The 72,089-nt window shown below is 39.9% G+C and overlaps 1 protein-coding gene and 1 pseudogene across 1 annotated transcript; one reads left to right on the top strand and one right to left on the bottom strand.

Annotated features, from left to right (window-relative positions):
* The first annotated feature begins 35,469 nt into the window (after nucleotides 1-35,469).
* Nucleotides 35,470-38,054, top strand: LOC148016923 (uncharacterized). The gene is made up of 3 exons (XM_087662881.1): nucleotides 35,470-35,877; nucleotides 36,091-36,220; nucleotides 36,487-38,054. Exons 1-3 carry the CDS (start codon nucleotides 35,742-35,744, stop codon nucleotides 37,730-37,732), a joined length of 1,512 nt encoding a protein of 503 aa, XP_087519007.1. The 5' UTR covers nucleotides 35,470-35,741; the 3' UTR covers nucleotides 37,733-38,054.
* Nucleotides 38,055-52,721: 14,667 nt separating this feature from the next.
* Nucleotides 52,722-53,755, bottom strand: LOC148016924 (DNA (cytosine-5)-methyltransferase DRM1 pseudogene; annotated as a pseudogene).
* Between the last annotated feature and the right edge of the window lie 18,334 nt (nucleotides 53,756-72,089).

Below are 72,089 nucleotides of genomic sequence, written 5' to 3' on the forward strand. Positions count from 1 at the left end.
CGAAGAGCTAAGAGCTCTTCTCTCGTCAAATCCTCCTGCCAAGGTAAAACTGACCAAGTCAAAGCACAAGTCTCAATCGGCATAACAGGTTTCTGACCATACATCAACTCTGCAGGCATATATCCTGTAGTAACACTATGAGTCGTACGATCAGCCCACAAAGCAAATGGTAGAAGTCTCGGCCATTCTCCAATCCGTCCTCTACATGCTTTGGCTAATGCTTTCACTATCGGCGGATGCCCTCTTTCACTCTTTCCATTTCCCTCTGGATTGTATGCTGTGGTTAGAGCCAACTTGATTCCTAGCTGAGAGAAAAACTCCCTAGCTTCATCTGCATCCAATTCACCACGATCCGCAGTGATCTTACCCACACAACCATACCTGCAGAAAATTTCCTCCAATAAGAACTTACACACTGCACTAGTGGTCTTCGTTCTCAAAGATCTGCCCTCAACATGATTGGTAAGATCCTCTCTAGCCAAAACAATGTATCTCATCAGCCATAGACCCATAGGCATGGTAACCAAATCAACTACCCACTTATAATGAATGCATAGTGGATAGGTTGGATGAAGCTCATCTCTATGACGCACTACTGAATACATCTGGCAGTCTTTGCAAGTCTCAACAAAGTGAGAAACATCTCTATACATGCCTTTCCACCAATATTTCTCCTTGATTTTCTCATAAGTAGCCCACACTCCTCTATGACCAGCCCAAGGACTCTCATGAAACTCCCTCATCACCTGTAACTGTGTCTCTCTATCGCAGACAACCCGCAAAGGTAATCCGCCTCTTTTCTTCGGATGCTTCCAAAGAAATCCGTCCTTGAGAAAATAACCATAGGCTTTCCTTCTGATCTTCTTGAACTCTTCATCTATCCATTCATCTCTTTTGCTTAATGTACTAAGGTACCTGCCAATCTGCAACCAATCTCCAACATAGAGTTCTTCTGTGAAAGCTACAATATCATAGACATGACAAACATGATCAACCATAGTGGCTGAAATTTCTGCATCATCCTCTTCTGCAAGTAGAGTCTCCTCATCATCATATCTGGCTCTAGACAACATATCTGCCACTGGATTATCTTTCCCTGCTATGTGTTTAAATTTCGGATTTAATGACTTGATGTATGCAATCCATCTCAACATGGCTATATCCGGAGTAGAGCAACTCGTGATCATGCCAATCAATGGCAAGCAATCTGTCTCTACCACAACTGAAGCTCCAATAAAGTACTCCTTGTCACATTTGAGAGCTGTAACAATCCCCAATAACTCCCTCTTGATTTGCGGATATCTCCTCTGTCTCTCGTTTAGGACTTTCGCCCCAAACCGAATAGCATACCTATTTCCATATGCATCATCTTGACCCATAGCCCAACCTATGCCAATTGGACTAGTGTCAACTGTCAATACAATAGGCCTATCACAATTATAATCCGCTTTCCTGAGAGTAGGAGCGTTCTGCAATAACTTCTTCAATTTCCGCATGGCTTTAGTGTGGCTCTCATCCCAATAGAATTTCTGCCCCTTTCGAAACAACTCATATAAACAATCTGCTATGTGTGCAAAATGGGGTGTCCAAATCATGTAAAACACACAAGCTCCAATGAATCTCTGTATCTCTGAAGTGGTAGAACAATACTCCATAATCTTGCCTATAAAATCTACCTTCTTATCCACAGTCTTGTATTTCGTGTCAACCCTGGCTTCATTATGTTCTTCTGCATTACCTAAACCTTGCTGTAAATCAGCAATTCTGCACTCCAATGGCTGAATATTCTCAGCCCTCTGCTCTATGGACTGCATAGAGACAACCCCAAACTCTGAATGCTGAAATATTTCAGCAGTAAACTCTGTTGGCTGAAAATTTTCAGCCCTCTATCTCTCTGAAAGCTGATCATAACCAGCTGGAAACTCTGTTTGTTGAATTTCTTCAGCACTCAACACTTTTTGCTGAGTTACCTCAGCCTCTGACTCAATCTGTGACATAAAATCTGCAATTTCATGAAACATGTCCAGGGACTGCACTAATACATTACCATGACAATTCAGCATATCAGTTTTCAGCATATCTCCCATCTCTGTCATCGTATCTGCACAAATCACATTGTCATACATCCCATCTATGTGCTCATCATCCTCCAAAATTCCTACATTTTTCAAATTTTTCTCCTTCCTGCATATATACTGCCTGGCAGCTCTAGATAACCTAGAAGTCTTCTGATAACTCATCGAACTGTTTGCTGAAATCCCAACAAACCCGGAGGAGAAAACACCGCTGCCAGGAGGCGAGAACTCCAATCTCCTTTGCTCTGTACCACCGTCATCTCGCGAAACGGCGGTACCTAATGAGAACCCGAATCCCTCACAGTGGGCAAAGGTGCATCTCTGAGAGTATCTCTGTTTCTAACATGGTTCACACATACAGTCATAAATTGAACTGCTCTCATACCATCTTTACTGCGAATCCGTGCATAAGCAGATCCATCATCCATGACCTTTGTTTCCATGCGCATCTCGGTAATGAATGGCTGACCAAGAATTATGGGATAAGAGCATGAATCCTGCACAAAGAAATGAAAATCCTCCTCTACATCACCAATAGAAACCTTGACACTAGGACAGGCAGCATACAAATCACCTGCAGTGTTATTGGTGGCTCTCATACGCCACCCATGCTCTACATCCATAGGCCATCTGTTACTCTCATAAACTCCACGAACTATGAGATTAATCTCTGAACCATGATCACCCAATGCAACATAAGGCACCTGTTTCTCTCCAATCTTTACCATCGTCTCTATAGTTGCCCTAGCCCAATGGCTCCACGAAAAGTGACTATGCAGTATCATGACAGGCTCATCAATTTCAGCATAATGCATAGGCTAAACCCTCTTCTCTACCTGCGGAAAAACAGAAGCATTATCAACCATAACCTCATCCTCATCCTCATGCAACTCCCCAATCAAAACTCCCTGTGTATCAGTGGTAGATAATGCATGCCTTTTCCTCTTCAGGACCTCCTGAAATTGATCCTGAAACTCTCTTTTTGAGATGCCCAAAATCTCAGAAATAGTGAAAGTCACCTCACTGCCAAGTATCTTATCATTAAAGATTTTCTTCATTTCTGTAGATGTCTCAATATCGGACATCAATCTGAATCCTGGCTGCTTTCTCTCTCTAGGCTCTTGCCTCTTTTCTCTCTTTTGAGCATCCTCCATCTGTCGATCTGGCCCTGGTCTTGAAGACGGTCCTGCAGTAGGTGGAGTAACAAACTCACCCCCTCTAGTCTTCTTAGCTGCACTTGGATTTTCTTCATCCCTCTTACGCTTCTCCTCAACAAATACATTTGCACCATGAGATTTAGCCAAATAAGCATAAATAGAATACCTGTCAACAGGCGAGTCCCAACCTGTCTCTAATCTGATGCTAGAGCCTACACTAGTCAAAACAGTTTGCTGAATTTTCCCCTTGTTTGCAGTCTCCATAGCATAAGTCCATAGCGCTGACTGAGTCTCTGATCCCTTCTCAATCTGGACTCCATATGCAGAAGCATCACCTCTAGCTGTCACATAAGAAGTACGCGCAGCCATGTCATCCACTAACTTCTTCATTCCACCTTTACCAAAGTTGGTAGCAAGTGGAGCTCCTGTCTCAGTCAACCAAATCTTACCATCTTGCCCCCAATATACCAAATTCTGCCTCCTTGCATCCTGGAAAGAGTCACAATCCCTGCAATGCTGATGCTCCGTACTATCACACCAAATACATCTCCGATCTCTCCTAGGTGCACTAGGAGCACTCCTAGGTGCAGTAGGAGCGCTAGAAGAAGCAGTAGGTGCAATCAAAGCAAACTGCTCCTTCAACTTTCCCACCAACTCCGCTTTGACTGACTCCAGTGTCAAATCTGTGATGCCTTTGATTATGTCATCAAGAGAAGTAGGTACCGATGGAGCGGATGGTTTTGGAGCAGAAGGTGTAGGCATCGATCGTGGAACAGGAGGAATAGGTGGAGTGGCAACAGTAGGCACTGGCATAGGCCAAGAAACTGGCTGAGGAGGAGAAGAAATAACAGGGATAGAAGTAGGCATAGGAGCAGATGATGGTGTAGGTGTCATGGAACCATTCTGTAGGCGAGTCTTCCATATCCTCCTCTTGGTCAAAGTCGAGACTGCATCCTGAGCATCCTACCAATCCGTTGACTCTTCTTCTTCACACAATATATAAGGTTGACTCTTCTTCTTCATTCAGACAAGAATAAATCTTCAGGAGCAGAATTTGTTTTTAAATTGACTGGAAAAGTGTCGCAGTTTTTATCGGACAAACAACAGAGATCAGTTCATGATTCAAAAAAAAGGCAAAACAACATGTTTCTTCTAGCTTTGTGACTGCATATACATCATGTCAAGGTGGATTTTCAGTGATGTTGAGGTTCTTTGAATTGAGATGAATGCAGGAATCATCATCAAATGACAACCACAGTATTTGAGAAGAGTAACATCGATGAAGGGTAGAATGATTTTTGTTTTTAAACATGTTCATAGGAGCTTCAGGTGTCTTCTTCCTCATCTTCTGGAGTACACCCGTCTATGTCATCATCTTCTACTTCCATAGGACCTATGCACCACAGTGATCATAAAATTCGCTTTCTCTACTGAATATGTAGACCACAGCCGCAGAAGCCGCATGATAGCTATCATCTGTAATCGACTTCTCTTTCATCACTATGCAGAGTTCCTAATGTAGCTCAAATAAATCAAAAGCTTTAGTATAATCATCCAGAGTTAGCTTAATTTGCTTTTAACTTGCTTCAACGCTTGATCTTCTCTTCTGATGTCCTTGTACACTTCATCTTCAGCATCTTCGGCTCTCTTCTTCAATCCTGTTCGTTCCTCCCTTCAATCTTTTGTTCTCTCTTCCAGTGAAGTAACAGAATCCCTTTGATCTACAGCGCCTCAATCAGACAAAGGAAGCTGTTGAGTGTTGAAATGACTTGTTTTTTGGATGATTTTTGTTGTTTTTTAGAGTTGAATGGTTGATTTTAAGGGATGATTGATTGATTAGGAAGTGGTTTGAGAGGGTTTTGGATGATATTTATTGTGTTTTGGAAGATTATGATGTTTGTTGGTGGTTCTGTGATGTTCTGATAGGTTCTGAATGGTTCTGTATACCTTCTGTTTTGTTCTATTTTTGGTCTGTTTTTGTTCTGATTGTCTTCTGTAAGGAGGGATGGAGTATAGATTGATGAAGAATGAGATATTGTGAAAGCTTATTGAATGTTTTGTGAGAGTTTGAAATGGTTTGAGAATGAGTTATGAGGTTTTGATGACCTTCTGTAACCTTCTGTAGAGCTTCTGTAGACTGTTCTGTTTCTGTTCTGCTTCTGTACTGTAGCTATTCTGGTACTGTTCTGTAGACTGTTCTGTAAGTGTTCTGTGGAATGTATGTGTGACTTTGGGAAAGTTTTCTAGCCTTGGAAAGAGGTGAATACAAGTGCAAAAGAGCTGAAAGAAGTGGAAGAAGTAGCTGCTGAAGACTCAAGAGAAGACTAGAGTGAAGTAACAGTAGTGAGCTGTGAAGAGACACTGTAGTGGCTCTGGTGACCCTTCATATCAGACATACCTCTTGGGAGGGGTATCCACGACCTAAGAGTGATTATTGAGAGTAATTTTGAGAGATTGTAGTGAGGATATGATGTATTATTGATGGAGTGAGATAGAGAGAGTCAGAGATAGCCAATTCTATTGAAACAGAGTGATTGTATATGAGAGATTGAGAGAAAAGACTATGAAGATATTGAAGATGAATACTATGTGATGTATTTCCATTCAAAGATGGTGTCCTTCTTTGTTTTCTTTGGTCTATTGATGGATTTTGTGAAGATGTTGAAGAATATGGTTGATTCTATTAAAACCGTGGGAGATCTATATGATGCTGCATGAAGATTTGTTGTGCCTGGTGTTTTTTTCTTCATTGTGATCATATGAAACATGATAAACAAGCTTGTTGATGTTACAAGATAGATTTTCTTGCAAGAGAATTCCCTTTTCCTTGGTGTTCCTCTCGGGGCTCCATGTTTTTGGTGCGCAGCCGGGGAAACTTGCCATCAACAAGCACCAAAAGAGGCTGAAAATGAAGGAAATGGCATTGCCAAGAAGAGAAGAATTCAATGGATGTTTGTAAAATTCCTTCTTCCACTGAAGAGTTGGAATTTCTTATAATCAAAGCCACTTTCCACAAAAAGTTCATCCCACAATGGCAGAAACACATCACCATCATGATGCATGCTCTATGTGGTGGACAGTTTCCTCTTCCTATTAAAGCAGCAGAAACTTGCATCTTGGTGGCAAACTGTTTGGGAACAAACTGAAGAACAGAAACAGAGAGAATGAACATCCATGGAAGATTTGGCATTCATTGAGAAGTTTCCAGACAACATCAAGTGGGAGATTGTGAAGAAGCTTCAGGAGTCTTGGTCTGTAGAGGTTCACAGAGACAAGAAGGAAAAAAGTTGGAACTTGTTCGTGGATGCTCAACAGCAAGATACATGGGATGCTTGGTGTACTGATAATCTTCTGTTTGTTCAATTAGCAACCCACTGGAAGTTGGTAGACAGAGTGTTTTTTACAACATACACTATTGAAACCATCAGAAGCTGGCATTACTATAATGATGGCACCACCACAATGCTCAGACGTATGCATTTTGACACCTTCAGAACCGAATACCTTCCTCTGTGTAGTGGCATGAAAGCAGAATTCAGGGACGTTGAAAAGAAAGAAGTAGAAGAAATGTTGGCAAGAGAGTCCTCCAGAGACTGAAGCCTTCTGTTAACCCTCTGTGGAGCACTAACAACATAGTGGAGTCAACCCCCTGATGAATGACGCAATAAAAAGGCAAGCGTTAGAACGAGTCCAGAGGTACGTAAGAAGAGAGAAAGCAAGAATCAGAGCCGAGAGCGAGCTCGAAGCAGAAGCCGCCTTTGACGCCCTTGCGGAACTCTTTACAGAAGTCCCAATGGCACATCAAGCCCTTCCTCCTCCTGCTTGAGGTCCACTTCCAAGCCAGATCCGTCCTGGAAATATTGATGACAGACCAGCGAATGTAGTCCCATTGCCAGTTTTTAAGGGAGAATACAATGAAGACCCCGATCTTCATGTAGCAGAGTTTATGGTAGCGTGTGTGGCTAACAATGCCAGAACCCCTGAGCATTGGTTGGCAATATTCCCCGCCACTTTCAAGGGCGCGGCGTTTCAGTGGTATGAGAGACAAGCAGCAGGAACTTTTGGCACATGGGACGACTTGAAGTTGGCCTTCCTCACTAAATTCAGGCGTGAAGGTTTTGAAGAGCGGATGAGAGAGGAATTTATGAACCTAAGTCAGTCCTCTGGAGAAAGAGTAGAAGCCTATGTCTCACGAATGGAATCCATCCTGAAGAGATGGACTAACCATAATCTAGATGATGGCATTCAAAAGGGGGTATTTCTCAGAGGATTACAACCAGAAGTCCGTAAGTTTGTGGAGCTGCAAAGACCAGCCACACTGCAAGCTGCAACAGAAGGTGCAAGACTGTACGATGAAGTGGAAGCTAGATTAGCGATGAATACAGGAAGAGGAGTCCTACCTCCTCTGGTGCCAGGAATGATGTACCCACCAAATGCAGTCCCAGGGACTATTCCCTATCCCTACCAACAGATGCCCCCGGTATCACAGTACAGTGTACCAAATCCACAATGGCCACAATCCATGCCTCAAATGGTGGTTCCACCACAACAACAATGGTCCCAACCAATTTCCTCAATGCCAAATCAACAGCAACCGTGGAACCCTACCCACTGGGGTCAACAGCCAACAGTTCAAACAGGAGCCCTGAATCAGAACCAGAACAGAGACCCCTCTGTACCAACCCAACCCGTTTATGCAGTGATTACAGAGACTCCTCAAAACCCTCCTGCCAGTACGTCCGGAGGAGAAAGCTTGAAGGATTATTTATCCAACTCAGTTGCAAACATAAAAAAGGAGTTGATGGATGTGATTACAGAACAACTACAGACGTTGAAAGTGAATACCGCTAGCATATCCAACGTTGCAGGAGCAGGAAGAGATGTGATGCGGTCAAATACTTGGTGTGGTAAGTGTCATCAAGCAGGTCATTTAGCCACTGAATGTACACGAAAACCAACAATCCCTGGAGCCTTCTGTTCCTACTGTTTGCGGAAGAACCATACAGAGGACATTTGCTCTCTGAAGGAGATGCATGACAGGAGAAGAAAGGAAGAAGACGCAAGATTCAACTTGCTGGAATCCAAAATGACAACACAAGATATTGGACCCAAGCCTAGAGAGTTTGGTCCTAATTTCGGACCCAGAAGATTTCCCTCTCAAAGTTACAGAGGAAGACAGTCTGGCGGTGGTCAGAGATCAGAAGTGGAATGTTACAGATGCGGAGAAAAGGGACACATTTCACCAAATTGTCCAAATCCTCGAAGGTCAGTGGATTACAAGCCCTTATGCAGTCGATGCAAAGGAGAAGGCCACACTGCAAAAGACTGTCCAAGCCCAGCCCCAGTGAAAAACAGTGCTACTGATAGTCCGTCCAAGGCCCAAGAGCCTACCTCCAATTTGGTAGAATTGGAAGTTGCTGCCATCACGCATGCAAAGCAGAAGGAACCACCTACCCAGAAAGAAAATAATCCTCCTGCCAGAACAGTGAAGTTCAGTCTTCCACCAGAAGAACAGAACAGAACAGAGCCTAACAGTGCCGTACAGAGCCCTACAGAGCCACAGAGAGTTACAGAGACAGGACCAGAGGTCCAGGATACAGAAGAGGAGGAAGTGCCAGAAGTGGCAGAAGAAGTTTCTGTAATGCCTCTGTTGGAAGAAAGAGGGAAAATGAAAATGGGTGTTGCCCCATTCCCTAACTGATTAGAGAAGCCAGTGGATCCTATTAAGGAATACGATCTAGTTAGAGATCTAGATACCTTTAAACCAAACCTCACATTCCGACAATTATTGATGTTGTCTCCCAGTTGCCGGAAAAGATTCAAAAGCATACTGACAAAAAGACGTGGTTTAAGGATTGCTCCCTCCACAGTGACAAAGTCCAACAAGGCTCCAGAGCCTGTAAAAGAAGTGGATGTGGCTAATGCTTTTCTAGATCCGGGTACTCCAGAGACTGGCGTGTGGATAGAAGGCTGCTTCATTGCAAATGCACTGATTGATGGAGGTTCATCAGTAAACATTATGACAGATGTGACAATGAAGGATCTAGGCTTACAAGGTGTGCAACCAACCCAATGGCTCATCAGACTGGCGGATCAGAGTAGAATCAAGCCTTTGGGCATTCTCCAATATGTGAAGACTACAGTGGCTAGAAAAGATTATTGGCTGACCTATTTGGTGGTGAAGCCAAACTCTTATGGTACATCCTATCCTTTGTTACTGGGCAGACCATGGCTTTTTGAAGCCCGAGCAAGGATGGATTGGTTCAAAGGAACCTTGACCTTGGGCAGAGGACCCAACAAAGTGGTGCTGAAATTGTATGGTTCTCAAAAAGGACATGGATCCACCTCCTTGGAATTATCTTCTAATTCCCCTAACGAGGCTACAGATGGAACATCAGCAGACGAAGATGCTGTTAAACAGATTCTTCCTAAGAAAACAGTGGCACATTCCTTAACAGTGGATACAGTAAGCCGACTTCCAAAGGATGCAAAGCCATTATCAATGGGTGAATACTTCCTGCCTGAACCAGGAATGACTTCTGAAATCACTTCTGACAGTGAGATAGAAGCATGGATGTACTGCTCTCCCTGTTATATGGCCACAGCAGAGCCAGAGACAGAGGCAGAAGAGGAGACAGAGAATCTATTCTTCTGTTACAGAGCTCCTACAGAAACAGGAACAGAAGCAGAAGCAGAAGCAGAAGCAGGAGCAGAAGCATCAACAGAGACAGAAGCAGAAGCAGAGACAGAGACAGAAGAGGATGAGTATGATATGGACGAAGAGAATGATGAAAGTGAGCCAGAAGAGTCTATCCCACCTGAAGAGGATACATTTGAGGAAGAAGTTCCAGAAGCATCAGAAGCCGATGAGCTCATGCTATGGGACAGAATGGCAATGATACCATTTGGTCTGGTAAATGGATCTTCTCATATGGAAAACCTTTATAAGAAATGGATTCAGAAGAACAAGCCGTCTTTCAGCAGTGGCTCATGCCGTCCTAACCCATCTTTGCCAAAGAAAGATGATGATGATGCACCGTGCCAACAAGCACCAATCCAACTAACCCAACAGGCATCAGAGGGTCCCTGTTATGTGACGTTCCTGGATGTATCATCAGAAGATGAGTCTTCAAGCCAAGAGGTAATTAACTTTGAAACCAAACCCGGAACGGCTCTAATCCCATTCCAACGTCTTAAGGAGCAACCTAAGTCTCCACCAAAAGAAGAAGTTGGTTCTAGTGGGACATCAGCAGAGGACATCACTCCCTTGAAGGAGTCAGATCTCTACCCAGAAGCAGTCCGCGGGACCTTCATCCGTGAAGTAGAAGGTGAAAGGCAGTTAACCTTTGTGGATTCAGAAGGCACTGAATGCCACTTGAAGGTGGGTAGCAGTCTCCCAGAAGAGGAGTTGTCAACTTTGTACAACTTGTTGAAAGAAAATTTGGACGTGTTTGCGTGGTCTTACAAAGACCTAAAGGGGATTGATCCCACAATATGTCAACATCATATTGACTTGGAGCCTGATGCCAAGCCAGTACGGCAACGCCAGAGGCGAATGAACCCGAATTATTCCACATTGGTGAAAGCGGAGCTGCTGAAGCTTCTGGAAGCCAAGTTTATCTATCCAGTGGCAAATAGTGAATGGGTTTCACCCATCGTGGTTGTACCCAAGAAGAATGGCAAATTGCGAATATGTGTGGATTTCCGAAAGCTTAATTCCAAGACAAAGAAGGATCACTTTCCAATCCCTTTCACAGACCAACTGTTGGACACAGTGGCAGGACATGAGCTTTATTCTCTTCTGGATGGATTCAGCGGATACAACCAAGTCCAAATCGCAGAAGAAGACCAGTCCAAAACAACCTTCACCACAGAATGGGGGACCTACGCTTATCGAGTGATGCCATTTGGGCTCTGCAATGCCCCTGCTACTTTCCAACGAGTCATGATGGCTGCATTTCAAAATCATCTGCACGACTTTATTGAGGTATATTTGGATGACTTCTGTGTCTATAGTTTGATCAATGAACACTGGGACCACCTGGAACAATGCTTTGACCGATGCCGGGAGTATGGGATTTCCCTCAACCCCGACAAATGCATCTTTGGGGTCTCTTCTGGAGTGCTGTTGGGCCATATTGTCTCAGCACAAGGGATATCAACAGACCCTGCAAAGATCGAAAAGATCTCAGCTCTGCAAGCACCCACCAACCTCAAACAGTTGAGGGGATTCCTAGGCCATGTGGGTTACTACAGAAGGTTCATAGCCCATTTTGCGACAAAGGCAACTTCCTTGCACAAGCTCCTGAGGAAAGATGCAGAGTTTACTTGGACAGAAGAATGTGACAAAGCCTTCCACACTCTGAAGCAGTGTCTGATAGAGGCACCCATCCTGCAACCTCCTGATTGGACGAAAGAGTTCCACGTACACACTGATGCATCAATTGAAGGCTTAGGTGCTGTCCTTTGCCAAAAGGGCTCCTCAAAGTTGGATCAACCGATCTATTATGCAAGCCGAAAAGTCACTAATAGGGAACGGAACTATACAGTGACAGAGTTAGAGTGCTTGGCAATGGTGTTTGCCCTGGAGAAGTTTCGTCATTACCTCCTATCTACCCACTTTAAATTTTATGTGGATCATGAGGCCCTGTCCTTCTTAATGAACAAAGCAGATGTGAAAGGACGATTGATGAGATGGCTCCTTTTATTCCAGGAGTTCGACTTTGAGGTGATTACTAAGCCTGGTCGTTCCCATGTTCTGGCTGATCATCTGTCGCGTATCCCACAAACTGCAGACGAGGAACAGGATGATCCAGACCTCCCTGATGCTTCCCTATTCTTGGTGGAAACTGTAACTCCCTGGTATGCGGATATTGCCAATCTGCTGGCAACCCAACAGTACCCTCCTGGTATTTCTAGTCGGGAAAGGAAGAAGCTCATGCTAGAATCAGCCCCATACACCCTGCTAGGCGGTGCATTGTACAAGAAAGGCAAAGATGAAGTACTCAGAAGATGTGTTGCAGGAGAAGAGATTGGGATTGTTTTGAAGGCTTGCCACGACGAGCCATGTGGAGGTCACTTTGCAGGAGAAGCTACAGCCAGGAAGGCTCTGCTAGCAGGATATTGGTGGCCTACCATTCACAAAGATTCCTATGATTACTGTAAAAGATGTGATGCTTGTCAAAGAATGGGGAAACCCACCAAGACAAGTGCCATGCCGCTGCAACCTATCCTTCCGTTAAAGCCGTTTGAGAAGTGGGGCATCGACTTCGTAGGTCCAATCGATCCTCCTACCAGAAGGAAACAGAACCGATACATCCTCGTATGTACAGATTATGTCACAAAGTGGTGTGAAGCTAAAGCCCTAAAGCGGGACGATGGTAACAGCGTGGCCCTGTTCATGTACGAGAATATCATCACCCGGTTTGGCAGTCCCTTAGAGCTGGTAAGTGACAGAGGCACTCGTTTCCTTAACAAAGTCATGGAAGAGTTGACAGAATTGTATAAGATCCGCCATCGCAAGTCCACTCCCTATTACCCCAGAGCCAACGGCCAAGTCGAAGTCACCAATCGCATCCTCTGCTCGATTCTGACAAGAACGATCGCCGCACATCGTCGTGATTGGGATGATCGACTTACAGAGGCCCTCTGGGCGTACAGAACCTCCCATAAAGCAGCAACGGGACAAACACCTTTCCAGTTGGTGTATGGTACAGAAGCAGTTTTCCCTGTTGAACTGGAGCTACCCTCGTTGAGAGTGGCTATCAAAGAGCGTTTGGGGGATGATGATTCACTGCAACGCCGTCTCTTGCACTTGGAATGTTTGGACGAAATTCGTAGGATGGCTCTACAGTGCATGGAAGCCACGCAAGCTCGACGCAAGGCTTACCATGACAGCTTCATCAAGCACAAGGAGTTCAAAGAAGGTGATTTGGTCCTAGCCTATGATTCACGATTTGGCAAGTTTCCTGGCAAGCTCCAACAGCGGTGGATGGGCCCCTATAAGGTACTTACAGTCAACCCTAATGGCTCTGTCCAAGTACAGACCGTTGATGCCTCTGATGATCCCTTTCTGATCAATGGATATCGCCTGAAGAAGTACTTCCCTCCTTGGGGATCTTGACAATTACGGTCACTTGATCTTTTCCCTCGTTGTCGCGGCCCTGTACTTCTTATGTTGACACTTCTGTTAGCCGTTCTTCAATCACTCCTGATGAAGTGGACGCAACCCTCTGTCCCCTCAAAACCCCCTTCTAGCCTTGATCTCTTATCCTCTATTTTCCACCAGCGACAGTGGCGAGGTGGGTTCTGACACATGGTCTTTCTACCATTCCCTTGTTCAAATTGAAGAAAAGAGAAAAAGAAAAAAAAAGAGACCAAAACCAAACATATCGGTCATGGGAGAAAAGGACTTAGGTCCCTGTCATGCCGACCTATTCTTCGAGAAAAGGTGGAAACACCCTCGGGAATAGGGGAAAATAAGAAAAAGAAAAAAAACAAAGAACTAAAGAAAAAAAAACAAACAAACAAATCTGTTGTGAGAGAAAAGGAAGCAATTCCCTGTCATAGCAGGCCTCGTTCCAAGAAAAGGTGATAAACACCCTTGGGCGAGAAGCTGGCTGTGGAAAAGGTGGTAACACCCAGCAGTCCAGAAAGTAGATTCATTGCTTGATATCCCTCGGATCCAATTCCGAAGCTGCCTCCCTTGGTACGCTGTGTCATGGGTCTTTCTGCAAAGTGACTAACTGTCCTCTAGCAGACGACATGTTCCTATCCATCACAATGTTCGAATTTGATGGCTACCTCCCTGGGTACGCCTCCTCAACAACTGATGACGCGATCTTCATCGACAACCCCTTGAGTGATGTGAGCTTTCATCCTAACCGGATGGGGAAGTGAGTAAGGCTGCCCTCCTGTATCTATCAACAGAGAGTGAGACAGAGGGTGGGGCGAGAGACCAGTCTTTTCCCTTCCAATCGAATGAGAGGTGAGAAGTATGAATGAAGTGTTGCACGCACGGGATGGGCCTCTCAATGCACAAAGCACGATTTGTTCTGTACACTGCACCATAAGGCTCCCTGGCCTTCATTCTCGCACCGTATGCCGGCACAGGGCGGGATGCACAGTTGCACCATCAAATGCGCACAAGGCATACAACCTTTGCACAAGTGACTGTGAGGATTACATCAATGGGTTTCAGGAAAAGGCTGCCCTCCTGTATCTATCAACAGAGAGTGAGACAGAGGGTGGGTTGAGTGTGACTGGAGTTTCTTCAATCAAATACCGAGAGGTGAAGATTGAGGGACGTTACGACACTTGGAGTCAGGTATGTTCCCGTTTCCCTATGCACCCACGGGATGGGTCTTTACCATCAACACAAGACACATCACCCTGTTCTGTTCACTGCACTGTAAGGCTCCCTTGCCTTCCTCCTTGCACTTATGCCAGACGGGTTGGACGCACTACTGCACCATCAACCGTGCACCCTGGCATACTCCTTCTGCACCATTCCCCCTTGTTGATTCCTCAACCGGGTATGAGATATGGGTTTTAATCATTCTTCCGCGAGTGATATTAGTCATGGGGCGAGTGATTGTTCTTTCATTTCAATTGAGTGACTGTGAGTTGAGTGCGATATCCCTCATCGACAACGAATTTCCTGCGATTCCTTCCATCAGCTACCTCCCTGGGTGCTGCCGCGTGGTCCCTTCCATGACGGACGTGTGCGCTGTAAAGATGCCTTGGTCCCTCCAGCGCCGACAACAACACTGGACGTGCCATCGATATTCAACCTTGATTCTTGACGAAATGGGCCAAGTTTTTCTAACCCTACAACTTCTGTTTCTTAGTGATGTTCATGTTTTAAGTGTGGGGAAGTTAGTGGATGGTCTATGGCGCGGTCCTAGGTCCCTAATGTTCGGTTAACCCTATCCGTTAAGGTCTTAAGTGTGGGGACGCGTCCCTGCGCGTCTACATTGCATACTCATCTGCATATGCCTTATCTTGCTCATGCATGAATGCCTTGCCTTGCTTTTACCTTCCTGGGGTCCCTTCCCACCCACCCGGTTATGTTCCACTCACCCTTGGGGTTGTTTCCTTGCAGTTTTCCTTCATTCCCTGATTTTGCGGTCCTTCTATGTGAATGCACCCTACGTTCACTTAAATCCACATCCAACCTTATAGCCCTGTTCCTCCCATTGAACGGTCCATTTTTCCTTTTTACCTACCCCTGTTCCGGTGCACGGTTTTTGAGTTATTAATTTTTGAAGCATTTTACACAATTCAGACGGTTTTCCATGTGAACGCGCTTTTCTTGCTTCGAAACCGTGATTTGACGTCATAGCCCTGACCCAAGCTTTTCCCCTGACATTTTTCCTTTTTATTCCGCATCATTCCGATACATGGTTTGTCCGTTATTAATTTTCCGGGTTTTTAAGACTTTTTCGTGCGTATTTTTGACATTTTTCCATGTGAACCTGCCCTATTTGCATCGGAATTCCAATTTGATTTGACAGCCGTGTCCCTTGTGCCTTCCCCTCCCTTTTTCCTTTTTCCTCTACCCTTTTTCGACTTCTGGATTTTTACTTATTAATTTTTAAATGACTTTTCAGGAGTATTTTTGGAGTTTTTCACATGCGAACCCCTCCTATTTCCGCCGGAACTGCGTTTTAACATGATAACCCTGTGCCACCCCTTCCTGCGCACATTTTTCCTTCTTACTGCATGTCATTCCGGTGAATGGTTCGTCCGATATTAATTTCCGATCCCCTTTTCGGGTTTGTTTTTTGGGTTTTTCCCATGTGAACGCATCTTATCTTAGTCGGAATTATGTTTTGACATGATAGGATTGTCGGGCACATCTTTCTGCCTAGTTTTCCTTTTTGCTGCACCTCATTCCGATGCACGAATCTTTCGATATTAATTTTTAAATTGCGTTTTTGGTTCGTTTTTTGTGTTTTTTGCACGTGAACGCCCTTTACCCCTCCCGGAACCCCCGTCCTGTATTTTTCATGTTTCCCCCCTGTCGTCCTGCCCACTTTTTGTTTTTACGATATTTCGTTTTGACATCCGGATTGGGAGTTATTAATTTTTCTTTATTTTTACGTGTATTCGCGTGCCCGTTTTGCGCGTGAATGCGCCTTTTTTCGATTTAACGCGTCTCCACGCGCCCCGGTCGTGTCCGCGTACCCCGTACCGTCATCCCCGCGTCGTTTCAATCCCGTCACGGCAAATTTTTTTACCCCGCCCCGCGCACGTGCGCGGGACGGGGATACGTCCGCCATTGCCCCTGCCCATCCACCCTTTCCCCCCGCCCATTGCGCTTACCTCCTTTTAAAAAAAAAAGAGATGAAAAAAAAATAAATAAACAAATTTTTTACCCCACCCATGTCCCCAACGGACACCCTTCCCCCCCCCCCCCGAATCCCAACTGCCTTCCCCCACTCTCCCTTTCTTTCTCTCTCCTTCTCTGCGTACCCCCACGCCTGCTCCTTCTCTCTCCACTTCTTCTCCCTCTCCCTCCTTCTCTGTTCCCTCCCGACGACGTCCTCTTCCTCTCCCTCTCCTCCTCCCTCTCCCTCCTCCCTCTTCTCCCTCCATCTCCACCTTCACTCCTCCTGCCGACTCCCTCCTTCTCTCTTCTCCCTCTCTACCCATTCCTTCTCTCTTCTCCCTCTCCTCCTTCCCCTCCCTCCTCCTTCGCTGAGTGCCGCCTCCCTCCCTCTCAGCAGCGCGACCTGCCCTCCTCGCCTTCGCCCGTCGTCGCCCGTGCCGCCCAGATCGCCTTCGAACGCCGCCACGATCGCCCGCCTCCTCCAACCCAGCGCGGCCAGCTGGATCTGCGGTAGCCTTCCACGAGACGGAGCGGGAGGGGGACCTTTGCAAGCCACCGGCCCCTCATCCAGGCGGCCCAGTCCCTCAGCGCCGCCAAGAAGAACAGCCTTGACGCCTCCTGCTGGCAACAGGCCTACCGCCAGCTGTACTCCAGCTGCCGTGACATCCTCCGTGACGAGGAGAAGAAGTACCACCTCGCCGCGCCACTGACCGCCTACCGCCGCCACCTCGCCGCGTCCGTGCCGCCCGGGTCGCCCGCGTTCGCCGCCACCACGCCGCCGCAGCGCGCTCTCCGCCTCCACCTCCCCTCGGCGCCGATTCCACCTTCCTTCTCCCCTCCCCTCCACCTCCCACCTCCAACTAACCTAGGTTAGTACCTAACTAACCTAAGTTAGTCACTAACCAACCTCAGTTAGTCATTCACTAACTCAGTTAGTCACTAACCTAACTTAGTTAAAACTTAATTAACTCACTTAGTTAGACTTAACTAACCTAGGTAGTTTTTCCTGACTAACATGACTAACCTAACTTACGTAATTTAAGTAACCTAAGTAACTTAAGTGACTTAAGTGACTTAAGTGACTTGTGACTAATGTGACTTCTGTGATTTATGTGATCAATGTGACTTACTTAATCACAACATTCATTTTTTTCATAAAAAAATTTCAAAAAAATTTCTAACAATTCCTTCTGTCTTTTGTTAATTTTTGGACCTTTGTCTGCTAGGAATTGCCTTTCCTATAATTTTAGAAAAATTCATCTTTCCTAAAATTACCCATAAATTGCCAAAAAAATAGGAAAAATCATTTAAAATTTGTAAAAACTTGTAAAAAATTCTAAAAACCTTCTAAAAAATTTCCCTCACCTCCCTTGCTCATTTTCCATTTATTTCAACCATAAAAAAATCACAACTAAAAATAAAATAAAATAAATAAAAATAAAAAACCAACATCAATCAACTTAATACATCTGCTAAGGTGTTATTTGTTGTTTCATCAGTGCTTTTTGCTTTTCCTTTCCTGGGACTCTTCCGTGCGCATTCCTGCATTTCATACACACCCTGCCAGGTATTTATTTTCTGTTATTTATTTATTTATTTTTCCCCCTTAATCACAATTAATTGTTAAAATAAACCCTTTAATCCACCCACCGTTTCCACGCGCATTCGCGCTAAACACACATTTTTTTATAATTAAAATAAACCAGCCGTTCACTTAGCACGCGCTACGTGCGCTACAGAGGCACTCTAATTTTTTAATTAAAATCAACCAGCCGTCACATAAGCACGTGCTGGCAAAAAAGCGCTCCACATCACCTTAATTTATAATCAATGAATTGCATTTAGAGACCCAGTCGGGAATCGAAGTCCGGGAATCGTATAACTGCACCGTTTAACCTAATAATTGGTAATTAAATTTGTAATAAGGAACCGCCGTTTTCTTATTAAGGTTTATCACCTAATAAAAATTCACCCATTTTTACTAATTGATTAAAATCAATCCTTCATTAAATTAAATCCCCCCTCATTGCACTTAATCCTTTTTTTAATGAAGCGTTTCGTGGGATGGGTATACGCAGTTCTTAATGTTATTTTCCATGGTCCAGTCTTGGTTCTATCATAGATGTCGTATTGATAGATGTTGGATATGATATGGTTTTGGTTTCCTGTTTTCGTTACGGTTACGGTTACGGGTACGGTATGTAGTTTTTTCTTTTATTGCCTGATACGGGGTTCAGGGTGTTTGTTTGATGCATGGCATGAAGCTTTCGGTCGCATTTGTCTTGAGGTCATGTCAAATTTTTTCTAGAATGTGGTTTGCTTGGGGTTAGTAGGTCGAGTCACGTTTTCTTGGTAATTCTCTTATCCTTGGTTTTTGTCTGTTGGTTTGCAGGCATTCACCTTGATTGTCTGTGTTTGTGGTGTGTGTGTAACCATCTGAATGGCGCCTTCTCATGCTCCTCCCCCTATCCAGTACGTCCCCCTAGTTAGTAGGGATTACTCGTCCCTACTTACTTTTGAACCCCTCACGAAGGCAGGACTTGCTGCTTTTGTGGCCACTCCTTTTCCATTACTTCCAGAGGATCCGTCCGTATGTGATGAGTTCCTGGCCTCTTACAGCAAGAAGACAGGAGTAGTCCAAGGCATGTCTATGACATTGACGTCTCGCGGCTTAGGGAAGGCTTTGTCCTTACCCTCCAAAGGGGAACCTTTTGTGACCACTCGACAGCTCTTCTCTACTGAAGAGATTCTCAAATTGTTGCAGAAGCAGACAAGGGAAGTCCTTGATGTTAAGAAAGTGATAAACTCTTCAGGAGTTTCTTTTTCTATGATCACTGATCCCGTATGGAAGACCATGTGCCAGTTCCTTCAGGACAGGTTTATGCCTGCCAAAACGCCATCCCACTATTTGTCCAAAGAGCTTTTCACAGCTTCCAGGATGGTGCTAAAAGGAGTTGCCATTGATTGGAGCACATACCTCCTTACTAAGATGGATCAGCATTTTGTTAAAGTCACGAGGGGTACTGTTACCAATGTTACCTATGGATCATATTTGTCTGCCTTCTTGACCTATTCAGGTTTACAGAAGACTGTACCTCCACCTCCTCCATCAGATCCAGTACCTCCTCCACCTTCAGAAGAGTCAGCACCTATTGACATTGAGGATGATGATTCTCCGCCTCCCCTGGTCATACAGCGTAAACGCTTGAAGAGGGTAGCGGACAAAGCCCCTGCTGTACTTCCCTCAGTGCCTATCCCTGCTACTTCTGGCAGTGACCTCCCTGGGTTTCTCACTTGCAATAACCTATTCAGAGCACATAGAGAAGGATCCTTGGATATCTCAGTTCCTTCCCTGAACAGTCTCGTTTCAGGCGATGCCATTCCTTTCCTCTGCAAGGATATTCAAAGTTCCATTGAGTTGTCAGTGACAGCCTGTGTTCAGCAGCTGTACGCATCTTTCTATGAGGAGCTCATGCAGTCCAAAGACCAGTTGCATAAGGCAACATCTGAGTTAGCATCTGCTAAGGATACCCTAGCAGATCTATTTAAGCAAATGGAACAGCAAACCCAACTGGTTGCCACTCAAAGTGATGAGATTTCTTCACTAAAGACCCAGTTATTCGAGGCTCAGTCACAGGTTACTAACCTTTCAGCAGAGAAGGAGAGGATGTCCAGCGAAGCGAAAGAATTCCAAGTTCAATTAGATGACAAGCTTTCAGCTTTACACATGGCTAATGACACAGTGGCCAACCAAGCCTCCCAAATCCAGCAGTTGCAAGATCAGCTTGCAAAGTCCCGCTCTGTTCCTCCAAGCCCTCCTGTTTCATTAATTCCTTCTCTTTCACAGCAGGACTTGGCTGCCTTACAGAGACAGGCTACTTTGTGCCCTCTATTCCAAGACAAAGTGGAAAGATTGCAGTCCCGAATGGACTTGTTATGGTCTACCTTTGAACAATTTCAGGACTTTGTCTTACCTGACCATTCTTTCTTTGTCCACTACCACTTACAGAAGCTGGTCTTCTATATGAAGCTTTCCACGATGGATTTACCTTTTCCAGAGGATGGCTGGAGTGGGGCTTGGTCTGCTGAGTTGTTGATAGAGGTAGTCAGAATGCTCTTTGAAGATTCTGTCACGCCAGACACCATGCTGATGGCATACATGTATCTCCGAGGAGATTTGTTAATTCCAGATGAGATAGATATGGCATGGTATGTGGGGGATGTGGTCTTACAGGCTGTTCTATATGTCAATCATTTGGAGTTGCGCATAGCTGATATGTTTCAGAATTATTCCTCCAAAGTGGCTGATTGTCAGGATAATTCGTGGCATCCCATGATTGAGTCAGTGGTCCTAAATCAAAGACAAAACACAGCTCCTACCTTTGTACAGAGTACTAACCAACTGAGGATGGATCTCTTAACCTATCTTTCCAAACATAATCCATTTGATGCTACTTTCTTTGATGCCTATCAGAGACGATCTCTCTTAGGACCTTCTGTTCCTACCCTCCTTTATTACCAACAATTGGCTCACCGTTATGCTATATATTTTTCCCTTTGTCAAACAAATTCCACAGTAATTTTACCACTTCTTTTCCAACCTTCCAATTTCCCTCAAATTCCTATTTTCACTTACTGTTCCTTTATTGAGGATAGGGTATTTTCCCCTTCTCCACCCTGTCCTTCACCCCTCATAAATGTACCCTCCACATTTCCTATTTATCAATTAACACCGTTCCTTAGTGATTCCTTACAAATTTCTGCCACTCCTTCTTTAACCTTTTCTTCCTTTTATGATTTTTCCTATCCTTCCTTACATCCACTTTCCCTTATTCCATTACCCTCTCCTAACACTTCCATATCTCAACCACCTCAGTTGGTTAGTGACTGTGCCGGTTTTGATACTCAGATTTCCAGAAGAAGGGGATGGAGTTCGGATGATTGCCTTACAGGACCGCAGATTAATTGGCCAGTAATTCCAGGGGAATGGATAGTTTCAAGTCAAGCTTATCAAAACTATGTTCATTTTGCCCAACAATATTCACAGTCTGCAGATCCCTCAGTGAGATTAACTGCTCACTTTGCTTGGTACCTGGCGTATATGCATAGGCACTCCCATACTGATTCAAAGCCTATTCCAAAGCTGTGCATGAATGTCAATGTTAGCATTGATTCTCAACAGTTGGAGATACTGTATTTTCATGCCCTTTGTTTGCCTAGCAGATACTTGGTCCTATTGGAAAGGATGTGCTGTCTCCAATTTTTTCAAAATCCTCCTAAAAACTTTGTAGATGAATCCTTATCTATGGATCGATTCAGACAACATCAATCTTTTAAGAGAGATCATCTTCATTGATACCTTTCCAATGTATGGTGCAAGTTTTTTAATGCCAAACTCTTTTTTTTGAAGAAGTCATTCAGATGGTTGTGTTGTGTATTAGTGTTGTGAGTTCATGTATGTTAAACGAACGTGGTGGTTTCCTATTGGATTTTGTGTACGAGCTATGTTTTGGAGATTTGTAGAGATGGGGTCGTGGTTGGAGAGTTGAAGAAGATGAAGATGATGAAGAAGAAGCAAACTCTTATATCCTTTACAAATTTGTGGTGATTTTTAGGTTGATAAGAGGTGTTAATGTGTGAAAGAGTTTTCCTTTCTTTGTATTTTTTTTATCAGAAACAGGTTATAAGATGGGGTCGTGGTGGATGGACTCTTTGTAAAAAGATATTGAAGATCAAAGTGAAGCTTTTCAATGAACTTGTATTCCCTTTTTTCTGGGTCGCGAGGACGCTTCCTTATTAAGTGTGGGGATATGTTGAGTGTTGAAATGACTTGTTTTTTGGATGATTTTTGTTGTTTTTGAGAGTTGAATGGTTGATTTTAAGGGATGATTGATTGATTAGGAAGTGGTTTGAGAGGGTTTTGGATGATATTGATTGTGTTTTGGAAGATTATGATGTTTGTTGGTGGTTCTGTGATGTTCTGATAGGTTCTGAATGGTTCTGTATACCTTCTGTTTTGTTCTATTTTTGGTCTGTTTTTGTTCTGATTGTCTTCTGTAAGGAGGGATGGAGTATAGATTGATGAAGAATGAGATATTGTGAAAGCTTATTGAATGTTTTGTGAGAGTTTGAAATGGTTTGAGAATGAGTTATGAGGTTTTGATGACCTTCTGTAACCTTCTGTAGAGCTTCTGTAGACTGTTCTGTTTCTGTTCTGCTTCTGTACTGTAGCTGTTCTGGTACTGTTCTGTAGACTGTTCTGTAAGTGTTCTGTGGAATGTATGTGTGACTTTGGGAAAGTTTTCTAGCCTTGGAAAGAGGTGAATACAAGTGCAAAAGAGCTGAAAGAAGTGGAAGAAGTAGCTGCTGAAGACTCAAGAGAAGACTAGAGTGAAGTAACAGTAGTGAGCTGTGAAGAGACACTGTAGTGGCTTTGGTGACCCTTCATATCAGACATACCTCTTGGGAGGGGTATCCACGACCTAAGAGTGATTATTGAGAGTAATTTTGAGAGATTGTAGTGAGGATATGATGTATTATTGATGGAGTGAGATAGAGAGAGTCAGAGATAGCCAATTCTATTGAAACAGAGTGATTGTATATGAGAGATTGAGAGAAAAGACTATGAAGATATTGAAGATGAATACTATGTGATGTATTTCCATTCAAAGATGGTGTCCTTCTTTGTTTTCTTTGGTCTATTGATGGATTTTGTGAAGATGTTGAAGAATATGGTTGATTCTATTAAAACCGTGGGAGATCTATATGATGCTGCATGAAGATTTGTTGTGCCTGGTGTTTTTTTCTTCATTGTGATCATATGAAACATGATAAACAAGCTTGTTGATGTTACAAGATAGATTTTCTTGCAAGAGAATTCCCTTTTCCTTGGTGTTCCTCTCGGGGCTCCAGAAGCGCAGAAAAGGCAAATCCATTGACGCAAAACAAAAATGCAATCCATCCCTCAAACACCACCATCATCCCTCCTTTCAGCCGCAGAGTACCCTCTGATGTTGAAAAGCACGAAGGATCCATGAAAGCCCTTGCTTTCTATTGTCGTTGCCTTCTTCCTCAGTCCCAGATTGCAGAGGACTTCCTCGATTCCAATTCATGGTGGGCGATACCTCTGTTCTATGTGCGTTTCCCCCTGGCAATGCAATCCGTCATCATTTTTATAAGTCGTCTCATTGTGCTATTTTGGAGCTGGCGCGTACATAGAGACAGACAGAGGTTAGAAGGAAGAGACACAGAGTTTCAATTTTTTTAATGCTTCAACTATCTCCTCCAAGTTCCCGTAAAAACCCACTGCTTCCCGAAATGCTCTTTTTCCTCCCTAGAATGCCTTCTTTCCTCTCCCAGAGCACAAAAAAAAAACAACATCGCCGTGATCTCTGCAGTGCTCCCTTGTTTTGATCCACTGCACACGTCACTGCACACGACTAGCTCCTTCAACACCCCCAGAGATAGTTGCACTGATCGCAACGCAGATACACTCAGGTAACAGAGAGACGGACTAGTAGAGAAGTTCTTCAATTCCAATTCGTGGTGGGATTTCCCTCGTATCCCCCTTCTTACTCAGTGTCCTTCTTTTCTGTCCCCCTTCCTTCCTCTATTTCTGTCCTCCTTTTTTCAGGCTCCTTGCTTTTCCCTCCCTCTTTTCGATTCAAAAAGCTCCCCTTTTCAAAAATAGCCGTGTCAAAAATAACCATCCCTGGCTTTTCCATTTCCATTAGGCTAAATTTACCATAGTCATAGCGCAGTCCAAGGTCTTGAATTAAATCATCCAAAGTAAACGTGTGATTGTCATGTTTATAAGTCCCAATCACATAGAAATCCAACTTGATATTATCCATGCTGGCCTTAAGGACATATTTCACAGTGTCCCCATAAATGGAGGTATCAACACCTTCTATAATCCCAAAAAGTTACTGAACTTGTTCAACTGTAGCATTCTCGCCATAAAGACTCAGATTTTTCTTTTTATAAAGTCCATAATACAACATTGTGCTTAGCATGTTCACAAAACACGATCTCCGCATCCATAATATTTCCAAAATTCCCATACATACCCATCACTATGCCTCCAAACTTCTCTCATACGCAGAAAATAAATGTAAACACAACAACTAAGTATGTACAAAGTATCAAATCACACACACAACTTTTGGGTGGTTTTCACACCTCGAATGCGCAGCAATACGACAACGTGCTTCCCTAAATTTTTTTAAATTATCATCATTAGGCTTGTTCTTTCCCTTGTTTTGAGCCATTTCTGCTCACTAGTATAATGCAATCCTAGTCGCCACCCCCTACTACAAAAATGGCTATAACTTTTGACTTTGATATCAGAATCAATAACTTTTTGATGAAAAACGAAGCCCACAAAAAGCTCTTTAGGATGATCTATAATACTCAAGTTCAAAATCAAAATAGAATATTCTAGGAATATTCTTTTACTACTATTAAAAACAATCGTGCACCTTGTAAAAGCATTGTTTTAGAGTATCCATCTCCCTTAAGTCCAAGACAAGGTCTTCCAAGCCTATGGTACCCTATGTATGACTTATACAAGGCTAAATAAAACTTGCAATATCCTATAGAGGTCCTCGAAATTCTCTGAATTACTCTATAACACCTCTAACTAAATGAAAAGCCTTTTAAGAGTGGTACCTTTTCAATATTTGAGTTTTGCGGTACCTATAGTGTGAGATACAATGGTATGAGAGGCTCCCTAGATGGGCTCCGAATCACTAGAAGGTTGAAAAAGTTCCCCGTGGGTCGGTTGGTTCCATACCTTTGGGATCTTTAATAGTGAAGGAGGGTCACCTCTCTATTGTCCCACTATTTAGCATCCACCTTTTTTTAAAGTGGGAATATCAACATGGCACGAGCATTTTAATTAATCAATCAAAGATGAAATGTATAATTGAAAATATATTTCAACCTTCAATGATATGCATGATTGATCAATGAAAGATTGGAATGAAGAGATAAGTGTGGGTTGAGGGTCTCACTGATGCAATTTAGTGGCTCATTAATTGCTAGTACTTACCCTTTACAATATTTCAATCTTGGGTAAAGAAAATCATATAATCAAATTAGGTTTATGCATTAAGACAATGTAAATGATACCCATGATGAAATAGAACTGAAATGAATGCTTAAACTCAATGAAATAGGCTTTGATCAATGAGAAGAGTACCAATCTTTGATCTGTTAATCAATTCAACGAATTAATTGATCAATAATATCCCATCAACAAGTAAAAAAACTTAAAAGCAAGTGGATATTGAGAGATTCTAGAGATTAAGCAAGTGAAATACCTTGATTGAGCTTAAAGAAGATGATTGATGCAAGCTTCCGACCAATATTTGAAGAGACTTCCATAATCCACCATGAATCCATCATGAGGATCCAATAATCCATAAGAATAGCCCATACATACTTAGAAAAGATTGAATTTTTGAAGAATCAATACCTGGACCTTGCTTGAACACTTTAATATTGAATATTCAAGCGTCTTGAAGAAAAGCCCCAAAATATATCTCCAATATGAGCTTCAAGAGACTCAATATGCTGAAAATTTTGAAATGCCTTAATTCTTAAAGCCAATGCTGCTCCGAAATGATGGTAGAGAAACCTTGAAGGTCAGGAAGAGCTACATATCAAATAAGTTGAAGCTTTTGGATCTATGACTACGGCTTTCCTATTGTGTTTTAGGGTTTTCAAAGGTCCCTAAGTAAAAGAATAAAGAGAAAGGTTGACGATCACTTGCAAGGGGTTGCCATTGTGACCACTAGAAGCTTGAGAACAATTGAAATCAAACAGATAGGAGTTGAATTTCATTGATGAGTAGACAAGGACATGTGGTGCCGAAAATTTTGGGCCAAATCCTAGGGCCAATCTCTAGTTGAGTGCCACTTTTTTGGTGCTCTACTTGCTACTTAGGATGTGTGTTAGGATCCTTGCTCCATGGTTAGAGAATGAAATAATATCATTGGAGAGTGAGATATTCGATTTCCTGGTAGCCTCTGTGAAAGCTTCAGCCAAAAGCTTGAAAGAGATAGGAAACAAAAACCCTTTCTAGAAAAAAAATTCGACTTCTAACCAAGACTAACTCTATTCACCCTATCTTTCACCATTTCACCTCCAAAATAGCCTATTATTGTTGCATGACTTGCCATTTTTTTCAAGATGTCTCCAACTTTGTCTTCAAGTACTCCAATAAGTTGTGACTAGTTATCTTTGGTCTCCTTGGTCATTGCACTTGTCCATTTTCCCAAACTAACTCCTTGTCCTTAAGTAACTAGGAAGTAATAAGACCGAGAAGAAAATCCAAGAAAGGATTGTCCTAGATGGATCAGAGACCAATGCTTTGATACCACTTTTCATGGAGAGGGCTGAAAGGTGAGAGAAAGAAGAGTAGAAGAGAGAGAAAGAGGAGATAGATAGACTAGAATAATAGAAAAGAAGAGAGAGAAGCCATGAAAGTTGAGTGCAAGCATGTGAGATGAGAGACACTAATTGTATTATTATCAAACATGCCAAAAATTACATGTCTCATACATTTTATACGTACGTTAATGTGAAAAGGTATTATTAATAACTCTCTCTTACTAATTAACATGTGTATTCCCTACTTCTTACAAAATTACTACGAGTTACAAGAAAAGAAAATGTTAAACACTACCAATATTATCAATATTCTTGAACGGTGGAGTATGAGAAATATGTAGGCAAGCATTGAGGTTTGTGATTTCCATTGAATCACAATCCAAAATTATTACATAATATATCTCTTTTTTTAGGAGCATTGTAGATTATTCTTGAGGCCAAGGTGAGGGTTAGCAATTGGAGCTTCTAATAGCATTCTTAAAGCATAAGCATCTAGCTACAATTTTGAAAGACTCTTGACATTGAGCACTCTTGCTTGCTCCTTTAAATTAGGTTCTTATAGATGTTGTTACTAGTTAATTGGTGGAATAAGTTCAAATCACATGTAACATAGACTTGGTTAGTTGATAGGGTTACAAAGTCATATATAACATGATAGCAAATGTACTAGCTTGAAACATGATTAAAAATGTGGTCTTGTCTAGTTCATTTTGACATATCTATATGATAAACATAAAATGTATCAATTGGAGAGTCAATAAGACACTCCCTTTCTATCAAGGATCATACTAAAATAAATGGTAGAAATTTTAAAAAAAAATTCCATGAGAATAATGAGCTCAACCATATTTTTGTTGATGTAATTAAATTGTTACACAATGGCTTATTTATACAAGATGCAATGTATCAAAGATATTCACTTATCGTAATGTAATACTGATAATATGAAACAATGCATTTATACTCTATTTATCAAGAGTTGGTTGACTTTAGAATTCATTGTAAATTAGCTTCTCAAATGCCAAATTATAAAGGAATGCAAGTTGACAAGTAGGTATTATAGTAATGAATGATGTAATGACCTGTGCCAAAGACAAGATATTTGCTCCTCCATTTGGTGTATAATTGGAAAAAGAAATTTGGTGGCTAGTGGTAGTTCAGGTACTTGAGACCATAATGTGTTGTCATGGATCTTCTAAAGAGCTCATTATGTTGACATAAGTTCCAAACAAGCAAACAATGAGAAACTTTGTGTGGAAAGAGTAAAATAATTTATTGTTAACTGGCACTTGGGTGGTGATCTCAAGGCACTCAAGTGTATGTTGAATTGTGACACTAAGGCATTGGCATTGCTAACTTCTCCATACTATACAAAAACAAACAATGTTTCCAAGTCCTTGAAATATATCGCATGGAATGAAAGAGCACTAGCATACAATAGGTCACGATTGGACAAGAATTGGAGATCCATATTTCCAATCAACATCAACAAAGTTCATTTCTACACTCTATATTGCCTCATGCATATCTTTCACAACATCTTAAAGTTGCACATCAATTATGTGTATACAATAAAACCTCCTTTCAGGTGCCAAGTGGGTATGGATAAAATTGAGGAGTTATTAAATTCCATAGGTGGAGAGGCAAGGTTAATATCTAAAAAGAGAAAAATGCTTGAAGACTAACTCATGCTATAGGCTACAAGATATTTATGAGTAGAACAAAGGCTAAAAGATACTTAAGCAACATGACTTATAAGTCATCAAAGTTGACTTGGGAGCTTTTGAAGGATCTATATATGTGGTATCAATCATGAAAATAAATCTCAATATTAGGAGTTCTCATGCCAAAGTTTGAATTTCATTAATGAGCTTGTGTCCATAATGTTGAAATATCAACAAAATCCTTCAACTTGATCTACATTCCAACAAGTAGTTGGACTTACACAAAAGTAGTTGTTAAAGCATAGGGGAAAAATGAACATCATCCATTTCATGATATTGTATTTGCTTCAAATTTTCTTCTTTATTTTTAAATTTAATTTATTTTTGAGAATTTGATGTCAATAGCCCATATTCTTGCAACATGTATGGTAAGCTCATGGATCATATTTTTTGGATACATATAGATCTATGCAAATGTGGAGGACACAAGGTATGAAGAAGTCTAATTATAGTGCTCCTGTGCATATTTTAAGAAAACTAGCCATGGAGGAGGTTATCAAAAAAGGAATTATCTTATTGAAATGCTTAATCACATTAGAAAATAAAAGGGTCACTGCTTTAGCAAAATCTATTAGAAGCAAAATATGAGCTCATAATAGTGAGAGATGGTGGACTAGTAATGTAACAAATAAACATTGCACATCATAGCAATATAGGATGCCAAGGCTTCAAATGGACTATTATCTAGACCCCATGAAAATTTTTTCCCTATGCATGATCCCCCCCTTGATTTACATACTCTATAAAAAGAGTGTGTAGAGTACTTTTCACACCTCACTCTCATTCTTCTCTAGCACTTCAAACTTGGCCAAAGGAATGGCTCACAAGAAGTAAACCATATGATTCCATCTAGCTCTTAGGAAAAATCCAAAGTTTCTACCATGGCAATGATAAAGTTTCCAAAATTTCAAGGGCCATGAAGGCTCTTCTTCTATCTTTGGCTAAGGTTACATGACAACAATAGATGCAGCCCATGCTAACAAGTACAAAGGAAAGAGACCATGAGAGGACAACAATGAGGATACATGATGTTGATTAGTGAGATCTATATGCCATCATATGAGGGTGAAGATAAGGAGCTTGGAGATAAGAACCATGTATATGAGGAGAATACTTTTAGGAGTTACCCCCCACTAATAGAACAAGCAACATAACTTCACCAAGGGAGTCAAAGAAGACCTCATGTAGTATGAGTGCCAAGGCAATGGAGGGGGAGGAGAAGTAACTACAACTTTAAGGTCTTCGGAGATATTAGGAAGTAGTAGAAGAGCACATTGCTCTTGATCCATAAAGTGCCATTTTCTTGAATAGTGGAATAAATATTGTGGAACTATAAAATGATAAGAAAATTCAAATTGCACACTTAGAGACTCTAAAAGAGGCAATGGTAAAAATAACACTTATTTTACTATTGCTAATGGTAAAAACAACCCTATTTGTATACTACGGAGGACAAATGGAGCACAGACCACAGTAAGAACATTGAATTTTGCACACACTAGACAATAAGAACAGTGAACTCTGGACATGCTGGATAGTAAGAACAATGAATTCTGGACATGCTGAATAGTAATAATAGTGAATTCAGAGATCTGCAGATTGCAATTCTGCATAGGAATCATTGAGTTTTGGTCTCACAGAAAATGCTTTCCTAAAAGGGATGTTGATATGGATATGCTATACTATTCTTATGCAGCTGGGATTTACTCAGAAGAGATGAAAACCAAATGTTCATAGGTTATGTATTTTGGAACATTTATCATTTTTCTAAATTTCCATCTTTTAATTGATAAAGAAATACCGAGAGGGGTATCGGTCTTTGGGGCCAATCTATTGTTGAGCGAGGGAGTGAGCTCTCTACTTATGTCTGTGTGTGTAAAGACTAGGTGTTAATTGAAGGAAGTGCTGCTTTATGTGAGTCGTAGACCTGTTTCACATGGTCATGACTTTTTTTAGTTCCTACATTGGAGAAGCAATCAGCTACTCCTGAACCTAGATAGTGAGGCTCTTGCCTCAGTAGAAGTGCAAAGAAAACATAGAACTGTACATTCGAACCTCACCTCAAAAAACCCCCTAGCATAGAGGCCATCTTGACAAAGGTAAAAGTTTCGAAGGGGGGGAGGGGGGGTTGGGGGATGCACGGAGGGGATAAAGTGGAGTAGGGGAACATTCCTACTTCGCACAGACCCAAGGTCAAAAAGAGTGTGGATAAAATGTGTACATCACACCTTCTTGCATTGTTCTACTTCAAATAACTTGGCATCAGGACAATCATTAATTCTTAAGATAAAGGGATCGTTTTTAGTCCATATTCTCCCTAATGTGTGAATATAGAAAAATACACATAATGTGTTGTTGATGAATACAACAAGGGCATTCAAGGAGATTCTTGAAAAATTTTCTTTGACACATTTTACTCATATGCTACAACATGATGAAACCATAAATATGATTTTTAGATGTCCATTTACAAGTATGCCAAGAAGGTATGTAAAGTAGCATGTAAATGCATGGACATTATGAAGTGCACAATGCAAAGAGAAACAAGTAGATAGATGTACACAGAACTTAGAATCTAATATATATTAAATATGAATATAAACATATTTAAAATACTAAAAGAACTTTAAAACTTTCCATCATTTCATGTTAATTTTATATCACATGTCAAGATAAATAAGGCAAGAGAATGGTTGAAAGAGAGAGTAACTAATAGACGAGATGTAAAATGAGACCTAAGAGCATCCATGTGAGAGATATCATGGTTTTAGAGCTCTTATGGAGTGTTACCCTCACATGAGAAAGGATGCAAAGTCAAGTCAAACTCAAGTGAAAGTGTGTAGGTTTAATGCCAAAATTATTTTTGAAAGGATTATTTCTTCATGTCACATTATATTAATTTAGGTACTCTCAACCATGATATATAATTATAATGATCTCTAAATTTTTAATGATTTTATTATTATTTTACATTATAACTCGATTGCAAGAGAATGGTTAGAAGGGTGTGGCTTCATTTTACAAGACAATACTCAATACAAGACAAGACTAGAACAATATAAGAATTGGAAGAGGACTTTATACTTAGAGGAGCCTCACAATCAGTACTCGAAATATTGAAGGGCTTGTAGCCCATGACTTCTATTTATACTATAGCCTAGGGAGGTTAAGAAAAACACGTCATTATAAGAGGATGCCACACATAGCATGACATGCATACTTACACATGGCATGATGACATCAATAATGACAAAAGGGATGAATATGTAGATATCTTTTAGAATGTTCTAGGGTCTTTTAAAATCTTCTAGGAACTTCATACAACCAACGACTATCATAGATTGCATACAAACCAATGATTAGCATATGTTACATTACCCCCTCTTTTAGCTTCAAGTTCCATGAGGGGCAGTGGTGTGATTTTGAATTGGCCTTGGCTTCATTGGATGTTGAAGAGGAAATTTGTGAACCTTAATAGGAGCTCTTTCAGTATGTGAAGCTAGTTCCCATGTTCCTTCACTTGTATCATGGCCCTTGACAATGTACTTTCATTTGTCTCTTGAAATTCTCGAATCCAAGATTTTGTCTACTTCATATTCTTGGTGATCTTCAATTATGATTATAGGTAATGGCTTTTGTATCTTCCAGGGATCCTAGATGTGTAATATGGAACCAAAATTGAAACATGAAATATAGGATGGATTTTCATGGACTAGGGAAGTTGAAGACGATAGGTGATTGGATTTACTTGGCCAAGAATCTTGAAGAGACCAAGTCATGATAATCAAGTTTCTAAGAGTGGCGAGAAGAATGTAGATCACATCGAAGAAGCCACACTTGATCTATAATTTTCTATAATGGATATGGCATGCAGAGCTCATCTACATTTCTCTTATATTTTTCTTATGCTTTTTTAATTTGTGCTTGCAACTATTTATGAAAATCAAAGAGGTGTTGAGCTAAGTCTGTAGTAGCTAGCTTCTTCTTTTGTGATCTTACATGATTATCTATCCTTAGGGTTTGACCACAATTAGCAAAGAATCATGTGAATTGAGTGGAGACATGAGAGGAATTATTATCTGCAAACTCAACAAGAGATAATTGATCCATCCTATTGTCTTGATGATAATTGATTATGTATCTAAGGTATTGCTCTAAGACTTCATTCTCTCTTTCTATTTATCCATCACTTTGTAGGTGATTGGCTTAAGAAACATTCACTTGTACTCCCATAAGTTTAAAGAGGCTTCTCTTAAATTCATATTTGAACTAGGAGCTATGATCACACACAATATCATCACGTCACCTGTTGTTCTGATATATCTATTCAAGAAAAGGCCTGAATCTTGTCCCTTCTCCATTGATACTCTTGGTTTTTGGGATAAACTGTGCCATTTTTGTGAATCGATCAATCACCACCAATATAGAATCATTCCTTCTAGAAGAAGGTAGTTCAACAAGGAAGTCCATGGATAAGGATAACCATGGCTTACTTGGAATAACTAATGGTTGAAGAATTCCGAGTTGACGATGAGGGATTTAATTTGATTACATGTGTCACAAGAATGCACAAAGTCCTTGACTAGTTTCCATATTTGTAGCCACTAAAAATCCCTTAAAACGCGCTTGATTATCATGTTAACCCCAAAACCCCTTGCTGAGGGGAGATCATGTCCAATACTCACTATAAAGAAACTACCCATATCATGTTTGTTTCAAGCACATGTATATAAAACCCTTGTATCCAATTTTGGGGTAATTTTCATAGCTCCTAATGTAACTAATCCTATTTCTGCATGGTTTATGTATACACTCTACTCTCTTTTCAATATGACCTTATTAAGGAATTGAACTCTGATCCCTTTGTAGCACAACATGTATAAATTCGATTCCATATTTGTCAGAGAAATTAAACTAATCAAGGATTAAAATACGATTGGATATATATGTGTAATGTCACCACTCATATAGCTATAAGAAAAGCCTAGCCATGTAATCTTTCTAAGAATCTTTCTATTCCCACACTTTAATCTCTTCCTTGTATCTGCATGTAACCCCAAACTAAAAAACTTGAAGAACTCATTTTCCTAATAGTTTAATACTTTGTCTCTTACTCTCACTCCCTCTCTCACTTTTACACATACTTAGACATACACACACACACACACACACACTCTCTCTCTCTCTCTCTCTCTCTCTCTCTCTCTCTCACTCTCTCTCTCAGTCTTTGTCTCTCTCTCTCTCTCACTCATTGAGCTCACATAAAGTGAATGATGACAAGGTAAACTTAATTAACATGTAGTGGTGGCAGTATTGGTATAGGTGAGAGGGAGAGAGAGAGGGAAGTGACAACAATGACAATTTCCTCACAACACTAGTTTGTGGAAGCTTCACAGTTAGCATTCCACATGATGTTGATGTGCATAGAAAATGAGAGAGAGAGAGAGAGAGAGAGAGAGAGAGAGAGAGAGAGAGAGAGAGAGAGAGAGAGAGAGGTAAAATTACCATGCAAAGTTCAGGAAAGTGAAATGCCATGTGTGCTAGAAGAAGTGAGGGGAGATAATGAGGAAAGTGAAATATAGTGTGTGAGGAAGAAGTGAGAGAAGTGACGTTGCGTTGTGATAGGGAAGTGACGTTGCCTTGTGATAGGGAAGCAAAGTTGCCATGCGATATGAAAACGTTGCCTTGTGATAGGGAAGCAAAGTTGCCATGTGATACGAAAACTTCACTTCCCTCGCAAGCCGCTTTGTGGCAGTGAAGCAGGATAGAAAAACTAAGCCAATCATTGGTTAAATTATGATTGGATATATATATGTAATGCTACCACTCATATAGCTATAACAAAAGCCTAGTTATGTAATCTTTTAGAGAAGCTTTCTATTCCTACACTTTAATCTCTCCCTTGTATCTATATGTAACTCCAAACTAAAAAACTTGGAGAACTCATTTTCCTAATAGTTTAATACCTCGTCTCCAAAACCATTATAGAACATATAGTTGCTCTCAAGATGTAAAGTTAGAAGACCAAAATCTTTCATCCTTTGTAATCTAAATATTGTATCCAGAGAGCCTCCACGTGTTCTAAAATTGAGATTTTAACTATCAAGAAATTCACATTTAGTATGGAAACTACATTTTGTATTGGAGGGACAAACAAAAGAAAGGGAGATTTTGTTCAAGAACTAGTTGGCCACTATGAAACGTGCACTATTCTTTTACCTTCTTACTGCATTTCTTTTTTTAGAAACCTATATACCGATGTTTGTTGATATGATTGAAATATTCGATTGGGAGCATGGATGGTTTCCAATAGTTGGTCTAAAAAGGGGAACACTAAAGATTTGGTTGTGTGCGTTAGCTTGACCCATCTAAAACTGGATACTCACATTGGGCCTATGATAATTTTACATGTACTGAAGTAATGGTGATGAACGTTATTGATTCAAACGTGGAAGGTGATAGATATCTCATTTGAAAGTAAAAGGTGTAGCATGTGCCAAAAGCTATAAAGGACCAAATCGTGGGCGGGAGTTGCAAGTTGTAAGGATGCAAGTACTAGAGGGAAGCTTTGGGCTGTGGAGTAATAAAAGTCTAGACAAAAAGGGATGCGTGTGAACGCGTAGAGAACCACGGCAAACGGCCCATCCATAGCCCTTCCCACAAGACGCGGAACCACCTTCTAGGCGTACATGTACATGTAACAATCTCTACGTACATCTACATGTAACAATGTCTACAATATAAAGTCAAGTCACTACAAGAAGTAGAGGCAGCTTACCCTTCGTTGCTAAATAAATTCAGTCAATCAGTTGGAAATCTCTCTCTTTCTCGCTCCTTCTCGCTCTCTCTCGCGTTCTCTCTCTCTCTTTCACAGAGTCTCTGAGCTCTCTCTCTCTCCCCAGATGATATATATATAATAGTTGGCAATTTTCATCCCCAATAATTCGTCAGTATACAACTACCGACCACTGTTTAGTACTGCTGCTGCCTTAGTCCATCTCATTCGATTCGATCAGTAATTAGCTGCAGCTCGGATTGATAAGTCTGATTGGTAACTATGGGGCGCTCCCCCTGTTGTGAAAAGGTTGGCCTCAAGAAAGGCGCATGGACTCCCGAGGAAGATGAGAAGCTTGTGTCTTTCATTAAACGTAACCGCGGCCATGGCAGCTGGCGCACTCTCCCTAAATTAGCTGGTATAAATCTACGAAGTTGATATTTTATGATTAACCGGTGATGGGTCTGCAGTACTAAGTGAAACTGATCCGTTATCAGACGACACTGATTTGTGTCATCTTACGATGAGAAAAATCCTTTACGATTATTCGGTTTAGGAATGATCATAGTTATGCGTGATTTATTCTGCGTAGGTTGGATTAGTTTTTGATGACTGGATTATTAAATTGCAGGGCTTTCGAGGTGCGGGAAGAGCTGCCGCTTGAGATGGACGAATTATCTGCGCCCTGATATCAAGCGTGGCAATTTCTCTGCCCATGAAGAGCGCTTCATTATCCACCTGCACAGCTTGCTGGGCAACAGGTAATTAATTATCCGAAAACGTTCTCAAAAATCACATCTTCATTCTGCGAATGGTCATAGTATAATCGTTGTTCACTGAGGAATTTATATGATACAAGTAATACAATTGGGAGGTAGTGTATTATTTCTGTTCAAGAGTGAAATCCCAAAATTTTTTATTTTTTCAATCCGACCAAGGACAAGAATTTTATTTCGATTGAGTGGTTATAATAAGACCAAACGTTTCTGTGACTCATTATCGTCACGATTCTTTGATGAAAATGCAGGTGGTCCAGCATCGCTTCCCACCTTCCGGGTCGAACGGACAACGAGATTAAGAATTACTGGAACACGCACCTCAAGAAGAAGCTTTGGCAGATGGGGATCGATCCAGTGACCCACCGGCCTGCTCAGTTCATCAGCGCCTACAACAGCCACACTAATCTCTTGAACTGGTACGAGGCATGGCGGAGGTACTGCAGTGTTTATAATCAGACTGCTGCAGCTACTCACGCTGCCCCCATCAATCCTCCTCAATCATCGTCACCTTCGTCATCAACCTGCACAGCTAGTCTATTAAGCAATATGGACGATGCAGCGGCGCCGTTTAATCTCAGTCCGTATGACCATGGTCTCCAAGTCATGGCCCATCAAGCGCCGCAACTGCAGCATCAAAATGGCTTTGCTAATTACGAGGCTAATCCCAATATGCCACTCCTGAGCCAGCTGCAGAATCATAATATACCCAATCTGAATTATGCGTGTGCTAATCCTAATAATCTATCTCCCGTACTGGCGCTCGATCGCAGCACTACAACAACTCAAACCTCTAATCCAGTGGCTACCCCTAATTCAGGAACCAACAAACCTGACCATGATCATACAATCTCATCAAGCTGCCACGAGCTCGATCATACTCACATAATCAATTACAGCTTGCAAGCAGCAGCTGAACATCAACACCTGGTTGCGCAGTTGCAATCAGATCACCCTCAGTTGAGCGCAACCGATTTCATCAACGGTAAGTCAGCTGTACACAATAACAATATTGACAATCCATGGACGGCCCAATTTATTCCCCAATCCGAGAGCTCCGGCCCGATTACTGATGGTCCCGTAGTCAATCAAATAACCGGCTCAGGAGCTGGCGATGGTCAGAACATCGACCCGCTTGATCTGGTGAATGATGGATTTCTGGTTAATCCGGGCCTGATAGGTGCCTTCACTAATATAAATAGCACTGTTGACAATCATCCTCTGACGAGCTCTGACCGCAGCAGCGGCCCATCGAGCGACTGCATCAGCAGTAGCTGCAATGAGAATTTGTTGATGGTAGCTGCAGATCATAATGGTGATATTCATTATGATGACAGGGATAGCTCCAACTGTTTTAATGATGGCAAGCTGATTAACAATATTGAAGACCAAACCAAGGATCAACAGCTCATGTATTGGGTGAACATGCTGCAACTCTTGGGTCCTCCTCGTCAACTATACCATGACATGAGTCACGCATTGTCCCCTTGCCATTAATGCTGCGAGCAGGACTCTGACGACTCCAGACCGCGACTGCACATGATACAACGATCCGGATCATGAAGACCAAGATCAAGAGGATCAATGCAAAGACCAACACGATGGTGATCGACGCATGCTGAAATGTATCGTTGAGCATATGGACATATATCGCCTGTACAATTCGATAAACTAAATTTCGATATACATGCTGAAATGTATCATTGAGCGTATCCACATATATTCCAACAAGTGCAAAGAATTGTGCAGAAGACTACAATGAAAACAAATTGTAACAATACTTGACGCACTTTTACGAGCGTATGCACTAAAACATATACGAAATGTCCCCTTTACATTTGCGGCACTAGCTGGTCTCTTGGAGTTCTAATCAAATGTACATATAGCCGCGATAAGCTGCCACCGCATTTGAATTCACGTTAAATAATTCGAAGTTGGCATATAACTTTAATTAAGAATATAAAGCTAACAGGCACACGTGCTTTCACATTATATTCTCATGTGGCTTTAACGCATTCACAAACGTGCAGTTAAATGCGACTGGAAAAACTGAAAAATATATAACTTGTTAACACAACACAGCTGATAGAGGGAGACCCTCAATTTTCAAATGGCATGCTATGTCGAGACACTAAGGAGCACCGATCATTAATGGCTTTTAACTTAGTGCTCATACTAAACTAGTTTGACTTTAGCACACCCACAATCATCCTAGGTTCAATACTAGGGTCCACTTTAGCTTCCATTAGCCCCTAATATCCCCTACTCAATGGTTGAGCTCTACTAAGTTCTCCTCACCCGTTTGAAGTTTTTCTCCTAGGACATAAAGGTGCTCCTCAAGTTCAATGTCAAAAGGTCTCAAACATATTTTCTCACTCTCCTCACAAGAAAGCAATAACAAGTCTTCTAATCTAGAGACAACATTTCTTCCTTTTCTCAAGTTCCTTATCAAAACATTGGTTTCTTGTTGTAGTAAAGGCATTATCTCTTTATTACTTTAGAGGTATTCTATCACATTTTCCATTTTGGCAATTGAAGGTGTTGGGTATTGTCGAAGAAATTTAGGGGGACTTACCCTATTCAACCACCCAATCACCATAATATAGCCTTTAAATCCTTTTTCCATGAAGGATATCTTCTTCTATAGACCTTAAATCCTTTTTCCATGAAGTATCTCTTGTACTATTTAGATAAATTCAACACTCACAAAGCCCATATCTAATCTACAAAGTCCCAAGATTATCACCACATAAGGTATGTCACCCTTCCAACTCATGAGCCCTCTCAATGCTACTCTCAAAAGATGTCAATCTCTTTTTAGAAGCTTATAAACCCAATGCTACAAACATCATTTCCCAAACTCACCACCTTAAAAGCATCTAATTCAATTTCCATTGGGCATAATCTATGCCATCATAGCAAAAATCATCACTTAAAAGGAGAGAATCCATAAAGTACGAAGAGTATCTTGATTTCATACAAGTCACCAAGAGCAGCATATAACTTGGTTAAAGAATAGATAACAAGATCAAATCTACCACATTATGTCAAGCACATCAATCTTGTACGAAAGACAAAACATGACAATGCACTTTAAAAGCCTCAACACCCTGAATTGTCATAACATCAAAGCCACTTGATATCAAAATAAGCAAGCATAGCATACACCTTTATCAAAAAGAAAATGTCTTTATTGTGCAATAGACAGAAATACTTTGAACATCACAACTTAAGCTTGTATCACAAAAACCATAATTAAAAACATCAAAAGAATGTCATGAGGCATGCATGAGACCTTGTCGTTTGGTAGGTCATTAGTCACCTTAACCCAGTTAGCATCAACTAGTGGCATGCATACCTTGTTACTGTCCTTACACTAAACTATTCCAGACCTCATTCCAACACACTAGTTACACATGGGTTAGATGTATTTCACCATCCCACTATTGTTTTCACATCATCACCTCTGGTTATGGTCTACTTTGATGCATCATAACCACTAGATCAAGACAATCGGGACTACTTTTTAGGTTAATTAAGCCTCAACAATGGTCTTAATCAAGAAATCCTCAAATCATAATTTGTGTGTGATGTAATAATGCCTTTCTAATAGATAAGATAAGCCCATTAGTTGAGTGTAAGTTTATCAACAAGATATTGAATTACTTGCTCTCTACAACATGTTGGCTTTAGTTAAAGCATTGCCGCTTCCATGTACGCATAACAGAAAAAGAAGCGTTTTCTAGTAATAGGTAGTAGCCCATGGTATATTTGTAGATAGCATCTCAATTCAGCTTCAAATAAGATCCTTCTTCACTCTAGAAGCATGTATAGTAGAAAGTCTCTCTCTTAGAAATCCACACCCAGGATTGTTGTCCAGTCCTTCAAACTATCTTCCAATTTGCATTGAGCACTTCAATCCTTACTTAATGTGTAGTTGAATATTGGCTACTTCCTAGTTCCTTATTTTGGATAATCTATGGGCTCAATGAAAGTCCACCATCAAACTAAACGATTAACTACAGATTAGGTTCTTGTTTTACCACAACATATTTAGGACCTAGTTTACCTCTATCAACTTTAGTCCATCCATGACAAATCTCTACGAACCATTCAAATAGTGTGCTCTAGCTCCTTTATCATTGCAATATTTAAAATCTGCTCTTGTATCTAGGCATGCTATTCTCTACTTCTACTACAGAGAGCTAAGAATCCCTATGTCTCCCAAGTAATTTGCAACTTTCCTTTATAGTAGCTTCCATAGGCTAAAAAAGGAAGCAAGCGACCTCCACTTTGTCCTTCTTTACATTTCCAAACCTTATTGAGCTACAATATCAATATCTAATTGTTTTGAAGGAGAGAACATGAGTTTGAGTTTATCCATCTCAAAATCTATAGTTGCATTCCAGTGCAGCCTCATTGTAATAGTCCCCAAACATTCTTCTTTTAGCATTGCATTAAACATATAAGAAAACAAGCAATTAGTAATATCATACTCTAACATGGTTTGTTCTCTTTATTGACATCCTTCATCATTCCAATGCATCCGGTTTGATATTAACTTTGATCCCTAAAGGATCATGTGCCTCTCAAATTGTCTTTGTGAACCAATTTTAGTTATTGTAGTTCCTCTCCCTAATCACATGCTTTTCTCCCACCTACTTGAGGAAACTCTCTTCTTCTTAGTTTCTCTCCATCACCCTCCATAAAATTGTGTAAACCCTACCATAGGATATACAACAATTCGCATTCCAATAGCAAGTGAAAGATCTCAGTGGGCTAAACGATCAATGGCTAATCTATCGATTAGTATATGCTTCAAGTTGAGTTTGGTAACTAGACCACTACTCCCTCAGTCTGGAGCTACCACCATGCTAAAGGAGTAGACCCTAGTTCTAGTTATGTGCAAGAAGTCAGTATATAGAAATCTTACCTCTATTCTCAAGGTTTCTTCGCCTCTAGGTCTAGCTCCTACTCATCAAGGTAAATATGTACAACATAGCCATTGTTGACCAAAGAAGCTATATCCATTTCAAAATAAATTAAAAAAGGAGATACCAAAACACAAAAGCAACATCAATACATGCAAATAAGGTCCCAAAATATAGCTACTCTGTGTTGACTTAGGGATTTTTTGACTATTGTGAAAGTGCATCAAATATTTTGCCAACTCTCTAGCCTATAAATATTCATGCGCAGAAGTAAAATTCCTCATAAAAATGATGCAATATCAATTAGACATTCCTTTATCATGTCCCTTGGTCTCTTTCTCAATTGCTCAAATAGTTATTCATTAACAAATGATTATTTTCGAAACTAAATCCTTTGATTCTTACTCTTGCTTTTGTCTCATCAAGAAGCATCTATGTACTTGTTTAACTCTATCTCTTCGTTGACTTTTTAGTTCAATACTTATTTGTGAGCTCAACCCCTTCAAATCTTCAAAAACCAATTTACTTTGTTATGGCTCTTCAACATCCCCTTCTAACACATCTTGCTCAATTCCCTGAGCATTTTGTGATGTTCTTACAGCCATCCCTATCCTTCTGTCTCCAATATCTTTTACTCTCTTTAAGGATTTCCTCACATTATTTTTCTACATCTCTTTAGAGAACACCAAGGAAATGAAAAGAACTACAAGAAAATCTAACTTGTAGCATAAACAAGCAAGTTTCTCATCTTCTCATAGAGCGAAACAAGGAAAACAATAATAACACTTCACACAACATCATCAAATGTATCTCCCTAGGGGGTACATATTATATAACATGTGAGATACCACATCGTCAAAGCACTATGTGTGCCATGGTAGGAAGGATGCAAGGTCTCATGAAGCAAGCACAGCAAGGTAGGAGCTAGTACTTGTGAAACATAATATAGAAAGCTAGAACAAACACTGGAGAAATCATGCTCTATCAGATCTGTTAGACTCAATTCACATTCTTATTTGTGAATCATAAAAGAAACTCTTAGTTGTTAGCCCTCCACTTCATCCAAGCATAATGTTGCTTAGGAATGGTCAAAGCTAACCCCAAACTATGCTTGGCCCTCCATCCACTTCTTCCAAGCACCAAGAGTGATCGTAACTAAGCCCACACTTCACATCAAGTCATCAAGCATATTTTTGGCATGAGATAGAATCCAGATATATATGTGTAGCTTTCTTCTCATAAAGCTTTATTCATGTGTCATTAGATAGTTCTTGCAAGTCTAAAGATCACAAGTGAAAGTAGTGTGTTGGAGCTTCATCAACAATCCTCATCCATCAAAATTGTTGGGTGAAAATCCAAAGTGTATCAGCTCAGCTCTTTGTAATTAAGTAATCAACAAGAAAGTAGAAAATCCATCATCATTAATAAATACTCCCTTCTATTGGACATAATTGGGGCATCCTGCATGGCACTAATTCTCCAGAGCCATCCTAACATTCTTGATATTCTAGCATTTGTCTCCTTTCTTTCTTTTAGATTCATGACACCCTCCTTTCTCTTAGAACTACTTTATCACCATTGTCGATTGATTTTCCTCTTTATACTCCGAAAAGCTCTCCCCTAAATGCACCATGCCCTCATTACTCCAAAAGCCGGCTTAAAACTAGTACACTTTTTGCTATGCTTCTTCAGTTTATATTGATTACATAAAGCATGATGATTTTTCTTCTTTTCTAACATGAACCTGCAAGCACTTAAGATAGCATTATTATAATCATAGTGACTTATTAGTCTCAGCCTGATTATGATTCAACTTCAAACTTGCTCATCTTGCCTCTTCATCTAAGCACTTTGACTGCCTCACATTGTGCCATTGTTGGAAGGTTTCTTTCTTTGGCAAAAAACCCAATGACATCCACCCCCTCCAAATATGCACCTCCTTTGCAAGTGCCACCTATGCATCTACTCAAGTCAAACACCCAAATTAGGAGTTCTTTGTCAACAATTAATAGAAGCAAGCATCCACTTTGATCATAAATCAAAATAATTGGCATCTCCTTCATTGTATATCCAATCCAAGCACCCCCTCCTAGGTCATAGCTTGTGGGTGGCTCTCATACACTCAAGGATTTTGAACTTCCATATACATACTAACAAGGCACCCATTCACAAAGACATAGCAATGTCCCTACTCTTTTTGAATTATTCACATGGAAAGCTACTCCTGTTGACATTTTCGATTCACATTCAACACGATCTAAGCATCACTCGCATCAAATACACCTTGAGCATCACTGAAAACATTGCACTCCATATCTTAAAGCATCTCTTATTTTCCTATCAAGGCATCAAAAAAAGTATACAAAAAATTCTCCACCTATGGAGCATCACGTCCAACATCATGTCCATGCATATCCTCTAGCTCATAAACCATTCCATAGAGTGCAACTCTATCCTACAAATCATGTGCATTCATTATTTCACCAATCTCCCTCTAAGTCACAGCATCAAGTAAAACATGATTTGCAGAAGCCTCTTCATATTCATCAAAAAAATATGAATATGCAATGGCTGTCTCCTCCACTACAAGCTCTTCTAAGGCATTTGTGTGGTATGGCTAGTCAACACACTAAGAGTCTTTGCAATCTCTTTTTACTTTTTTGCATCACATATAGTACATGAACCACATAGGCTACCCCATAAGCACTAAGAAATGCATATGCATTGTCCATCTCATCCACTTTAGGCTCATTCAAGGCATCATATGCATGGGTACTCCAAGCATCAAGAGTATCTAGATAGACATCATTTATATGGTCACTCAAAGCATCAATAGTATATGATAATAGACATCATCTGAATGGTGACTCAAAAAATCACTAGTCTCTACATAGGCATCCCTTGCATAAGTACTCAAAATCTTAGAAGGCTCATCAAAAGCATCTACAACAAGGCTACTCCCAACCTTGAAGCAAGTAGTGAATGTTAGCCAGAAATCCTATGCCCCTTCTATAAGTTGATCATCCTTTGGCTGCATTTGCATACTTAGTTCTTCCTCTTTCCACATCTAAAATGACTTCTCTTTCTATCTTTTTACTTCTTCCCCTTCCCACCTCCTTTGTTCTTCCTCTTCACATTGGACCAATTGCTGCCTATATGTTGTAGCGAGCCTCTCACAACACATAAAGTAATCATCTCTAAAGCCACTCAAATGTAAGCTACCTTATTAAGAATTCTTATGTATAAAGAGGTTACTAACTCTATAGGATGTACAAGAGCATGATAGCAAGGAAAATATAACAGAGAGGAGTGTATGAGATGCACACACTCTTATAAGGAGGAAAGGTGATAGGTACGAAAATTGGAGGCCATCCTCATCGTACACACTTATGCTCATGATTGATTACCACTCTCTCCTCCAAACCACATATGGTGAGTGCTCTCCTCTATTAGGATGTTGTGGTCTTTTCATTTTCTCTCAGCCAACTAGCAACATCAAGGAAGCTTTCGCTTCCATTCTTGATAATATAGCATAGTCCAACTCTCTCAAGCACTGTCTTGCTAAAGAGTAAAAATACTACCAGTAAAATAATGTTTGAAGCGTATGTTCCCACCCTACGATCACTAATTATTGCCATGTTTATGGTTGCATTTACCAAGCTACAATCATGGTTCTAATTCTCCAAAGTCATACTAATGCCCTCGTTATTCTAGCTTTCGTCTCCTTCCTTTCTTTTAGATACATGACACCCTTCTTTCTCTTTGAACTCGTCCTCTATCATTGCCATTGATTGCTCTTCCTCCTTACACTTTGAATGGCTCTCCCCTCAATGTGCCACACAATCATTAATCCACAAGCTAGCTTGAAGGTAGCAAGCTTTTTGCTATGCTTTTTATCTATATATTGACTACATAAAGCACAATGATTTTGCTTCTTTCCTAGCACAAACCTATAAGCACTTAAGAAAACATTATCATAGTATCATCATAGTGTCTTATTAGTCTCAGCTTAATTGGAATTCCACTTCAAACATACTCATCTTGCCTCTTCATCCAAGCACTTTGACTACCTCTTATTGTGCCATGGTTGGAGTGTTTCTTCCTTTGGTAAAAAACCCTAGGACATCCACCCCCTCCAAATTTGCACATCCTTTGGATGTGCTACCTATGCACCCACCATGGTCGAACACCCAAATAGCAAGTTCTTTGGTGATCTTGCATAGAAGCAAGCATCCAATTGGATCATAGATAAAGAAAACTGGCCTTGTTTGTTTATCCAATCCAAGCACCTCCTCTTGGGTCATAAGCACATGAGTGGTTCTCATACACCGGCGGTTTTTTAACTTCCATATGCATACTAAGAATGCACCCATTAACAAAAATACATAGCAACTTCCCTCCTCTTTTTGAATTATTCACAACAAGTAAATCTACTCCAATTGACATTTTCAATCCACATCCAACATGATTTGAGCATCACTCACATCCAGCACACTATGAGCATCATTGAAAACATGGAGGCATTTCATATCCCAAAGCATCTCTGATTTTCCTATCAAGGCATTAAACAAAGTATATGAAACATTCTCCACCTATGGAGCATCACATCCAATATCCTCTCTATGCATATGCTCTAGCTCATGAACTATCCCATAGACTGCAATTGTATCCTGCCAATCGTGTGCATTCAACAACTCACCAATCTCCCTTTGAGTACGCATATCAAGTAAAACATGAACTACATAAGCCTCTTCATATGCACCAAGAAAATCTCCATATGCAATGGCTATCTCTTGGACTACACTCTCTTCCAAGGCATCCATGGTATGGCTCGTCGATGCTTTAAGAGTCTTTGTGACCTCTTCTTGCTTTTTTGCATCACATAGTATATGAGTCACATAAGCTACCCCATAAGCACTCAACAATGCATATGGATTGACCATCTCATCTACTTTAGGCCGATTCAAGGCATCATCATCTGCATGGGTATGCATAGCATCAAGAGTATCTAGATAGACATGATCTATATGGTCACTCAAAGCATTAATAGTATCCCATGGTCACCAATGAGAGTGGATTTTAAAGGCAATTTTTGAAGTGAAAAAAAGCACAGGAGACCCTCAAAGACTGATTTTTTCATGCAAAATGAAACACTTGAGTAGATCGATGAGTTGGAGTTTTCCTAGATGGAGTTTGATGCCAAGAACCCAACATAAGTATCGGTTCGTCAATCGGAGTCCATTTGACCCCCTATTTAATCCCTATACAAGGTTTTGCATTATGAAGTACCTATGTGATCCCGAAGCCAAAAAGTGCATGACATGGCCAGCTTTATAGATTTCAATGTCTTGAAGCCAAATGTCTTGAAGCCAGCTTTATAGATTTTGATGTCTTGAAGCCAAATGTTTAGATGCATCTCAAATTCAAGCTCATTAGCCTATTTGAAATTGAAAAGACCAGTTAGGACAAAGTGTGAACCCAAAAATTTAAACTAGTTCTTTTAAAACAAGGCTTAAGCTTGTTTAACTTATATGATTCGAAGAGATACATTTTTTTGAAAGGTGGGGGGTTGGGTGAGGGGGGGCAAGGGGGCCCGTTTCTTTAAATTTCCCAAATTTGGCATTTTTAAATCATTTTTTGGATAAGCGAGGGGGCCCGTTTCTTTCAATGCCCCAAATTTTGGAATTTTTAAATCATTTTTTGAATAAGCACCATTACAAAGAATGCTCCACGCAATAATTTTCTTCAATTCTTTGCCCTTCATTACTGCAAAAATGATTAGAAATGACACATTGAATGAAAATATTTGATTTTAGTCTTTCTCTCTCCTCTCTTCTCTCTGCTCTCTCTTCTTGTAGTTTGTTGTCATGGATCAATGTAAAAGAGAGGGGGTGGACTGAGACGGATGTTTTGGTCATGCCAATGATATGGGAATGAAAAGAGACGTGAATCAAGATTAAACGGATTGTTAGTTGTGGCTATGGAAGAGCATCAACGGGCCTCCAAGTTCGAAAAATGTGTCATAATGCATGATTTTATGAGAAAAATGTAGATTTCATTGTTTTATGATGATTATATGTTGTTTGAAATGGTTATCAATTATTTTATTTGATATTCCATACTCTAATTGATTGGCCGTGTTGAAGGAATCACAAAAAAAGTCGTATAATAATGTTATGCTAAACAGTAAAAAACCCGATACTATGCGGTTTAAGGGAAAGTATGTTGTTTTTGGGTTTTTGGTGTGCATTTGTTGTTTCTTTGGGTTGAACATGCTAAGAAAATCATTTCCATAAGATCAATTAATTTAAACAAAAAAATTAGTCATTTTCTATAAATAAATAGAAAAAAATAAAAAATAAAATTTTTTAGGTTTTTCATACTTTAAAAAAAGATTTATGTTTGTGAATATATGATAGAGTTGAAGCATGAGGTTTAGCCTCATTTTAGCCCTATCTCTTTTTTAGAGTGAGTTTTTATTGCTTTCAATAAAGAAAAATACATAAAAACCACGCCTTAAACCTAGCAAATGCATGCAAAATTTTAAAGGTAGGGAGTAGGGGGTTGTTGAGTGATAAAGTATGCTAAATTTTGGTGTTTCACGGTGCATATCATATAGAGTTTTTGGTTGTTTAAAATTAAAAGAGTCTAGTAGCATGATGTAAGAGGGGTTTTAGTTGAAAGGTTGTATCCATCGGGGATCAGAGTTAGAAGTGACTAGAGAATAGGAGACACAAGAGAAGAAAAAGAATAGATAAAAGGTACCCAAGATAAAGACAAAAAGCGCAATGAATCAAAGCACTATGTATCGATAAAAAATGAAAAGATAAAAAAATTCATTGTCTAGCACTACTCAAAAGCAAACGGCAAGCATTAGATCTCTTGGAGCTCCCTCGTAGACCAAAAAGATGCATCAAAACAATAGCTTCCTCTCTACTGCTCAGATTGTAAATCTGATGGTTCCATTGTCAAAACTCCAAGACACCTGCTCAAAATTCTTCTTGATCACTCCTTCTTCTCCCAGATCTTCAGAGTGTTGTTTGCTGCTTGCAAACTGCAATCACGATGCATTGTCATAGCGCATAGGGTTGAAGGTCACCATAGGGGTTTGGCAAGAAAATTGGACAAGATAGATGGAGATGTGTCTTCAAGAGATAAGTAGATTACAATGAATGTTTAAAGGTTCAAGAGGAACTTCACGGTCAATCACAAGGGTTTGAGAGATAAGAATGTATAGAGGTTCAAGAGCTTAGACTCTGGAGATGGTAGAGATAAGAGAAGGGTTAAAGGTTTCAAGCCAAGTTCTTGAAGATGTTAATAGAGCTTCCAACTACATGTTCTTAACAAAGTTTACATAAGTATGATCTCACAAGTTCTAATTCAAATCAACCTTGTTTTCTTGACTGTAGGAGTAATAAAAAATTATAAAATCAAGTACAATATGCTGTCATGTATCATAAACTACTCTGCATCCCATCATTCATACATGATGCCATAGCATGAATAAACTTTGCATGATTACATTCAATGTAGACTGTTTGGGACAAAAGCTTATGAGTCAATTACAAGGCTTGTAGGGCAAAGAGACTTACTTCAAGAGAGCTTCAAATTGAGCTCGTGATAAGGATAAGTTAGCACAACCAAGAAATAAGAGAAAAAGCTCCTCTTAATTCAACTCAAAGCATCTATGAATGATCTACAAACATTGCCAAAAGGGCACATAATACTTGCATATTTTGACAATATGTCTTCTGTAGAGTGAGAAATAAATTAAAAGAACATTGTTGTAGCTAATTCTCCAAATATGGCTGAAGATATCAACCCCAAATCAGCCCAAATAACTTTGGGAAGTCACCTTTGATGATAGCATAAACTTCCCCTAACACAGTGTCGGTGTGTTTGGTGTGGAGAGTCCACCACGGGGGTAAGAGACAACAGGGTGAAGGTAATTCAGGGAGAGGAGTAAACGGAAGAGAAGGGATTCGAAGAAATTGAAGACGTAGAAGAATACTCAAAAAAAGAAATAGAAAATCTAGAAGAATACTAACAGAGATTAAGCCTGTTAGTTTATTCCTACATTATGAGAAGATAAAACTCTAATAGAAAAAATTGTGTATAAAATAATATATTTCTCTATCCTGATCAGATCACCAATGTGATGCCTCCATTGACTTCAAAAGGGGGTTAAATATTAGGACACCTACCCAGAATTTAGCTAGATCACTCCTTCATCTCCCACTTTGGAGTATTGTTCACTACTTGAAAACAACGATCGTGCATCGCGCGATTTCACCAATCTCTCTTTTTACATAAATTCCTCTCAAATTAGGTGAAAGCTACATGCTTTCTTTTACATGCTATCATAATCTATAAGTTGTCTATAATTTTATGGATTTTTACAAGAGATAATATCTAAAATATCAAAAATTGGTTAAAACTTGTCCAAAAATCTAATATTTTTGAACCATGGACACTAACACTAATGTCTAAAATGGGATTGGCTCTCTAAATCAATAAGAAAGGCACACTCTACATTTTTTTACACAGTATGTGCGTAGCGGCACAACAACGCACAATTTTACTAATCCTTCTTTTTGTATGAAATCTTCCAAACTTGTTAAAAAAGAAACTTGCTTCACTACAAGGATATGGAGGTATAGCGACAGCAGCTTTTGATGCAAAATATCGGTGTCACTATTTGCATCGCTATTAGTATCGCAAATGCGATGCTAATAGCAACGCAAGTAGCGAAGGTGCTCAGACGAAAAAAACGCGGGCCGAAACCCGAGCGCGTTGTCGTATTGTTGCGCATTCGAGGTGTGAAATCCACCCTAAAGTTGTGTGTGGGATTTGATACTTTGTACATATTTAGTTGTTGTGATTATACTTTTGTTCTACATAGGCAGTATAGTGAAGAGGGTTTGGAGCAAGAGGAATTTATCAATAATGCTCTGACATTACTTCCAACCATCAAGAATTAATCAACAAGTTGGTTGCCAGCAGTCAAGCTTCAGTAGAGAATTGTGATGCAAAAACTCCACCTTCAGATAAGCAGGATGATGTGGGACTAAAGTCTCAGGATGTGCCTGCTAGATGCTCTGGCTTTGCTATCAGCCATCAGACTAATCAAACCTCAGATGGTCCATTAACCAACATTGTTGATCCTAATGTCGATTCATTCTCAAGTGGGGCTAAAGCTGATGACAAATTAGCTAATGGTGAAAGTTTCACTTACTTGAACCACAGTACTTCAACCAAACTTACAGATTCACTGAGTGTGGAGAACTTGAAATCATTGAAGGATGAGCCTATCCTCCTGTATATGAGATTCAATGATACTGAGAGAGAGATGGGTAGAATGGAATGTGATCTCTCACATACTAGCACAACGTGCTCGATGGAAGATGTTCCACCTTTAACAAAAGGTGCACAACAATCAGCAAATACACACCCATTGCTAGTTTCAAGCATTTATAATCTTTCCAATTTTTTTTAGTAGCAAGATTGACTATACAGGGTGAGAATACACAGTGTAGAGAGCTTGATGCAATAGAACATTCAATCTGTATGCTTTCGCAATGTCTCGTGAAACAGTGGACTGAAGTATCAGCCAAAAAGCATTTGCAGAGGCAGAATACTGCTGACAAGGTTGTGGATACATCAGATTTGTCTGCAGTCATAGAAAATGTGAAACATTGTTTGAAATGTGGCGGAGTAGATGATTATAATGCCTTATCATCATTGGAGACCGGATTATCAAGCTCGAAGTTGAAAAAGCCGACTAATATTAGTAAAGAGACTATACAGGGTGAGAATACATAGCCCACGGAAGGAGCAAATTAGTCGGCCCACAGTTTATGATTTTAGTAAAGAGACTATATTACAGTTCATGCCTCCTGATTGTAAACTCATTGATGGCAGTTCCTCACACATTATCAACATCCTGATGGCAAGATGCGCGTACGTGGACAACTCTTACAAGGTGTTGGGTGGACTTGCTGTTGCTATTCCATCAGCTGTGAAAACTGCTGAACTAGAAATCTCTTATATTGATCTTTTTGAAATAAATGAAACTTTTGCATCTCAATACACATACTGTCTATAAAAATTGGGGCTAGATCCAGAGAAAGTAAATGTAAATGGTGATGCTTGAGTCCGATAGCTCTTATGTTTCTCACAAGAGCTCAGCTTGATACTTATAGAACTATGATCTCTTATGTTGTACCTCCATCATAACAGAGCAGCTTAGGAGAAAGCTTGTGCCTTTGTACTTCTGGCTTCCTCCACAAGAAGCTTTTTATGGTTTTACCAGACAGCCTAAATCCAAGAAGATCACGATAGTGTTGTATCTTTGAATTCTAAATTTCTGCACATAGTGTTTGAGGTCAAGGATCTACAAATGCAGCATAATTAAATTGGGTGGCGTAAAATCAGTGGACTGATCAGATTTGAAGTCATCTTGTATTTTGCAACCTTCATGGCAGTAATATAAATACTACTTGGCATCATTTTCTCGTCTTGCTTATTCACATGCTGGATCTTCTATCTTGAAATTATTCAAGGTCCTCTGTGGTCGTGACTTTGCTTTTGAAAACCCTTCGACAGCGTTATTTTGCGCACATATACAAAAGAGAGAGTGAAAGGGAGAGCGAACATCTTGCATTTGAGAGGGAGAGGGAGAGGGAGAGAAAGAGAGAAAGAGGGAGAAGCAAAGCTTCTCACCGCTGTTGCCGCCGTTTGCGAAGAAGAGGAGGAAGTGTATGGAAGGCGAAGAGGAGCCGCCGAATCCATCTTCGAGCCTTTATGGTGAGTGCATTGTTTCTTCTTGCTTTGTTTTTGTGTTTTCTCTTTCTCTTTTACTTGTTTTTGTTAAAATTCATGTGTATTGAGAGAGGGAGAGGAAATGAGAGAGAAAGAGAGGGAGAGGAAGAGGGAGAGGGAGGGATAGGAAATGAGAGGGAGAGGGAGAGGGAGAGGGAGGGAGAGGAAGAGAGGGAAACATTAAACATAATAGGGAAAGAGAGAAAGATAGGGAGAGCTTGCAAATTTGACTTTGATGACTTTCTTAGTAGCTCACAACTATTCAGTTAAATAGAACAAACTGATAGGTTTGACTTCAATGACTTCCTTGGTAGCTCACAACTTGCATTGAACAAAACACAATGACCAAGGAAGACTCAGATATTGTAGAAACTATAGGACTCACAAACACCAAAAAAGGCCTATATGATGACTTCTATTGGGAATGTTGCAAGTTACACGAAAGGTTTTTAACACCCCCACGAGATCATGTACAATCGTTGCCAGTAGAAGGTTGATTTGAGAGTTTGGGCCCCATAAATTTAACAGCAATAACAAAGGACATGTACAAAAAATAGGTTGTTTTTCAAAGTCAAGCCACTATTAGTATTCAAGAAGGTTGCTTGCAGGGCTACCAAGGACCAAAATTGATTCGGATCTCATATAGATTACACCTCCTTTTCTTTTTTGCATGCTGGTGTAGTTTTGAACAGCTCAAAAGTAACCTCTTGCTTGCATGATATGTCTTAAACTATTCAAAGGTAACCTCTTGCTTGCATGACATGTTTTAAACTATTCAGAATCCTGGGAAATTCAAAGAAAAGATAGGATTGTTTGCCACCCAAGCCTACCCTGCTTACTCTATTGTTGCCTGAGAGATTGTTGCAGGGGCTTCCCCCAATTATGAGGTCAATCTTTCCCACTACATCCACAATCTCAGCAAACTTATCATTAGTAAGATCTCTAACATCATCCTCCATTTGAAATCGGCCTGTTTGGCCAATTTTGTTCCACCAGCTAGCTATTATGTTTTTACATTTATCATTGATCTCCACAATAACAACAGCCTTCAAAATTATACCCAATTTGTGCAATGCCACGTTTGCCCCACCAAGGCCCAAGAATAAGGACATAACTATTAAACCTTGTAGATATAATTCTTTCAGTGGTGAAAGATGGTACGCAATAGTATTGACCTAAAATGAGTTGCCCAATGCATCATACCGATCTGAAAGGGTAGAGTAGTCTCGAATGTGGTCACGATCATATCCAAGCACCAGCTCAATCTCATGGGTTTCAAGTGGGGCATCTTGGCCTGGGCTAACCCACACCAAGTTCCATCTTTTGCATGCCAGGACAATCTCCTGTTGAAGATAAGAAGGTATCTCACTTTCTTTGTGGGAAGAAAATATTTTTCTGATCAGTCCACATAGAGTGCTAGGGGCACGCCGTGTGTTTATGCAATTTAGCTTCTCTCTCCAATCCCATGGGGGCCAATACTTCTTTGTTTCTAGAAGCACCTCAAAGATTGTCATGGGAGCAGGGGGGAAGGATCAACCTTCTTCCATCTACTGGAAGGTTATGAACATAACTAGAGGCCTAAAGCATGTTGAAAAATATCTAGAGTTTGTGAACTCTGGAACTATGCCATTGAAATCTCGTTTGATGGTCTCCACTCTAAATTGGGAACATTCTCAACATTTTCAAAATAGAAAAAGGGAGGGCCTTCCATCAAACTATTCAATGGTTTTGGCCTGCCTTTAAAAAAGTCAGGAATTACAAAACCCATGCCCGTTTTGAACTTGAAGGGTGGGATAGAACCTAGATGTGGTGGTGATGTTTTTCCATTCATAGATTGAGTCTCGAGCCATAAAACACTCGAGTCTTCACTGGAACTCTTATCCAAGTCTAGAGCAGGAGTAATGCTGATCTTTGTTTTAAGGCCCAATTAACTGTACCATAGCGTAATGGCTCTTTCATCTACCCAGTATATTTTGCTACAGATACCTCGTGAGGGTCCAGCAAGTCTAGTTATTTGAACATTCTTGGATATTTTAAATTAGGGTTCAACTTCTCTTGCCATAGGAATCTTCTTGCCATGCAATGAGGGAGAAATCAAGTGATTATGCCTCCCTCCCTCCCCTCAAAATCTCGCTCTGTTTCATAGATGATGCTGTAGGCTTTGAATATTTGAAGAACATTTTACACAAACAATATTTAATTTTACATAACGAACCATGCCATTTCTTTCAAATGTTCAAATATGCACAAAGTCATAGACAAAGGATTGAGAAAGAACCCCGTAAATACATAAGCTGGGAATCATGTTCCTTGCTCCCATATAAAAGAGAGGGCATGTCTTGAGCATGTCATTTGCAAATTATTATCCTTTTTAGGCTATGAATTCTTCTCCCAATCTAATCTCCACCCTGGCCCCTCCAAGCTTGCCACAACTTCCCCTGAGAATGCCCATTCCACTCACATACAAAGACCAAATACGTTTTTGAGCACGGTGGTGGAATTCTTCTCCAACTCTAATAACACTTATGAGTTTCCCATCTAACCTCTTCTAGTGCTAGCCAATCCATCAATCTTACAATAAACACCTCCCTCCCTATTCTGTCTATTTTGTATGTTTGTGAAAAAGCACATTTTGATATTGGTAAGTGTTCTGAGGCAGACAAAAGGTTGCAATGTTTAATAATGTTGTAGATTTTGGAAAACTGGCAATCAACTTGATAATTTTCCACAATGATATTGCATTTTAGAGGGTTTACTATGACGTATTGTATCAAGGGATAAACAATGATTAACTTTGCATTAGGAGTTAGGACATATGCACAATTTATGCTTATAAAATGAATGTTGACCACTTTCAAAGAAAGCTAAACAAAAGTTGATGCCATCCAATTTTTTTCTCAAAGTATAGATAGGATACTTCATACTTGGAGCATCCACTTACTCAATTCATTGACTAATTGCTTATAAGGATACCTAAGATATGCATTTTAAGTAAGATCATTTTTTTAAGATTTATATTACCGTGCTTTGTATGATCTAAATTGATTATACTAACATCATTTTTTGTCTGTGCAAGTGACCTTTGTGGATACTTAGATCATTAGGATGAGTCGAGGGATGAGTGATGAGGAGTTGCATGATATCTTCATGCGTATGTCTCTAGATCAGATGGATAGATTCAGAGACATGGTGAACCAGGAGTTGTCTCAGACATCGTCATGCCGCTCTATTAGATATACTTCGACGCGATCAGATGCTTCAGTTTCAAGTAGATGAGGTTGACACTCCAGACTTGGGCCAAATGGAGGGAGTGCGTCAGGGTCAGAGGGATACTGCAGAGATCCGGATGCAGTGAGCCCACGGTTGGCTCGGGATACAGGTGCTACTCCTTGCTCTCATGGCGGTTCCAGAGAGTGTGGCTCATGTGGCTACTGTGGAGGCACGGATGCAGTGTCTCTATCTCATCATTTTGCTGGAGTTGCATCACCTCTGGGATTTGTCACACTTGTGGGGATATCTACTCTAGTCACTCTAGCTTTTGCTCGGATGACTTTTGCTCAGCCGTCCGCAAGAGCCACCCCTATGGATGCTACTTTGATAGATACTACCCCAGTCGGTACATCAAATATACAGGGGTCTCCTGGATATGCCCAGGAGCGTGGTTGTAGGTGGGAGATAACCCATCTTAGGCATACCCTAGAGGGGTATGCCTACCTTGTAGATGATAGGTTAGGAGCCATCATCATGAATGATGAGGGGAGGAGGGTGATGGCTCGCATGAGAGAGTTGTGCCAACAAGTTTTTTGGCACAAGGTCTTGGATCATTGGAAAAACATATCGGAGAGGAGCATGGACTACCTAGTATCATCCTTGGATGAGGAGTTTCCGGTACCATCCGTAGCAGATAGGTTTTCTACGTGCTGGATGATGGAGTGCATGCGTGCATATATGTCACACAGACGATTAGACGCACGTAAGGCACTTAAGAGTGGGGCTGCAAAGCCTAAGTGGCTAGACTTGGATGACTAGCGCCGACTGACGAAGGAGGCTACAAATTCTCTAGGATGTTGGAGGCAGCAGTGCGAGGTGGCAAGGGCACGTCTAGAGGTCGGAGTGGTCCATCATCTTGGGAGTGGTGGCCACAAGACATATCTGGAGGACTTTGTAAGTTTTTCTTTTGTTTTTCTTGCTTATTTTTTTGCAATATCTTTTGTATTGACAATCGTGCTTCCAATAGTTAGTATTTTGTTTCCTTTGCAGCACTCCATTACTAATCTCAATTCGACCGGTCTTGAGACTCGATATGCAGAGATGCACGGTCTCACTACATTGATCAACCAATTGTATGGACCTGGCAGCCCTGTAAGTCACTCATCTTTCTTGTCCGTAGTTACCATGTTTAATTAGAATGCATTATTGTATGGTGGAGTGATGTGTAGTTGTTTCTTTTTTTATAGAGTCCGTTCGATGCTCTAGCGGGACAAGGTTTCGGATGGCGATAATCTATAGCTCGCCCTTGGATCCCTGGAGCTCACAAACCCTTCTTTTTTGGTCATGTGATCTGTGTAGACATTTTCTATGTAGTAGTGATATCTTGCCATGATTGTACCATTCACTTTCATTATGCGATCATGTATTTATTTCATGTATTAGTATTATGATTTAAGTACACTTTGTCTTTATTTACACGAGTATTGTACACAGTGCAAAAACTATTTTGTATGGCCCAAATAAAGCACATAGTGCTAATAATTCTGAGTCCTCCTCGTCCTCTACAACCATATCCTTTTCTTCTTCATCTTCCATATCTTCCTAGCTAGCCCTTATATCATGGCCACTATTTTCTTCTAATTCTGGCAACTCATAGATAGTAGATTCCCATCTCTTGAATAACTTGATTCTTTTTCATGCTAAGTCTAAGTTTTATAGTTGTCCCAAATCCAACTCATTTAATGCATAAATGGCATTATCAAACACATGTCTTACCACATAGGGCCCAAACCATCTTTTGGAGACTTTACACATGGCACTATGTTGGTTTTCTAAACTACTATCATAAACCAATATCCAATCCCCATCTTGTATGGTTCTTGGCCTCAATCTATGTCTTTTGTCAAACTATTTATTGTTTTGTAACCTTACTACCCTTAACTTTGCAATTATTGTCTCTATGTATTCTGACTTTCTTTCCAACTGTCTAATACATAAGGCCAACAACTCCTCTCGATTCAACTCCTCTTCCCAAGGTAGCACAATCAATGTGATTTCCATCTCTTCTATCAGCATGATAGGTTTTTGACCATACATCAATTCAACAAGCATATATCCTATAATAGAAGTATGAGTTGTTATGTCAATCCACAAAGCATAAGGGAGCAATGATGGCCACTATTTTACCTTTTCTCAACATGCTTTTGCCAATGCCTTCACAATAGGTGGATGAACTCTTTCACTTTTTCCATTTCCTTCACAGCTATAAGCTAAAGTTAAAGCAAGCTTTATCCCCAACCATGCAAAGAAATCATGAGCTTCATTTGCATCCAATTCACCCCTATTTGCTGTAATTGTTTTCCTCATAGCTATACTGACAAAACATCTCTTCTAAGAGAAAAGTACACACTATATTTGTTATCTTAGTACATAAAGCTCTCCCTTCCACTTGATTAATCGAGTCTTCATGGGCAAGTACAAGATATCTCACTTTTCAAAGACCTATAGGCATCATGACTAAATCCACCACCCACTTAAAATAAAGAGAGAAGGGATATGTGAAGTGCAATCCATCCCAATTTCTCACATATGAATATATTTGACATGTCGTACATGTTTCCACAAAGTGAGCAACATCCTTATATATACTTTGCCACCAATATCTTTCTTTGATCTTTGCAAAAGTACCCCAAATACCTCTATGGCTAGCCTATAAGCTTTCATGAAATTCTTATATAATGTTTACTTGTGAAGCTTTGTCACCCAAAACTTGCAATGGCATACCCTTTTTATTTTTAGCATGTTTCCACAAGTATCCATCTTTTAAGAGAAACCCATAGGATTTTTTCTTGATTTTCTTAAACTCCTCATTCGACCACTCATCTCTCTTTGTTAATGTATTGAGGTATTGATAAGTTCTCAGCCACTCTCATGCATATTTATCTTCCAGAAACACTTCTACACAAGATACATAACATCTAAAGTGTCTTCTCTTTTTTGTCCAAGCTTTTGTTATTAGTGCTATAGCAACTCCTTGCATTGCTAAATTCACTCTTACAACATCATTTTTAGCTGCAAGAAAGTCATATTCTTCCTCCTCATCCATCATCCCATCTTCATTCTCATAGTGTGCATGAGATAACATATATACCATTGGATTATCTCTTCCTGCAATATGCTAAAATTTAGGGTTCAAAGATTTGATGTATGCAATCCACCGGAACATAGCAATGTTTGAGGTAGCACAAGTAGTAATCATAACCAATACTAGCAAGCAATCACTCTCAATGACTACACAAGCACCCATAAAATACTCATCATATTTAAGGGCTCTCACAATTCCCCATAATTCTCTTTTTTCATGTGGATACATTCTCTATCATTCAGTCAATACTTTAGCACCAAAGTGAATTGCATATCTTTGCCCTTCCTCATCATCTTGCCCAATTGATCATCCATGGGCTCATATCAATAGTAATAATGATAGGCTTTCCATGTGAGTAATCAGCCTTTCTCAATGTAGGAGAAAATTTCAAGAGCTACTTCAATTTCTTCATTTCTTTTTTATGCTTCCTTTCCCAATGAAATCTTTGACCTTTCCTCATGAGCTGATTACTCAAGAGCTACATCTTGCATTCTATCAATCCCATCTATTTTTGCTAGTCATGGTCTTCGTCCATAGGGCCCACACATATGCCCAATAATCAAAACCTCTCTAACTCCAAATACTAACTTTTGATTGGAAAGAGTTAAATGCACCTCTTCTAGAAGCGTCAAAATCCTTTCACAATTCACAATATGGAATGTAAAATTTTGTTTGCACCCATGAGCATCCATCTCTTCATGCTTTTCATCCACTACACACCCTTTGATTGGAACATCATCCAAGAAGGGCATTGTCAATTGTGGTATAAAATCCTTGAGTATCCTATTCATAGAATTTGTCATGTATGCCACTAAGTTCATTGCAACCTGCAAGGGAGTACACATTCGTACTAACCCCAAGGGAGTCTTCATGGTTTTAATATCCTTCCTCTCAACTACAAGCTGAAACTAATCATACCCGAGTAAAGATCACCCAAAGAATAGATCGCTCTATCTACAAAAGCCTCTACAAATTCGTCAACCATAGGACCTACACCCACATTTCTTATGGTCACTTTATTGGCCGACTGCATGACTTGACTAAATCTCAAAGCCCCATTCTTTTTGGGTACATTAAACCAACAATTTGAGTACGAAGCTGAAGAGGGCTCCAAGATCCTCATGCAAATCTTTTCATTTAGCAAATCCATTAGCTTTGGTAAGTAAACTTTAGGCACTAGAACAAGCCTCAAGTTCCATGGTACATGTGGCATAGTAAAGATTACCATAGGAGAGACAACATTTGGATCCATATAACCTATTTGAGTTGGTTGAAATGCAAATGATTTCCCATGCCTAGCCAACATCTGCATAAAATAGTCTCTTTAAGCAAGCAAAAGAAATCCTTTTGCACCAACTTTCAATTCTTGTAATGTTTTAGATGTAAATTGATGACTTGTATCTTTAGGATCCCATAAGCTTGAATGCCTTGACACTTTGTCATATATAGACTCTCACTTTTTGGTAGAAGCATCAAACTCGGGTAAGTTACTCATGAATATATGTGTGCATCACGTGAGGTTTAAAAAAAAGTATTTTTAAAATATCAATTTTATACATTTTTTACATACAGAATGGTGTAATATAAAGGTGTTATTTATAGATTGAATAGAAAAGGGTTATGTTTTATTGAGGAAAAATTCACAAATAAGGATATTTACAAATAGGCCTTGAACGCACGCGATGTAGAGAATATACATATAGTAACTTCCTCGAGGCAACAAAGCAATTGGTTTCACCTTTTTGTCAACCGTCTTATACTTTGTCTCTACAACTGCTTCATCCCATTGTAATCCTTCCTACTGAGCAAAAAATGCTATAACATCATACATGTCTAAAGAACATACTGACAACACTCTATTTTCAAGCTAATTTTTTGCATGTATAGTTGCTGAAATTTTAATCATAGTGTCATTAATATTCAGCCCATAAAAGATACCTGAAATGCCTTCATTTTCAGCTAGCAACTCTAGTACTCTTAGTTCCTTAGTAACCCATTTCATGATATGTGTTCAGCCTTGCACAGAGCTTCCATAGGCTTAAACCAAGATGAACTATTTGTTATAAACTAAGAATAACCAATAGTAAATGCATGCTTCATTCCATCAAGAGGCTAGTACATCCTTTGGACAACACTATTATAGCCCCTTATTACAACAATGCTTAATGGAAATCCAAGTCTTTGAATTTCCTTGCATTTGGAGGCAAAGGAGACTCTCAAAGCGTGTCATGATTACTAGGATGATTAACACAAATGGCTTACTTTTGACTCTTGCATAAGCAAAACCATCATCACACATCTTTGTTCCCATATGCACTCGTATAATATAGGGCTATCCCAAAATCATTGCATATGAGGAACTATCTTGCACAAAGAATTGTTTCTCTTCTTGTACATCACCAATCATCACTTTTATATTAGGGCATGTAGTATAGAGCTCCTTTGAAGAATTATTTGGAGCCCTCGTATGCCAACCATGATCAGTGTCCACATGCCACGCATCATTCTCATACAATCCATGCTTAATGACATTAATATCAAACTCATAGTCAAGTAAAGAAATACAAGGATTTTCAGGCTCTCCTATTTTCACTACCATTTCAATGGTAGACGTGGCTTATCGATTTCTTGTGTAATGACTTCGAGGAATAAATCCTAGAGTATCTTCCCCATATTGATACATCCGCCTTACTCCACCATGCATATTGCTACGAGACAATGCATTTTCAGCCACTTTTTTCTCTTTTCCACATGATGTCCACTGATTAGTAGCATCCAACATAGATAAACCATTACTTACATCATACTCATATTCAGCCCAAATACCCAAAAAACCAATTTCTCTTTAAATTGCAACAATTCAATAGTGGTATCACCAAAAAACTAACGCTTTCTCTCAATTATGTCAATCATTTCATCATGAAATTCCTGCTTGGCAATGCCAAGTACCTCTCCCAAGGTGAATTCCACTTGAATCTTTAAGATTTGTTCTTTATGAACCTTCTTAGGATCCATGGGTGTCTCAACATTAGACTACAGCTTATATCCTGGCTACTTACCCTTCTTTTTTCCCTCTTGTTTGCTATCCTTTTTTTTCTCTTGTTGATTGACCTCTTCCATAACATGCTCAAGAGGTGGCTTATTTGTAGCTTTAGGCTGATTCACACTTCATCTTGTCACTCTTTTAGATGTCCCTACATTATCTTCATCTCTTTTTCATTTCTCTTCCACAAGTATATCAGTATTTTGCATGTTTGCTAAATATGCATACACTGAATATGCATGTACTGGTGATTCCCAGCCAGTTATGTCACAAGTGTCTTGCCCTACATGAGACATTTCACTATTAGTAAATTTTCTCTTTTCAACTGCATGCAAAGCATGCATCCATATTGCAGCCTTTGGACCATCATTTGTGGCCACTAGGTTGTCTATCCAACTGCATGCCATGTATAGCCACATAAGCATTTCAGACAGCCAAATCTTTCGACATTTTTTGCATACCTCCCTTTCCAAAATTCAAAGAAAGAGGCAATCATGTTTCTTGTGCATGGATCTTGCCATCTTTCCAAAAGATAAGTTGTCGTGCCAAGGCCTCCTAATAAGCATCACAATCCTTCCTTTCATGCTATAAACTATTATCACACCACATGCATCTTTTCCTTGGTTTAGGGATTGCTACTTGTCCCCTTTCCTCTTGTCCTTTTTCATCTAAATTTTCAACCTTCAATTGAAGATCATGCATGCCTTTGACCAATTCATCTAATACATCTTTCCTCTAGCAATGGGAACAATAGCAGGTGCAGCCATAGGGTTAGCCACAGAAGTGGGTGGCTTACTAGTTACATCAACTATTTTTCATGTAGTAGTGGGAAAGCTAGATGCATGCAATACTTCTCTTCTTCTATGCTTTTTCACCAATGTAGTAACAACTTCCTTAACATGTCTCCACTATATATTAAGACATGTCTCTATAGTTCGATCCTCTAGCAAATCATCAAGCTTCTCTTAAAGCTCAGAATATGTTGCTGGCAGAAACTTCAATCTTTTGACTTGCAAGAGCTTGATGTTCTGCAAGATCTAACTACTCAAACCGACTTTCAAAATCTCTTAATAACTCAATAGCCAAAAGACCCTTATTGGTTGTAGAACCCACTCTTGGAAAGTCTTGCCGGTATTCAAACTAGTATCTTTAATGTAAAATCATTCCTTGAGTGTCTTCTTGAAAGCTACCTAGTTAGCATCATGCATGTATAATTTAGTAAATTAGGCTTTCAAAATACTAGCTCAATGCAAGTTGAGCCACCCCAAAGAATTCCATCTTTAGGTATGAACATATGCAAATAGATTCTTGCCGTTGAATAACTTCATCTCACACTCTGTTTCTTGCAGAGCATTCATCACAAAAGTTTTTGTTTAAGTAGAAGCCTGCATCACTTGTTATTGTTGTGCTTGCATAAGCATATTTACATTATGCACTAATTTCTGCAAAACATCACTAGAAATTGTGCTTGAAGGTTCTCCCATCTTGCCTTTCCTTCTGACAACCTTTCAAGTCAGGTTCACCAATGTCGGAGGGGTTTTAGTCAAAAGGTCCTATCCACCGAGCATCAACGATAGAAGGAAGTAGAGAATAGGAGATAGAAAAGAAGAGAAAGATTAGATAAGAGGTACACAAGATAAAGAAAAAGCACAATGAATCAAAGTACTATGTATTGATAGAAACTGAGAAGATAAACAAACTTCTTATCCGGCACTACTTAGAAGCAATCTCCAAGCATTAAATCTCCTTGAGCTCCCTCATAGACCAAAAATGTGTATCAAAACACTAGCTTCTTCTCTATTTCTTAAACCTCAAATCTAATGGTATCGTTGGCTCCGAAAGGGGGATAGAACTCTGGGACACCTATTCAAAATTATTCTTGATGATTCCTTCTTTTTCTCGTAGTTCAAATTGCTATTTGCTGCCTATAAGTTGCAATCGCAACGCATGAGATTTTGTCAATCCTTCTTTTTTCATGAAAAGTTAAAAATTGGTTGAAAAAGTAACTTGATTTTTACATGTCACCCTATTCTAGATGTTTCTATACCTTTTTAGGATATTTACAAGAAATAATATCCAAAATATATAAAATATGCTAGTTTTGTCTAAAAATCTAGTACTTTTGGACCATCCATACTATAGAAACTAACACTGATGACTAATATGGCATTGACTTTGTAGAACAATAAGAAAGTCAAATGACAATGCACTCTAGAGAATTTTACACTTTGTGGCACGACAACGAGAAAGATCGCTACTAGCTCTAAGTAACGAAGCACTATTGTAGTAGAAGAAAAGCATGAAAAGAATTGTCTTCACACTTTCATGTTGCTAATTTTTAATGAGAAATTTTGTTTGAGCATGATGGTCATATATACACTTAGATTGATGCACTATATGGTATCATATCTTGGATGCATAGCACCTATTTGTATGGCTGATGACCTACGTTGAGAGTGTGAGGTAACCTAAGCCGAAGAGCTAGATATTTGGTTCATTAGGGGTTATTCCGTGAGGTTTATCTATTATATCCTAGATCTTTTAATTGAAAGAATGGAGTTTGTATCAAATGTGTTCTATGTTCATAGCACAACTTAGGGCCCATCCTTGAGGTATAGGAGAGCCGTAGTGGAACTGCAGTGATCAACCAAGGAGTGCTCCCTTTGTGTGTGCCTACATGGTGTATAACACTAGCATGTTTAGGGATTCCCTTTTAGGAGTGGAGAAAGAATATTTATTGGACTAAAAAATCATATAAACACAAATTTCTTAGGCACTCTTAGCTATGAGGCTATGTGGGGTGGTTTTAGGTGAGTAATGAGGCCCGACTAGTGCCTTAGAGCAGGTGTCGGGCCCGTTTTAAGTCCCAACATATAGCTAGTTCAGGTTATGTGTCAGGTAGCACTTAATCACTTTCCTATTTTGTCATGGACACATAGGATTATTCAACATCATATTTGTTGAATACCCCTTTCGATTTATGTAGGGGTTGGCCAATAATTTGATACACTTAGGGTAGGGCCTAAACAACCCATATCCTTGGTCTAGATTCATGCTTTAGTAAAGTTATATGGGGACCAAGGGTTTATTTTCAATAGTAAGTTGTAGAATGGTGTGGTTTTTCGTTTATTTCATTAGACCAAGAGAGCATCTTCCATTTTTGTTTAATATTTTACCTCATTAGGCCAAGAGGGCCATGTATTTGTTTAGTGTAGGTGCAATTAATGTTTTCTTGTTTTAGTGATCTACCAAATAGATTTGATGGAGTACATAAAGGGAGCCTCTTGCTGCATAGATGCTTCTTCTAGCCAAGTCTAGGTGATATCCTTTCTTTATTAGTTTTTTCCTTTTTGTTGAATGGTTATGTATGTGGGGATTTTTATTTTGTAAAGAACTAGCATTCAAAGGCATGAAGTCCCAAAGTTTAGATTATGTGTGTCTGGGGAGGTACAAGCACTTATCTACCTCCTATAAAGACATTGTTGAGCACTCTAGGAACTATTTTAGAAGTTATTCCTAATGACTGTGTTCTGCTAGCCTACTAGAGAGTTGTTTTTAGGAGTTTTTGTTAGTTGTGAGGAAGATAGAGAAGCTTGCCAAATAAAAGAAAGAGAAGAAACAATGAATATATCTGAAAAAACCCAAAATATGGATGTGTGTAAACAAGGATTCTAATCCCTAAACAAAAGGAAAAGAAAGGAAATCAAATAAAAAAGTCAAAGAGCAAATGATATTTTCCTTGTGAAGGTTTGGTAGGTTCCTGACCTGGGGACCAATGCCTTGTCCTCTAGGGGTGATGTCCTCTAGGGGTGATGTCTAGCCAAACAAAATAAATAAGGATGGTTGGATGGAAAATAAAAGTAAGCGATAGAGGAAAAAAGGATTTAGTGTCATCTTGTGAGGGCTTGGTAGATTCTTAGGTATTGAGTCATCATGACTTGAGGCCGATGCCCCATTCTAACCCTTGTGGATTTTCATGTCTCGATTTGGTCAAGGGGTAGGATGAGAGTTGTGTTTGTGTTGTATTGTATATTTTTCTTTAAAGCAACTTAATTCTCTTTATAGTTTCTTTATGTGTAGATTTACTCTCGTGGATTCGAAGGGCTGAGTAGCCCTATCCCGTGGTTGCCAGTGGAAGTGGAATTCAGACACCAGGGAAATGTTAGACAACTACCAAATCATGAGAATTTGAAGCAAAATTCAAAGCTTGATGGAAGCGAAGGAGGTGGATCCAACCATTTTGATTGACCAAGGAAGACAATAATTCAAAACACTTCAAAATCCAAACTTCGCAGTGGTTGGAGATTTTTCATTATTTTTCAAGGTCCTAGATCAAAGTAGAGCAAGTTCCACGCAATTCTAAGACTTCAAAATGTACACACAAAAATCATGAGAATTTAAAGAAAAATTCAAAGCTCTACGGAAGTGGAGGAGGTGGATCCAACCATTTTAATTGGCCAAGGAAAACAAGAATTCAAATTACTTCAAAAGCTAAACTTCGTAGTGATTGGAGATTTTTCATTAATTTTTAAGGTCCTAGATAGAAGTAGAGCAAGTTCTAGGCAATTCCGAGACTTCAAAATGAACACACAAAAATTTTCAAAATTGGAATTGGTCACCGAGAACATAGAAGTTACAAGTGATTGGACACTTGTGGGTTAGCTTAAGGTTTGACAAGGCATGGTCCTTGGGCCCTCCTAAAAATTTTTAAAGGATTGGGGGGAGGTTGCATTTGTTCAATGGGTGAGCATGCAAAAGGGGTGCCATGGCGATTTGTTGATGAGGGGGGTTGTGGGACTAAAAGTAAGCTTATATTCTAATATTACAAGCCTATTCCACAAATTTTCATTCTACATCACCTATCTCCACACAAAGAATGATGGCCTGAAGAAGAAGAATAGAAATTAGTATTTCTCTCTCCTCCCTCTCTCTCCTCTTAAAGGTGGTTCATGTGCAAGTAAATGAGAAGAGATTGAAATGAAGATCGGTTGTTCGACTTGCACCAGATCATAAGGGCATCATGTTGATGCTAAGAAATGATGGCCAACATGGTTTGAGGATCAATGATGGGTTTAGTGGCTGCTTGAAGTTAATTTTTGAAACCCGAGAAAAGACTGTAAGCTCTCTTTAATGAAAATTTGAATCTTTTTTTACAATTTATGATGAAATTCTCATTCATATGCAACAAAATTTTGTTTGATGATTGGTTCCAATATGTTTGAGGTATCATAAAATTTAGAATATGTACTTCTAGTCATGAGTTATTAATTTCCAAAGACTCAAAAAGTGTAACTTTAAATAAAAATGGTATTTTCGTCATTTCATGCAATAAAATTGTATTCATATGGTGTAAAATTAAATATTATGATGGATTAAGTGTCACTAAATTGGTTGATTTTAAAAAACAAGAAAAATATAGTAATTTATTTAAGATAAATCAAGAAAGATAGGCTTTATATGAAAAAAATAGCTTTTATGTGCCAAAAATTTACAAAAATCTATAAATGTATTTGTGGATGCATGCTGGGCCTAAGGCATGAGGTTTAGCGTTAGCTTATTCCCATTTTCATGTTATAGTGCATGACTTACTGCTTCTTAGACAAGAAAATGATATGAAAACATTCTCTACACCTACCACCGTAAGTATAATATTGAAACGGTAGGGAGAGAGGGGGGATTTGTAAGTATTGATTATGGTATTAAATTTGATTTATTTTTTACAATTCACATATAGATATCGATTATTTGAACTATTAAAAGGAACAGTGACACGACATAGTCTAGCTTAGCACTACCTTAGCATCACAATAAATACACTAGTTGTAGAAAATCATAAAAAGGATTGGATGTACGCATCCATGATGCTGAATTTGATTAGGTAACATGTTTGTGCACTTAAGGGCATTCACATTTGCATTGCATTACATATATATATGGTATTAGAAAAAATATATATTGGATGCATTGCACTTGATTGTTATAATCATTGACCCGCATTGAGAGCGTAAGGAGTCCCATCTTGTAGGATAGTACGTTCATTCTATTTGGGGCTTGATTCGGTAAAGATTGAATTATCTTCTACAACATTTATTATAAAGAGTGAAGTATGTTTCCCATGTGCTTTATGTTTGAATGGTGTCTCTTGAGGCCAATCCCCAAGGTGTAGGAGAGCCATAGTGGGGCCATGGCAATCAGTTGGAGGGTGTTCCTTGTGTATGTGATATGAGGTGCTATAAACTAATCTATTTGGAACCTCCAACTATTTAGAGCTGGGAAGGGATTTGTTGGACTATAAATAGTACAAACACTGTCTAAGTTAGCTCAATGTATGTATCCTCCAGACGCTCCTGGTGGCCGTGAGGCCGTGGGGTATTTTGGATGAGCATAGAGGCCAGGCTAGAGCTGTAGAGTTAGTGTCGGGACCATTTTTGGTCTGACACTGGTCCTGACATCTATCCAAATCATAAGTCCTCTCAATGCTATTCAACAAAGATATCAATGTATTTAGAAATTCACAATCCAAGGCCAAAAACATGGTATCTTAAACTCTTCACAATAAGACACTTACCACACTTCTTGGTTTGGGGGCCATTTGTCAACCTCCATCTCTTTAGTTTTCTATCTAGTTTATTCTAGTACCAAATCATCTTAACTACACCCTCCATAAAAATATCTCATGCCACAAGACCCAAGCTATCACTTGTCCATATGCATATCTACCACGTGAATCTAGATGGAATTGTAGGCCCATCTCATTGCTCAAATGCGCTCCTTGATATACATAATGGTATAAAAGGATGTGCTCCTCAAAGAATTCTAGCCCTAAGGTCCTCAAATGAACATTCTCTCCTTGGTAGTATTTATGTAGCCAACCACTTTGAGTTTGCAAAATCATTGCCACATAGAAGTCTTCCTTTTTGTAAATCAAAAATCTAATTTAAAATGGTATCACTAGTCATAGTGCCAACCATATCTCTAAGAAAAATGTATCTAAATCAAGTAAGCATGAAATAGACCTAGCAAATTCAAAACATTGCAATTTTTTTTACAAAAAAAATTGTGTGCAATTGCAGTGATGCTTCAATCTTGATCCATTCTAAAGTGGGGTTTAGTCACTTTTTAGCTTCTCATGCACCTAAAATGAGTGTGCAACTACTAAAAGGAGGATAGTGGAGTGACATTTTTGAAGCACTAAAGCACCACTTTTTAATGGTGATGTACTTTAATGAAATTGGAAGTGCCTCACCAAGTTCTAATAGTGGTTGTAAACAACTTTGAAATGGTTCTTTAGCACTTTTAAGTGTTTGATGAGCAAAACTACAAAGCAATCAATTGGTATAGCACCAATATAAAGTGATATTGTACCACAAAAAAGTGGTGCTAAAAGTATAAATTAGAACACCACCCTCTATTACAGTATTTCAGTGGCTATGTATTGCTTTCAAATTTATTTTCTCCAACTTTTATTAGTATATCACCATAGAAATGTAAAATCACACTACTAGAAAGTGGTACTCAATCACTTAAGCTGAGTGAAGCACCATTTTATTTCAAAATCATAGTGATTTTATACCACCTTAAAGTGGTTGATATCCACCTTTATTGATATTTTACCATAAAAATGTAAACTCACCACCATAACAAAGTTGACTTGCACGACTTTCAACTAGAGGAGTGCAACTTTTTTACATTATAAGAAAGGTTGCACAACAATGTAACTGGTTTTCCTCCACTTTATGTCCGTGATCACCACAAAAAATTGGATTGCACAACTAGAAAGTGGATTATCATTACTAAAATATTGTTGTGCAAGTTATCTAAAACCACTTTTGAGTGGTGGACTAACCCTTTTAAATGGTGAAAGATAACTTTCTAGTGATATGCACATGCCCTTTACTAGTTTGGACCTCTTTTTTGTTATTTGCACCAATTTTAGATACAACATTTTTTAAAGGGATACTATTCCATAGTGGTAGATTACCACTTTTTGGTAATAAATACTACTTTCTAATGGTCCAAATCTATTAGTTGGCAGCAATTTTTTAGCGGTTAGCACTACCTTTTAATCCACAAGATACCACTTTTTTGTGGTGGATTACCACTTTTTAGCAGTAAGTATAACCTTTTAGTGGTTTGAAACACTTATTAGTGAATCACATTTTAGTGATATGCATATTTTTTAGTGATGGATACCACTTTTTAGTGTTCTAAGTACTATTTTTCAATGGCACGTTACTACTTTTTAGTGATGGGTGCTACTTTAAGTGGTTCTAACCACTTTTTAGTGGATCTCTTTTTAGTGGTGGGTACCAGTTTTTATGAGATATGTCCACCTTTTGGTGGCTAAAATTCACTTTGTAGCCATGAGATACCACTTTTAAGACGTATTATAAATTAAATATCACCATTTAGGAGTGTTTTTCATGTTTTGTTTGTGGTGTTTTACAACTCTTGAGTTGTAGGAACTATTAAGATAAAGTTGTGGATAAGGATAAAAATTGGATAAGATAAGGACAAGTTAGTATGTGGACAAAAGGATCTCATAGATATCCACTTTGTCAATATCTTAGATATTTAGAGACAAGACTCACCTACCTCATTTAATGTACATTGTATATGTACAACCACTAGCAATGGAATGCTTAATTGTCGTTCACTACCTTTTCTATATTGTCTCTATCTCTATCTCTTATTGTGCACATTATCCTCTCATCTTCAAGTTCCTGTTTTTCATTACATGGTATTAGAGCACCAGGTCCTATCCTTCTAGCTTATCATATTCTCCTCAAACTCACAAACTACTCGTCCTTCTTTACTCTCATTCTTCCAATGGCTCTCGTTAATGCCACCACTTCCTACAACTGACACATTAACACTACAAGATATAGACCTTATAGCGACGTTTAAAGCGACGAAAATACAAACAACAAAATTTGCCCCCGTCGTCGCAAAAAGCGTCGTTATTGACGACGCCATGGAATCGTCGCTATTTGCGTCGCTATATGCGTCGCTATTTGCGTCGCTATTTGCGTCGCTATATGCGTCGCATTTGCGACGCATATAGCGACGCAAATAGCGACGGTTACAGAGAATTTGCGACGCTGATAGCGACGACAATAGCGACGCCTGCAGTAAATTTGCGACGCAAATAGCGACGGTAACAGAGGAAAAAAAAATTTTGTGGCAGGGCAGCAAGCTGCCCTGCCACATATAGCACTGTGTGCTGTATGAGAGCCATACAAAATAGTTTCTGCACTGCTGCATACAAAGCGTTTGCAAACAAAAAGAATCTATATTGAAATCATAAAACTGATAGATGAAATAAATACATGATATCGCATAAAATGCGATTGGTACAATCATAAAACAATATCACTAATACATAGAAAATGTCTACATAGATCGGGCGACTAAAAACTAAAGGTATGTGAGCGCTAAGGATCCGAGGGCGAGCTACAAATCGTCGTCCCCCGAAAGCTCGTCCCTCTGCAAAGGAGCATCAAACGGATTCTGCAGAAAAAGAAACAACATATCAATCCACCATACAATAATGCATTCAAATATCTCATGGTAACTACGGACATGAAAGATGAGAGACTTACTGGGCCGCCGCGTCTGTACAATCGGTCGATCAATGATCTGAGACCGTGCCTCTCTGCATATTGAGTCTCAAGGCCTTGCGGATCACGATTTGTAATGGAGTGCTGCAAAGAAAACAAAATGCTAACTGTTAGAAATATGATTGTCAGTACAAATAATATCTCAAAAAAACAAATAAGCAAAACAAAAGAGAAACTTACAAAGTCCTCTAAATATGTCCTGTGGCCGCCACTCCCAAGATGATGTACCGATCCGCCTCGATTCGTGCCCTCGCCGCCTCCCGCTGCTGACTCCAACGTCCTTGCGAATTTGTAGCCTCCTCCCTCAGTCGGCGCCAGTCCTCTACATCTAACCACTCGGGCTTTGGAGCCCCACTCTTGATTGCCTTGCGTGCGTCGGATCGTCTATGTGACATGTATGCACGCATGCAATCCATCATCCAGCCCGTAGAGAATCTATCCACTGCGGCTGGCACCGGGAACTCCTCATGCAAGGATGCTACTATGTACTCCTTGCTCCCCTCCGGTATGTTCCTCCAATGATCCAGGACGTTGTGCCGAAAAACTTGTTGGCACAACTCCCTCATGCGAGCTATCACCCTCCTCCCCTCATCATTCATGATGATAGCTCCTGACCTGCCATCCACTAGGTATCCATAATCCCTAGGAGTGTGCCTCGTATGGGCCCTCTCCCATCTCCGTCCACGCTCCTGGGCATATCCAGGAGACCCCTGAACATCCGGTGTACCGACGGGGGTACCCTCTCCCGGAGTGCCACTGAAAGGGGTGCCACCAGAGGGGGTGCCACCAAAAGGAGTGCCACCAGATGGGGTGCCACCAAAAGGAGTGCCACCAAAAGGCGTGACATCTGCCGACGGCTGCGCAAAAGCCGGAGTAACTGGAGTGGACGTCCCCACAGGTGTGACAAATCCTAGAGGTGACCGAGCTCTAGCTGAACGACGAGACGGAGACACCGCGTCCGTGTCTCCACAGCAGCACCCCCCTGATCCTCCTGCAGTCGCAGTCCCTCCCTCTGGCCCAAGTCGCGAGCGTCGAGATCGTCTGCTCGAAGCTGAAGCATCTGATCGCACTGAAGCTGATCTAG

The sequence above is a fragment of the Lygodium microphyllum genome, chromosome 22 (assembly GCF_053477565.2).
Source record: "Lygodium microphyllum isolate KBCC chromosome 22, Lygodium_microphyllum_v1.1.10, whole genome shotgun sequence".
NCBI lineage: Eukaryota > Viridiplantae > Streptophyta > Polypodiopsida > Schizaeales > Lygodiaceae > Lygodium > Lygodium microphyllum.

Excerpts from the sequence above, each read along its gene's own strand:
- LOC148016923 (XM_087662881.1), top strand. The coding sequence starts at position 35,742 with ATGGGGCGCTCCCCCTGTTGTGAAAAGGTTGGCCTCAAGAAAGGCGCA. Across the intron at positions 35,878-36,090 it reads CACTCTCCCTAAATTAGCTG|GGCTTTCGAGGTGCGGGAAG; the intron begins GTATAAATCTAC and ends ATTAAATTGCAG. Across the intron at positions 36,221-36,486 it reads CACAGCTTGCTGGGCAACAG|GTGGTCCAGCATCGCTTCCC; the intron begins GTAATTAATTAT and ends ATGAAAATGCAG.